Below are 72089 nucleotides of genomic sequence, written 5' to 3'. Positions count from 1 at the left end.
TGTAGCAATGCATGTTTGTTGATACTCAACTCCTTTATCAGCCCGAATTGTTTTGACATGAATATCAAATTGTGTATCTATGAGTTTAAAAATTGATTAAATAAGAGAACAGGTAGTAGATAATTTGTTTTTCATAAGATATACCCAGGTGCAACATGAGTAATCATCCATGATAGAGAGAAAATAATGAAAACCAGTAATGGATTCAGCAAAGAAGGGACCCAAATGTCACAGTGAATCAAATCAAAAATTTGTTAACTAACATTATGACTATTGTTAAATGGCAACCTTTTGTATCTTGCCAATGGACAAACATTACACAAGAACTTAAAAGGAGTAGTAATGTCAGGAATAGACTTTGTAAATTTTGTATTCTACTCGAGGAGGGATGACCTAACCTAAAGTGCCAAAGATCAAATGAAGAGAGATTTATAGTAGTGAAAACACTAGAAGTTGTAGTATGATCTTGGGAAGATATAACCTAGCCACTCCAATTGTCCTCCAAGATTCACTACAACATAAAGTAGCTTTTGCTGCATTTTTTTTTTGCGGCGATAGATATCTGCCAAAAATTTGTGAAGCCCACATTTTAGTTTTTTTATTTGCGTCGAATTCTCTGATTGCCGCACATTACCAATTTTTTACAGCAAATTTTGCTCGCAGCAAAAATAATCGCTGCATGGTCATGCGTATTATACGGCAGTTTATGAAATTACCGTTAATAAATTATTTTGCTGCGAGACAGTCTCGCCATAAATCATCTTCATGTAGCATTGTTAAGTTTGACTGTAATGAAACGGCGGTAAATAAATTTTATTGCGGCGGAATTTTAAAATCAAATAAATTCGCAGTAAATGTTTTTGCTTAAATGCGTTAAAATGGATTTCTGCGAGGCTAGCGTTTATAGCGGCAGCTGTGTGTCGCTGCTATAGGTATTTTGGAAAGAAGTGATTTCTGCTTATTGGTTGAAGCGTCGACTATGACCCGCCGTTACAACTCATCTATAATTATCAAGGGTTTTGACAGACCGTGTGAAATTGGGTGCCCCGATTCTGTCTCTTCTCTAACAAATTGAAGCCGCCGCGACTCACTGTAAGCCTGCTACCGTCCCGTCGCAGTTCGCCGGGAAACTCCTCATCTGTCTCTCAATTTTCGATCGTTGATTTATCTCTCTGTCTCTCTCTAGATCTATCTATAAGTCTTACGAAGGCCCTCTCTCTCCGTCCGTGATTAATTGTTTACTGCTGCCCTCTTTGAACGCCAGCTCCCTCCGTAATCACGGCTGCTCCACCGTGGATGCCGTATCAGACCAGCATTTCAAAGCGCCACGGCCTCCTGCGGTAAGCTCTCTCCTTCAACTACAATACTCTGTGTCGGCATGTATGTAAGCATATATATATATAAGCATTTCCAACGTGTCTGTATAGGTAAACGCCGAATTGTAGAAATCTTAGTTGCTGTCCAATATTTACTACCCATAGTCTAATTTCGTACGTAGAGAATTAAAAAAATTTCACAGCAAACCATTCATGCCTTACGTTAGAAACAAAGGGTTTGAACCAATTTCCCACACTTCAGCCTTAAGCCTCTGTGTCTGAAAGTTATGTTGAAACTTACAAATTAAGTATGATTGGTGCAAAGTACAATTACAATTATCACCACCAAATTTGCAATTGTAGTTAGCTTCATTTATAGAGGAGTATAAGGTAAGAGTGGGGTTGATTGTTGGGACAGTGAGCTTGGCTATGGTGGTTTCGAGGTGGCTGGGGGCTCTGTTAGGTAAGGCCCTTGTGTTTAGGTCTGTTGTGGGGGTTTTGCTTGGAGGTTTGATTACCATGGCTATAACCTTTGGGTTGACCAAGTCGATTGGATCTAATGGGCTGTGATATTAATATACCCCAATCTCCAACTACATAATGTCCTTTGTTTACGTGCCCCTCTCTCTTTCTCCTAGTAATGTAAGCAGTCATGACAGTCTTTTTTTTCCCTCTCTCTCTTGAATCTGTTGCATCTTTCCTTGTATTAGAACTTCAATTACCATTTTCTTCTTGGTTCCTGATCTGATCATTGACTTAAATATGGAAACTTTGAGGTTGTGCAGAATATTGGTCAAAAAGCAACTCCATTTATATATGTGATCATAGTCTTGATCTTCCCTTGACATTCCATCCATCACTAATTAGCTTCCAAGAGATTCTAGCTAGCGTGGTTGCATGCAGCCTCTTAACTACTACTTTTATGTTTTGCATGCTCTATATGTGTAAATCATGCATCATGTTATAAAGCAATGACCCATGCAGTTTCAAATGCATTTAGATCTCCCCCAGCACACAGCTAGCATATTTATATATATGTTAGATAGATAGATATATGGGTCCCTTTAATCCATGGTATGCTGCATGCAGGACCAGCTAGCTAGCTGCAATTTATAACTTGTCTTTTGAATATTGCAGGCCAGCTTGCTTTTTCTTTCATTATAATTAAGTTTTTCCACCTTTATGTTACTGCATATATGTATTTGTCGAGTGAAAGTGCAATGAACTTTTGTAATGAGAACTGATTTCTTTTCACTGTCAAGCATTTTGAGAAAATTTAGATTCTAAGGGGCCTGAGATAAAGATGAAAAGTGAGATGATTCCCTTGGGATTGGTTATAAAGCTTTCTTAGGCTACATAATACAGCTTTGACTATAGATATTTATGCTCTCTTGAGCCTCCAGGTGTTCAATCCCTGTGCCATGCATGAGTTGGAATTAAATTATAATTTGCATGCTATCTGCTCTTTTGTTTTCCAGGAAAAAAATAAATAAATAACGAGTATGGTATTTGCAACTTTTTCCCCCCAAGTAGTAAGGTATAATTTGCATTTCTTTTTTTTTTGAAATAGGTAAAAACAATAATTCAACTAATGTAGTAGGCAAAGCCCATGTACACAGGTCGCCTTCAAAAGAAACACCTAAGAACATTCAACTACTAATACAGCGAAAACAATTTGATTCATCCAGAGTTCATCAAACCAGAACCGAATTCTTGAGCCATCACCTACCCCAAAATAAACTTTTTTCACAAAATCATCCCAACCTTTTCTAATGAATTTTCATAATCTTACCCCATAAGTCCCCCTACCCTCCTTAGTAAACCAACCCCCGCCCAACCCCCCACCCCCCCCCCCCCCCCCCCCCCCCAAGACTCAAAAATTAGACCATAAATTTTAGGTCTCCAATCCACCATCTCAGTTAAGAGGAAACTATAAAACTGTACAGCATGATCATGAATCTTATCTGGAGAAAACAGATTTATAAGATATTTGACCGGAAAAAAAAAAAAAAAAAGAGAGATTTGTAATATATTTGAGACCATATTGATACTAATTTTTTAATTCAGACTTTCAGGCATATAGTAGTTATAAGGTTCTTGACATTAGTTAATTCTAACTAATTTGATGAGAGGATCTAGAGGAATACTCAATTGTGGGAAGCTTGATGATGATTTCATCGAAACACTAAACTAAATTGATTCCATTACCAATTCTCACTTTTAGCCTACTGTAGACTTAACTTTCATAGTTTTGTACCACAAATGACCAATTCTTGCTAACTTTGCCAATCAACCAGAGTATAACCTCCATTGCCCCTTATTTATATTTAGATATTATATGTGCAATATTAGTTATAATATGTTTTCCCCAACCCTCCATTTTTATTCCATTTTATAGGTGGATGTATCGAAAGCTTATTCATAACAAAAAATTACGTTAAAAAATCTGTCAATTTATTAAGGAATGTTGTGAATGGTTTAGCACATAGATCTTAAATGTTATGATTTTACTGCTTTCAAGTATGTGCTGCATGTGTAAAGTTCATAGATATTGGGGAATGTCTTGCCTATCTCAGTGTCCACAAGTAATTGGCAACCAATTTCATGTATATTGCTACATGGGGAGGTGGCACATTCTAAATGTAGAAGGTGGTTTAGAGAATGCAACCCTATAGAATCAGGGTTTATAGGCACCCACAAATGGCACTTTCTTCGACATGAACTTAATAAAACCATCCCTACCCTACATCCATTATGTTGTGCGCCTTTGAACTCCCTTTCAGGCAATACACTAATACCCTTAATTCCTCTAAAAGTTTAAGATATGCCTATTTCTCTAACTAGTTAAACCAATGTTTGTGTCTGATCCTTACTAAGTCAGTCTGTTTATATGTGCCTTTGCCCCTTACTAACTCAGTACTGTTGTGGTAAAAGGCAGATTCATCCTCAATACTTTTGGGGTTTAAATGGACAAGGATTGGATGCGCGTGCCAAATAGGTTTACGTCACGGGAGTATGCTGAAGGGATTAAGCAACTCCTCACAATGGCGAAAGCCCATGCACCTGGAAGCACTACCTTTAGGTGTCCATGTAAAAGATGTTGTAATAACATTTTCTTATCAATAGCTCAAGTCGAAGATCATCTTTTCACGATAGGTATTCTCCCAAGTTATACACATTGGATATTTCATGGGGAGAGTGAAAGTTGGAGTGCTAATTCGTCAGACAGTGATCAGAATACATATAATGACAGTCATAATTATGTTGATGATATGGATGAGATGATAGAGGACATTCGCGCCGGTGCATTCATGGACCATGATTCCATGGAATAGGGTACTACTTCACAACCTACCATGAGTGAGCGGCAATCGAAAAATTTTGAACAATTGTTAGATGATGTCAGATGTCCACTTTATCCTGGTTGCGAAAAATTCTCTAAGCTTTCATTTATAGTTAAGCTACTCCATATCAAAACTATTGGTGGGTGGACTATCAAGTCATTTAACATGGTTTTACAATTGTTAAAATCAGCTTTCCCAGACATTCAGTTGCCAAACTCATACCATGAGGCTCGACGCTTAGAGCATGGGTTGGGTTTTAGTTATGTGAAGATAGACGCTTGCCCAAATGATTGCATGCTATTTTGGAAAGATGATGCTGATAAAGAAAGTTGTTCTAAATGCAACGAGTCAAGGTGGGTGTCCAGTAGAAGAAAAAAGGGGAGGATTCCCCAAAAGGTATTGCGATACTTCCCTCTGAAACCTCGGTTACAAAGACTGTTTATGTCAAAGAATATTGCAAAAGAAATGAGATGGCATAAAGAAGAACGACTTGATGACCACAGTACTTTAAGGCATCCTGCTGATTCTAAGATGTGGAGACAATTTGATAAAGACTACACCTGGTTTGCAGAAGATGCTCGGAATGTGAGATTGGGGCTAGCCAGTGATGGATTCAATCCATTCAACAATATGAGTAAACCTTATAGCATTTGGCCTGTGATACTCGTGCCATACAACTTGCCTCCTTGGTTGTGCATGAAAGATCCGTACTTAATACTCTCCTTACTCATACCTGGGCCCAAAGCATCGGGAAACGACATAGATGTTTATTTGCAACCTTTAGTGAATGACTTAAAAGAATTATGGGAGGACGGCATAGATACCTATGATGCATCAAAGCGTGAAAATTTCCAGTTACATGCTGCACTATTATGGACAATTAATGATTTCCCCGCATATGCCAATCTTTCTGGGTGGAGCACAAAAGGAAAGATGGCTTGCCCATTATGCAGGGAAGACACAGATTCAAAGTGGTTGAAACATGGGAGGAAACATTGTTATATGGGTCATCGTCGCTTCTTGCCATCCACGCATGCTTGGAGAAAGAAAAAGGCTGCATTCAATGGATGTGAGGATCATCGCTTGCCACCTCCAGATCTAGTAGGATATGATGTACTCCATCAACTAGAGCAGATTGGTAACACCGAATTTGGTAAAGGGTCTCGAAAGAGAAAACGCACACCATCTGAATTGAACTGGACAAAACAAAGTATATTCTTCCATTTACCTTATTGGTCCATGTTACCATTAAGACATAATCTCGATGTCATGCACATTGAAAAAAATATTTGCGACAATGTCTTAGGAACAGTGATGGATATTGAAGGAAAAACCAAAGATACAGCTAATGCACGTAGGGATTTGATGGAGCTTGGGTTAAGGAAGGAATTACATTTACAACCTTCGGCGAATGGGTACTCCATGATGCTTGGCTCCTACACATTGGATATCGATCAGAGGAGACGTTTCTGTGAATGGCTTGCATCTGTTAAATTTCCCAATGGTTTTGCCTCGAACATCTCTAGATGTGTTTCAGTTGCTGATGGAAAGATATCAGGAATGAAAAGTCATGACTGTCATGTGTTCATGCAAAGATTACTTCCGGTTGCAATTGGGGGGTTTTTACGATCTGATATTCGTCTTGCATTGACCGAGTTCAGTTCGTTTTTCAAGGCCTTGTGTGCCCGAACGTTAACACTAGACATATTGAAGCGACTACAAAATGACATTGCGATTATCCTCTGCAAGCTTGAGATGATTTTCCCACCTGCTTTCTTCGATATCATGGTACACCTCGCCATTCACTTACCCCGCGAGGCTTACCTTGCAGGGCCTGTTCAATATAGGTGGATGTATCCTTTTGAGAGATATTTGGGAAAATTCAAGCGTTATGTAAGGAATAAGGCTCGCCCAGAAGGTTCAATTGCTCAAGCATATGTCCATGTTGAATGCTTATCCTTTTGCTCCCTGTACATCCATGATGTTGGGACCATACATAATCGGGAGGAAAGAAACAGAGATATAGATAAGGGTATAGAATCTGAACATTTCTCTATTTTCTCACAAAAGATACGTCCTTTGGGCTCACCTACCTCCAATCGATTAGATAAACCACTATTTGCAAAGGCAAGGTGGTACGTGCTTAATAATTGTGCTGAGATTAGTCAATACCTAGAGTAAGTATTTTGGTTATTTCCATTACTTGTACATTGCTTTCTAGTTTGTTCTTTACAAAGACCTGTCTAAGTTTCAATATCTGCATATGTTTCGGCAGTGAACACCTGACGAAGTTGAAAGAAATTTCATCCGAGAATATCGATCGTAGACATCAAGTTGAATTTCCAAGTTGGTTTCGTACACGGGTACGTTATCTCTAAAATGAACTCACATTTAATCTTGTCAATTTATGCAGAATTCTAGAGTATGGCTAATTATCTTGTTTCACATCGCCATGTTTAGATTCAAGAAATACGTTCAACAAGTCCTGATGACGTGGCAGATGACATTTATGCACTCGCTTGTGGACCAGATCCATGGGTCTCTTCATATTCTGCTTGCATAATGAATGGCATCAGATTCCACACAATAAAGCATGGAGAATTTCGTGCAACCCAGAATAGTGGGGTTGTTGTTCAAGGGGAACACCGATCACAGCCTGTTGATTTTTATGGTGTATTGATTGACATATTGCAATTACGTTATATGGGTTGGCGTCATGTATATTTGTTTAGATGTGATTGGTTTGATATCGGTGATAGGAGGAGAGGAATACGTGTTGGGGACCACCTAACTAGTGTTAACACTGCTCGCAAATGGTATAAGGATGAACCATTCGCCCTTGCTTGTCAAGCTTCCCAAGTGTTTTACCTTAAAGACACTAACCTGGGTGGTAATTGGTCCGTCGTGCAAAAGATTACAAGTAGAAACGTGTATGATGTTCCAACTATGCCCGTGGCCAACGATGATGTCGATGATGCCGAAAATCTGAATGTTCCTGCTTTCCAAGAGAATGACCCCTCATATGTAGAAGTTGTACCCGAATGTGATGATGATGATACTGGGCAGGGGTTGCATAGAACTGACGTGGAACCAACCCATATTGCTGAAGAAAGAACATTGCAACATGCAATACCCTCACAAGCTGATGATGAAGAATTCATTGATGATGAAGAGGATGAAAATGATGATAATCATACTCATAGCAGTGAAGACATTCTCTCGGACAGCCAGTCTTCGTCTGACGATGGTATGATTCTATGCTAGGGTGTTACTTATTATTACAAGATTAAATGTGGGTTCATACGTGTATAGTATAACCTGCTCAATATAGTTATTTAAAAATAGGTTTTCATTATTAATGTGCGCCCAAATATGAAATATCTAACTCCAATAAACGACTATGTTTTATGCAGAATTTGATGAATAACTGACAACTTGGTGGGCATTGTTATGATGGCTACCGGGGAGGACTGGTATATCTCATGCAACTTTTGATAATCTCTGATTAATGAGGAGTTGTAATAATTAATTAATATAAGCATCTTACTACTAATTTTGTACACAAAATTTACAACTGATATAGTTTTATGGACTTATTATTCATTTACATTTGCTCAACCCCATGGTTTGCACTTATCAAACGCACAAGTATGTATGAGATAAGTAGAATCTAATTCCGTATCATTAGTGCTACTCATTTACAAGTATTGGTGCTGTGATTATAAATTTCTAACCATTTAATTTTGTTCTATACTTCTTTTAGTGTTTTTCCATGTATTCCAGTATTGATGTTACATATTATTAACAGGTTGTTTCGATCAATGCTTGGCATCATGCATCCCTACTTACATCCAAGAAAACCCCAGCAGCTAACTCAATTGGTAGTGAAGGTGCTGCTTGGTAGGGGTTGGATTTACCGATTGTGAAAGAAGACGACGTGCAAGTACTGCAGAACCTTTCGGTGGTTTTTGGTGTTTGGCTTGCAATTGTTTATTTTTCTTTGTATTTTCGCAAGCATCAATTTTGTGAGCTGCTATTTTGGCCATAGTTGTAATGTTTATGTGAAAATGAATGCGACTTAACTCTATGTTGGATTATTAATGTTGTATTGGACATATATATAGAACAGTTGTAATGATTTGTTGTGAAAGTGAAGATGGCTTACCTCTATGTTGGATGATTAATGTTGTACTACTGGACATATCTCTGAGAATATTTGTAATGATATTTTGTGAAAGTGAATATGGCTTAGCTATAGAATGGATGATTAATGTTATACCGGACATATATATAGAGAAGTTGAGATGATTTTTTGTGTAAGCTTTAGAAACAAGTGATGTTTTTGGTATTGTACAATAGCCATTATTGAAATAGGTTTTGAATGATGAAGGAGAAGATAGTGCCAATTTTATACCACAGATTATTCAACAGGTCAACTCATCAAGCTCATGGTCAATATTCAACTCTGCTCAATTGTGTAGTAGGAAAAGGTCCAAATACAGGGGCATTGTTTATAAAGGTACTTAATTAATGAATATATGAGGGCTTTTTACTTAGTGTGAGAGAATGTTTTTTTTGTGAATGAATTTTTGTAATTTCTTTTTCACTTTATCGAGTGTGCAGGGTGTGTGATTTATGAAGGCTAATATGTAGCATGACGGTATATATAAGATATTCGAACCTTATTAAGTGAGGAATAAATATTCACTCATTTAATTTATTTGAAATGAATAATTGATTTTAGTAGAAATCAAGTAACATTTTTGGATAAAATATATATTATCTTAATATATTATAAATGTTGATCATTATCATCAACCCTCACAAGTTCGAATTTATATAGTCGTAAGTACTTTCTTTACTTCCGTGCACTTTATTACATTACATAGAGAAGTGATTATATTTATACAGCGTACGCTTCCAATAATAAAATTACGACTTTCTTTACAAGTGTACACTTTATTACCTTACATAGAGAAGTGAGTATATTTATACAGCGTACGCTTCCAATAATAAAATTTATATAGTCGTAAGTACCTTATTTACTTCCGTACACTTTATTACCTTACATAGAGAAGTGAGTATATTTATACAGCGTACGCTTCCAATAATAAAATTAATATATAGTCGTAAGTACCTTATTTACTTCCGTACACTTTATTACCTTACATAGAGAAGTGAGTATATTTATACAGCGTACGCTTCAATATTATTGGACAAATATATATAAGGCCCTCATTATCCAACTTTTAATACTTATGTATATAATAACTTCATTAGCATTACGCACTTATCTAATATTATATATATAAATAAATATATTTATATTACTTGAAAAGGAAAGTTGATCACACATATAGACATGTATAATATAATACTTGATCATGGAAGTTCTTGAACACACATACATGATGTAATAGAATATATAATATATATATAGTCCAACCTTGGTACATACTTACCTATATAACACATTAAATAGCATTACTTATATATATATAAATAATATAATATATAATATATTATATATAAGTATTGATCATAGAAGTTGATCACGTACACTTACGTGCAGTATGTATATATAATACATTAAAGTCACGATCTTACATATAAATCTGAAAGTTGTGTTGTATATATATACTATGTTCGCAAATAAAACTGATACATCTTCCAATGATAAATACCCACTGATCTGATTCATGAGAATATATAAAGGTCAGGGTGTACAGTCAAAGCTTATACACAATAGCTGTTATATAAGATATTGTGAAAAAGAAGAACAATGTAAGATATTCGAGGCTAGCTGCTGCTACATAAACAGGTAATCATGATGTTGCTGACGTAAGTACTTGCAGATGGGAATGCAATATCTGTGAATGACAGAACAAATCTCCAAAATCCTACCATCCCTTGCAACTGGCGTAAGTTTTGGGAGACACAAGCTACACTTACGCGGGAGATGAAAATAATATAGCGCCAAACCATCTTTTGGCATTACCAATGCATAAGATTTCAGTCAACTACTCTTGGTGGCTATCTCGAAACACATTGCAAGCTGAAGCACTCGGAACCAATTCAGTCCTGAAGTTAAAAGAATTGGTTGTGCATATTTCTACTTTCCAGTTGAAAGAAACTCTGTGTTGGAGATTGGAAAGCTGTGGTCGAAGTGAAGCTTCCTTCTGCAATAGATAAACAGCATAGTACGCCCATCTTCTTACATAGTACTGCACATTCTGCTCATTAACACTTCAGTAGGCAGTAATGCTAATCTGAATTACTTTAGCTTGCTAAGGAAATGGTTCAATCGAAGAGAGGGAGAGGTGGAGGAAGAGTGGGACCAGGGAAACGAGTGTTGCCTCCCATCGGACAACACCTGCAACCAGTAGCACCGACAAGTTGGAGTCTGAGAGATGAAAGGGAGGTGGAAGCTGATGACTCCACTCAGATTCCAGAGAACTGTAATCCAGCAGGTAAGGTGAATGAAGAATCTGAGGGTAAGTGTTTGTTCCTTATTGCAACTTTAAAGTAATATATATAATAATGTTTTGCATATTAGAAGTCTGAATATTTCTATGGTTGGTATATATATATATAGTACAAAGGAGTAACAACCTTAGTAGGGATCTGAGAGATGAAAGGCAGGTGGAAGCTGATGACTTCACTCAACATCCAGAGAGCTGTAATCCAGCAGGTCAGCTGAATGAAGAATCTGAGGGTAAGAATGACAGTTATTTCAACTTAGCCAGTAATATATATATACAAATCTTATAGCAACTTAAAAGTCTGAACATTTCTATGCATGGGTGGTATATATATATATAGCACCAAGAAGTAACAAACGTGGCAGGGGTGTAGCTAGAGGGACAGAATTTGAGAGTTTGCGAAAGTATGGCAAGATACCATTGGAGATAAAAGATGGTAAGATAGGCCCATCATGCAACAACAGGACAGTCTATACAACGAGAGTGACGTGGATTGTGAAGCACTATGCAGAAATGAGGCATGTAAGTTGGAGTAACGTCGACGTTAAGGAGAAGGATGAACTTATTGATCGAGTTCGAGTAAGGTTTTCTTTGGTTGAATGAATAACTGTAGAAATATTGTGCTTTTTACCTTCAATGTCTAAATGTAGAAGCTGGTTTTTATGGATATTGAATTAATAGAAGATATATAGAAGCTGTTGGTAGACCATGTTAAATTAAATTCAAGCTAGTTTTTATGGATATTGAATGATTAAATGTAGAAGCTGCTAGACTTTGGTTGAATGATTAAATGTAGAAGCTGGTTTTTTTACCCTGAATGTCTAAATGTAGAAGGTGGTTTTATTTTTGTTTTTATCTTGAAGCTGCACATACTATAATTCCATCTAGATGTATTAACACCAATAATATCACCAATCAAATATAATGGTGAAGGACATGGACATGTGTTTTTAACAAAACCAGAGTAAGCATGGTCAGAAATATTGTAACCAGGTTTTTTAACACAATGGCATTTGTAGGCTGATTTTGTGTTGGATTGGACCAAGAAAAATCATCGTCGGACAGTCACAACTCAGTTATCCCGTGCATACAACTCGTTTCATTACATGTTGCATCGGAAATACAAGCAATATGCAACACATGAGGAGGCAGTAGTTAATGGAGGTGAGATGGTAGAGAGGCCAGTTTGGGAGTGGTTATGCAATCGGTGGGCTAGTGATGAATTCAAGGTACGTATGTCTAATATCATATTGAAGGAATGCGATAATGTGCCTCAGCAAAAGCTGTTTACTCTGAAGACTCTCACCAGTTTAGATAAGATGTACAGCTTGTGACTCAATTCAGAACGAATAAAAGACTGGGTTTCTATATAGCTAAAACAAATCAACACTAAGGTCTTTTGGCATTAAAAGCTGGTTTTGATGCCTTTTCAGTTGCTCTCTTGTGTTTTATTGCAGAAAATGTCCACTCAAAACAAAGAGAATAGGGGTAAACAAATGGTCAACCACACAAGTGGAAGGACGTCGTTTGTTGTACTAATGGAAAGAAGGGTATAAGCTTATTTTAACTCCTAATTGTCAATTTGCATTTTATTTGAAATGGGAACTTATATAATTTGATTGGTTTGCCTATCTTCGAATATTTAGAAGGACAAGAATCTAATTGATTTCTACAAGGATGCGCATTGGTCAACTAAAAAGGGCAGATTCGTCACGCCAACCACAGAACAGAATTATGTAAGCACTCACAAACTGTTTTTTCAGTTGCCAAGTGTTGCCAGTAATTTGAAATTATTAATTGTTCAGTCTATGGTATTCAACAATATTGTGTTTGCTACTCTTAAGTATATGTTTTTGATTTTCAGTTTTAAATATTAGTTAAGAAAGCATCAACCTTATATGCCCAACAAATAACAGATTATAGTAAGAAACCTAGCAGCTTTTTATGATCAATTAGTTAGGTGATAAATAGAATATTGAATGGGAGCTTTAAGCTGACTACGCATATAAAACTGATTGATGGTTGGGTTCTGAAAAATGCCACAGAATAATATGGTTGAATTGATGAATGCCAAAGAACCAGAGGATCGCACTGATGAAGCAGCAGCAGCCATTTTTAGGCAGGTTCTGGGACATAGGTCTGGCTATTCTAGAGGGTTGGGCCACTCTGTTATGCCCGAAAGTACAGTGCCTGGAGTGAGCAATGAGGAGTATGAACGCCTTGCTGAGGAAAATCAACAGAATTTGAAAAATGCAGAGTATTACCAAAATCGGATGCTATCAATGGAAGGTGGTTTCGCTGCTATGGAGGACCGTATGCGGGAGTATGAGCAACGTGTCAACAGCAGGATGTCAGAACTACAGACAGAATTAGAGTCTCAGAGAGAGACTCAATCCACAGATCCTTAGCCACCACATATGTCAGCATTACTCATTTTGTATTTTGACCTACACTTTTGCAACACTTTTGATGAAGGTGTCATGGGGAGATCAGTAGAAAAAATACATTTGTTCAGCACAGATAGGGAAATTTCCAAGTTGATGGAGAGGGTAAAGAAAACCTCGAGGTAATTTGCTAATATCTTATTAATGTTATAAGTTCTATATATGATGTCCAGAGAATGACTTGTATTTTCTTTTTCAGAACCAGCTAGTTTATGATCAAAATACAAGTAGAGTGTGGGATTCATTAAAGAATGTGTATAATGCTAGTGTTAATGATATGCTCTGTAAGCTGTGTGAGGGTAGGCATGATCTGGTTGCACCATAAATAATTGACATTGCACATTAACAGTTATAGTTAGACAATTTTTAGCCTCACATTCCTTATGATCTTGGGGAGGTTAAATTTCTGATCATAAATCACATCAAAGTAAGCTTAGTTTGCTAAGAATAAAACTGAGAATCCTGCTCATGTTAATGATGTTCAAATTGTTTGATTAATAGGAGATGTTTTTAATTATTGAGGCATGTTAATAGCAACATTAGTGGGATTTTCAGATGAGGCATGTTAACAGCAACATTAAATGACTTATATCAGTAATCTCAATGTTGGATGATAGGGACAACTTGTTAATGGACAAGAAGAAGTATGATTGCTTGAATATAAAGAGCACTACATCATTAAAAGAGTTTATGGTTATACATGAAAAACCATGCTAGGCGAGACTGAAAGAAGAAGGCTATTGCAAGTTATAGAATCTGACACTAGAATGGAATCTGTGAATCTAATATGCAGAAATATACACGCATGGAATCTGTGAACTTAATCTAAATATATATAGTGAAGACAGAATGATTATACATATATTCAGTAGATAATCTACACTGATTGATTGACTTAATATATATATTTTGGGAATACATTGTTATATTTTTTGCATGCTATTCAATTTCATGTGTGGTGGGTAAAATGGCCAAAGCTTGCTACTTACAAGTTTTTGAACTCACAAGTTTTTCCTCATCTAAACTGACAATTCTATTGGGCGCTATTCGTGAGTGTTTCTTTAGATGGTTTCTTCGAAGTAGCAAGCTTTTTTCTCATCAGCTTCAATGTTCCAGTTAGTAAATATATCATATAATATAACATTTTGGCTCATCTATGTTATACTATTATGGACAAATAATTGTTGCATGTCATATATACACATACAGGTTTGTTCATGGACCTTATATATACATACAGTACAGCACAAAGAGCATCTTACCTTGTGTGGAATTTCAGAAATAATATGGATATAGAAAACAGAAAAACTTACTGCTGATGTTGTTTATTGCTACAGGTCAAATCACCTGTAGTGCTGATTTTGTTGTGCTGTAGCCAAGACCCCAACAACTACCGGAACCAAAGGATTCCTCTCATGTACGTGGAGTATCATGTACATGCATGTAGAAATTTTGACATATATATGAGTAATGCTGGCATGTATGGATAGCAATACTAGGCATAGGACTAGTGGGAGTGCTAAATTAGCAAGTAATTGATGTGTTGAACTCATGAGTTCAACATATCAATTACTATATATATATATAGTAGAAGCTGCTGACTTTATATATATGTAGTACTAGTGCTAGCTCATGTGTCAAATCTTCATGATGATCAATGCAATCAGGTTATTTTGTATCATTGGCAGAATTGTGATATATATATATATATATATATTTGCAAAATTCTGTAGATATAATAGGGATTAATGATGACATATCTTTATATGCATATGCAGAAAACATTAATTACATATATAGACCAAATTCAAAATGCAAGGCCGGATTATGTGAAAACCCTTTATATATATATATATATATATCATGCATGTATGTATAAACCCAATGCAAATCTAGAAGTGGCAGATTAATTTCTACCAGTTAGGCAAGGGATATTAATTAACTTCACAAACAACATGTTTTAATTTTATGGTGGCCTGCAAATTGCAATGTAATGAGTCAAATATTAGGCCTCTGCTACTAAAAAATCAATTGGGGAACTAAATGGATCAATTCTGCGTGCAGTACTACGTACGTACCCCCACCCACTCCCCCCCCCCCCCCCCCCCTCCCTGTAATCCTGATATGGGCGTGTATGGTATGGCATTAATTATGGCCGAACCCCACTGTAAATGATATGGAATTAACAAATTATGCGCCTATTACATTCGATGGAATACCCTACCACTTATGTACTGTGATAATCACCGTCACAACCCAATTAATTAACGCAACCCCTACGGCGCTGCAAAACCCAACAATTCTGAAGAAAGGGTAATTATGTTCGGCGATGATAATCACCATAAATACCTGATATTGTGGTGCCCTGCAAGGTCATCGGCGATTGGATGCTCGCCGTAAATAACCCACCCCCCCCGGCGCAATTCTCTGGGCGTGTATGGAATCGCAGCTACGTTTCCCGGCATCTCTCCGCTCCCCGTTAAAACCATCTTCTGCGACGAACCAAATCCCGCTGGAACACCACGGATCTTGCTGCGAGAAAAGTCGATTGGGAGCATCAATTTTCGCGGCAGCATGTGCATTGCTGTCTCGGGCGTCAAAATCGCCGAGAACAGCACCTCTCTTTTCGGCGGTGATTTGCTGCGAAAATTTTCCCTATATGTCAGCGTCAAATAGCGGCAGTTCATCTGCGCTCAACAAAACGCAGCGTTTGAGATGTTGCGACGAGTTAGACACCTATAACGGGGACTTCTGACCGCCGCAAAAAGGTTATATTCTTGTAGTGATTGGAGGTCCTTTATGAAGTGAAACTGAGCAAGAAACACCAAACAACGTGAAGAGTTTTCAGTAAGTCTTATGACTGAAATGCGATTAAATGAGAAATATGAGACATACATGACATTGTTTAGAGCTAGAGAATCTGATAGTTTTACAGTACCAACATGTGTAACAGGAACACATATAATTTGGTAGCTTTATTGATGTATTAACAAGAGAGATAATTGAAGTTAGGTGTGAAAGAGAATGGATCATGTGGTCATCAATTATCCAGGAAGTATTCTTATTGGGAACATGATTAGAATAAAAAAATAGATGGAACTGCCATACCCGACAAGCTAAAACAAGATGAATTGAAGGGACCCATAATTGCTGTGGGTTAGGATGATTGGAATGGTATCTAAAGTTGTGGTTACTTCATCAAGGCTAGTAGAAGATAAAGAAACTTGATTTATAGATGATGTCTTGATTATTGGATTTTGCTGAAATCCAAGTGGGTAACCATATAACTTGTAGCACCTTTCAACGATATGTCCAATGAGACTCAGTGAGACCATAGCGAGTACAAATAGGTTTAGAACATTGCTTAGGATGATTCTCATGGTTTGATAAAGAAGAAATTACATTTATAATGAGCAAAGCAGTAGTTCAATCTCGCTAAAACATCTACGACCTTTTGATGCTTTGCTTCTTGCAAGACCAAAGAAAGCACTTTGCCAATGGATGGCATTGGATCCATCGGTAATATCTACCCTCAAATATGGGTAAAATAATTGTTTAACCTGATTAGAAATTGAACAACATACTCCTTTTTATGCTGATCAATCAAAGTCTTTAAACCCCCACAAGAGCATCTTGGATTGCTAGAACAGTTAGGAATCGATTTCACATTAGAAAATTTGTCCCCTACAACCTTTAATTTAGTGTAAAAGGAACTTACATAGAACTGGTCTTGAGTTGGAAAAGGCTAGGACCATTGCCTTGCATGAATTGAGTATTCGAATTTCTCCAAACCTCTTCATCAATTGGAGTACTGGTCACACTAGCATCAATCTCTTTCATAAGAGAATTAAGAATCTATGAAAGAACCATATTATTACATCAAAATTAGAGAATGTACAAAGGATCAAATTGTCTCGAAGGTCAAATAAACATTCCATGAACAAAACCTATCTTATTCTTAGCATTAAGGGTTGCCAACATTAACGTGCTCTATGTGTAATAATTCTTACCATTTAATGGCTAAGAAACTAGAATGGATCTAGGACTTTCTCCATGAAGAAGAAGATTGAACAATTTTTTTTTTTTTTAAATAATAATTAGACGTGGAAGCTATGCAATAGTTTATTGCTCTAATTCCATATCAAAGATTAAGCTGAAAATAGAGGACTGATGATCTTTATGCAGATTTTTGTGTATCAAGGTCAAGAGTACCAAGAATAGTAGAAAGTATCAAAGAACTTGAATAAAGGAAAAGAAAACTTAATTGTGATCTCATTAAGTTAAATTGGAAAAGTACAGAACAATGCATTCGGGTCTTTCTTATATCACAGATCAATACAAGAAGTATATAACTAAATATAACACATGGTGAACTCCATTTACATAACTATGCCAGCTAGGATAATACATCAAGCACCCCAAGTCACACTTTGAAGCTCTCTCTATCTCTCGAAACCACATCAAACACACCCTGAACGTAGACACCACACCGAATGCAAACCACCTTGTACAGTCATTAAGGAAGCCCAAAAACCGTTGCTAACCTTTTCCACCACTCTCACACCACTATGGTAGCAAGGTGTACCAAGTTATGATATGATGAAAGTGAGTTAATTTTCAATGTCATGTTAAAATATGTTTTACATTCATCATGATATGTTTTCATTTATAATTACAATAAACTATGTCATTATATGTTCTACATGCATCATGGTAAAAAACATAAAAGACAAGTTATAAAAGAAGCTATAATAATTATGACCATAAAAGATGCATGATACCAATATAGTTTTTGGTGGATGTGCAAGTCACGAACTTAAGCGTAGTCTAATATAATATGTTAGGATAAGTTAAGCGGTTCCCCTTGTGGCCACATGCAGGGATTGGTGCACAACCCTGCACGTAGAGATTAAGGTGTGCTAGCCATTGAAGAATGAGAGAGATGAGTTTAATGAATTGTGCATAATACATGCTACATGTTTATGTTAGTTAAGTATTAAGTACACACGCCTTTCAAGAAAACTCTGTTTATTATATTTAGTGTATGATATATTACTTAATGAGTATTTGACTCCTTTTTTTTCTATGTTTATATTTTTGAATCACCTCGGGTGAAGATCTTTATGAAGATAGAGCTGTAGGATAGAACTTGGTCCAAAGAGGCGAGGCAAAAGCCTAAATCATGAGGATTTGATTGTTATAAAGATAATATGGCCGACAAATTCAGTTCAACATCTACAAATTTTAAGGAATTGATTGTTAAGATCAAGGACAAAGCAGAAATTGTGTATTATATATTATTACTTCTTTAATTTTTGTTGGCAAAATTTGCTTTCATAAATGAAAATTGGGAGGCCAGCCGAGACTGATTGATCGGCGGGATCGACCGACCGCCATCTATCACGACCGGTCTGGAACAATTATTAAAAACTTGTCGGTTTCGAGGACTGGCTGAGGCGAAAATGAACAAATATGCCTACTTTAGAGTATTGGTATTGGCTTCATCAAAGCCATCTTCAAATTTTGATGAAAAGTACAAGTTTTTCATAATTCTAAAATCTTCCTATCCATAATTTCACATTAGATTAGCCATTAGATTCATCAAAATAATAATATAATATTATATTTTTAATAATAATTTTTTTTTCATATTTTTTAATTAAACCTACTATATGTACATTAATAATTTAATTTGAAAATATCGAAACGGCATCGTTGCAAGTTTGAAAATATCGTCCACTTTTTGCCTTGAGCTTTTTTGTTTTGTTTCATCTCCTCCACACAGCTTTCAGCCTTTCAACGGCCAAGTCGCTTGCCTTCGGCCTTGGATTTGGCTCCATCCACTCTCCTCTGGCCTTCCCCTCCAATACATCGTCTACGATGCTACTGTCTGCAACTACTCCTCGACCACCTCTCTCCAACTCCAACTCTTCCCCTTCCAATCATAGAAGACTCCTCCCCTTCTTCCTCTTCACCCAAGCTTCTTCTTCCCTCACTAATCCTAACCCCCACACGCTCCGCCACGTCTCTAACCACGATGAACCCGAGGGACCCATGGTCTCCTCCTCCGCCGCTTTCGCCTCCACCATTCGTAGAGCTTCCACCTCCCCCGTTGAGTTCTTGCAGAGGACTGAAAAGGACCACAAGAGTCGCCTGGTTCTCCCGATCCCTGATTTTCAGTGACTCTGTATCGAACAGTTAGACCTCTTTCGTCGAATTCTTGATCCCGACGCTCAGCTCTCGGTCTGTCTGTCCGTGCTTTCATTTTCCTTAACCCTCCTGTTTGGCTGCCTGGAAAGTTTGAAGTTTTGCTAAAATGTGGTGGGGTTCTTGGTTGCCGAGCTTCCGATGTTGGAGCCAGGAGCGTGTGAGGATGGGTTGAGTGATGCGTATGATTTGATTCACTACTTCCCTTCTCCGGAGGAAGCATATTCTTTGCCTCCAGGGTCGGGTATCAAATCCTTGGAAATTAAAAGTGTCAAGGATGAGCTAATGAGAATGTACAGGTTTAGTGCCGAGCAGAGAGCAAATGCTATCAACATCGGGGAGGAAATGGGGAGAGAAAACGCGGGGAGGAAATGGGGAGAGAGGGAAAAGAAAATTGACCGGTAGATAAAATAAATAGAATAAAATAATATGAAGATAAGTGCACAGTAACACTTCAAATATGAAAGACCGGGTACATTTACTGTAGGTCAAAGTTACCCATTTCTGGGTTTGACTAATCCAATGTAGCCCTTTTTTCACATATTTATCTATTTTTACATTTGGCTTGACTTTTGATAAAGCCAATGCTAATGCTCTTAAGGGACAAAAGAAGCAGCACCTTGTGTGGACTTCCAGAAAAGTGAATTTACGGCCAGTGGCTGAAGGTGCGTGCTTAACCTTTTGTTGGTGCTTAATTTGGTGGGTGCATTGTTTGGTTGGCCGTATTCCGTATCACTCCTTTTTGCAGTACTACTTCCCAATGGTCAAATCTGTTTTTTTAGCTTTTAGCTTCGTGTGGTCTTCCTTCTTCACCCACCATGCACCGACAGCAACACAATCATCACGTAGTACTTACTACGTACGCACATTATTATTGATCTTTTCTCTCAAACTCTTCCACCCCTTCAATAACTTTCATCTTTTTCAATTACGCATGCATATGGTTTAGAACATGTGATGCATGCATGCTTGCATATTCTTAATTAATTACTGTTTTAATCCAAATAAGGCTTATCAAATTAATTGGGTTAAGTAGTTTGTTTGGGTATGATCCATCGATGATCTGTACTCATCTTTGAAAATTATTACTGAAGAACAAAGAAAAAAGAAGACTGACAGACAAGCTAGCCGACCATCCAGTCAGGACTCTGTATTACATGTGAAAACCGTTCTCGATCAGGCCAATCATGCATCTATATATCTCTCAGGGTTATAAAATAAATAAAACATTCACTCGATCTACTGTTTATGAGCAAAATAAACAGAATAATTCTTCAGCAGTAGTAGTGGCCAATTAATGATCAGGGCTTGGCATGTGGGGATGGAATAAACAAATTATTACGTTACCCAAGCTCGAAACAAAGGGGGGATGCACTGTCAATTAAAGGTGACATTTTCTGTAGAAATGTTTTCACGTCATCCGACGACGTGCATGCTAGCTCTCCCACACATGCATTGTTAAAATATGCATATAAATTAATTATTGCGTTTAGGAGTGCAATGAAAGGTAAGCCCTAGACTTCTGATGACCAATATTATTGTGGAAGGCCATGCATTAGGAATTAAGAAGATAATGTGCAAATTAAGAAAACCAGCTGATGAATCTGCTGCATTAATCGAGACGATATATGACAGTACTACTAGATAATATAGTAATTAGACCAAAAACAAACATATTTTATAGTCATTACATATATATATATTTATATATGTTCCTTCGATGTAACTGAATGTCATGGTCAACTCATGATTATATTCAATGCAACCCATCATAGTTTATTTATGGAACTAATCGGGGTTGATGCCGGAGATTAAATCTATTGCATGGACTACTGCATTATATTATATATTATAACTTCAATCATGAAACCCAATACAGGAAAAGAGGTAAAGAACAATGTGAAAGCAAAGGAAAGTCTGAAATTTTATATATTTATATGGATGTTTTGGGGGGTGAAACTGTGGAAGTAGAACATGTAGACCCCACATAGAGATATGAATGTCTTGGTCAGTCTTTCATGTTCCCACTACAACATGTGGGCGTCACATGCCCAGGGCAAATAAAATCAAACCCTTCTATGCTTAATTTCGTTGCAAAAAGGCCCAAGAAAGTAATGCAGGTCCACAGAAATTGGTCCTTTATGCAGTCAAACTCAGACGTACAAGAATTTAATTAGCAGAATGTTAATTAGAAACCAAACACTTACTTTTTAGTTGAGGTAAATATCTTAACCAAACACCTGTTTTAGTTAATGAAAATAGATCGTGTATAGATAGGGAGGAGAGGGCAATAAAAGAAAGAAATAAGAGAAGAAATAATTAAGAGCAGAAGTTTTTCTCCAAAAAAAAAAAAAAAAAAAAACGAGCAGGGTTAAAGGGCTTCACGTGTAAGGAGTAAGGAGGTCTGTTTGGGAGCGTGCGCCATGTGCTTGAGTACAGTCGGCAACCTTTTTCCATGATGAGATAAGAAATTAAAAAGTAGTGATTTTCCTCTCATCCAAAAGCTCATCTCACGGATCTTGCCTCTCTCTCTCTCTCTCTCTCCTGCCTATCCCATCCTTTCTCTATATATAAATCACCCTTAGCTGTTGCAGGGCCTAGACAATTCAGCCGTCGAGATTTTCTAGGCTTGCAAGATACAAGCCTCTCTTCCTTCCCAGAAACACGGTACACCCAATACAATGGCTTCTTGGAAAAAAACCATCACAACCCCATTCAAAAAAGCCTGCACTTTCTTCAACCAGCAGCCGAGGGATCAAAAGAAGCCACAACCAGGTACATAAATATGTATATATTATATGTAAATATCATCAACATCTTTCTCTAAAGCAATATTTGCATATGCAGCAGATCAGTAATAATCATCTTATATATATATATATATATATATATATATATATATATATATATATGTTTATTGAATTGTTTGATGATGGCAGAGAATGAGAATCGTGCGTCGGATTTGCATGGTGAAGTGATGGCATGCGCTTATGAAGATGTTCAAGTGATGTGGTCAATTCTGGACAAGTCCAAGTCCACACCCTGCAACATTACTTCTTGATATATTAACCCAAAGCCTCCACCCCCAAGGAAATTTAAAACCAGAAATACAAAAGCAAAAAAGTTTGCCCGCCTCAGCTGTCAGCAACTAGTTATGATATGGAATTTTAAGAATCATGGTTTCATCATTCTGGCTCTATTCATCCGGATCTGGTATGCATGTGACACTTTTGTGTATATATATGTCAGTTGGGCTGACAAACTTGTTGAAATAGTAGCAGGACGAAGGAAACCCAAGAAGAAAATGGGGTCACAGAAAGAAAGAAAGAAAATATTAGAGGGGGTGGAGGGGAAGGGTGTTCTGGCAAAATTAATGCAATGCCTTATGCCCCTATACATTTGATGCTGGTGGCAGTTTGAGACTTCCTTTTTTAGTCTTTTTTTTTTCTCAGCATGTATTTTCTTTTTATAGGGAATCCCCGTGATGCATGATTAATATCATGGTGAGATTTTTAGTAGACATTCAGATTTGCCAAGGAAAAAAGAAAAGAAATTCAAATTTTTCCTTATGACCTGCCTTCATTTAGTTATTTATTGCGTGCTGCCGCTTATTGTGGTTGCTGTCACCAAGTTGATATCATGATAGCTTTTGTATATTTCACACCTCATCTCTTATCCACGGCCTTACAAGTGGAAGACTAGAATATTCAATATTGCATCTCTGGTAATATGCTGACAGAACATGAGAAATGTTCATCTTAAATTTTGTCATTATCAATCACATAAACTAGTTTGTCAAATGTGACTTTTCATTCAAGTACATTTGATCTAAATGAGTCATATCTATTGATGTAAGGATAACAAAATCAAAGATGAAAAATAGCATTATTTCTAGAACACATACCGAGCACAGTGCATGAGCTTATGACGGACGAGTGATTGTATGTCAATGGTAGGCTTGGGCCAGCTGACTTAAGACCTTGCTAGATCTGTCCAAGCTTTAAAAGGGAGCCCCACCAAAAGGCAGTCCCGCTGATCTTTATCTGGGAACGAATGGAAAGGACTCCCCAGTACCGATACCCTTTTAAGAGATGAGTCCCATTTCCATCTCGTCTCACTTGCATAATAATATCATTCTTGCACTTATGGTGCAATATCAGAAAATAATAAGCCTCCATATAATAATATCGGAAAATAATTATACCATAAGACTTCTTACAGTGCAATATCAAAATATGCAATATGAAAGGGAGCCTTCCCTCATAGGTCTGTAAACTACGTGGATCATATTTGAGACGGTGTCTACAAAAATGTCTCACAAGGGTGAGTGTTGTCCTATACCATTAGCACAGTTTCACACCCTAAATTGCTAGGTGAGCTTAAAATGGCTTGGCACAATTTAATATTAGCAGGGAGGGTTTTGGTGTGATCTTTATTTGCAAATTATGAAGAATAATGACAATCAAACAAACAATGTATAAAAAACGGAAATAACTTGGCAACTCTACTGGAAACTTATCACTGCTTCAAAAGTTAAAATCCATGAGTTACCAGATGCAACTTACAAAAAAATTAGAAATCACGTGTCTACAGAAAGTTGAGGGAGAAACTAAACTCCAAGTGATACAACATTCAATGTGCAATCCCATGACTTACAACTTCCTAGAACTTGCAAGTCTGTAAGCAATGCAAAAGGGTTTTCATGATATTGACAAATCTTAGTCAACTCGAAGGAGCTTAAAATCTACATCTATTCCTACCATCAGGGTTGATTTACCGAAAATTCCTCTCTTCTCTAGCTTCAAGGGCATCCACCTCCTCATTAGATAGATGATCAACAATGGGTTCGTATACTTCCCACTCCTTTCTTTTCCTGATGCATTATGAAGCAATGTGTCAAACAACTATTACGTAAGTTAAGATAAAAGAATTTGATTACTGAGTCAAATCATCATATGAAGGTGGGTCCGATAGATGTAGTTGGATGACTCCAAAAATTAAACATTCACAAGTTACAAAATAAAAATATTATGAAAAGTATAATTCTTCCAAAAAATTGTGTTAGAGAGAGAGAGAGAGAGATAAGAAATTTTGTGAAAATCCAAAAACATTCACAAGTTGGATGATATGATTCTTGATGAGAGAATCGCTACTGGATAATTTACAAGAGGTGAAGGTTTCAGCTCTCGAACTCTAACACCATTCGATAGAAAGACTGCCGTTTGGAAAAGCTTTAGTCTATAAGAAGCTTAGTTGCCCCACTGGAAAGTGGTTTTATAGTTCAGAAAAAGAATGGGGAAAATGTGGTTGATAAAAAAAGTTCTAGCAGTCAATTAAATTGCAGGGAGGAGAGCCAATTCTCTCTTTTATAAGTTAGCTTCTAAACTCAGAGGGACGGTGCTAGAAAGCATGGAGAAGCAGCTGGAAAAGAGTGTATCCTTCCAATGTTATAATGAGAATTGACAACTTCAATATGAGTTCAATATCTTTGCATCGCTCTCCGTTTTCTGAAAAGAAATGAAAATACTGGGCTTTCAGTGCTGGGTGAAAGGGTAGGAAACATATGATCTTTGTATTCACATGGCCTGGAGTTCAGCTTCCAGGTTGAATCCTAGAAAAACTAGAAGACTTGATCCTACAAGCTTCCAGAATGAAAAGCTGATACCTTATGGCCATGATATGTAAATGCTGAACATATTGTAACATTCAAAGTCCAGCATAATACTAGATGGAGTATAATTTTGAAGTTTTAACAGACAAGAAATCTTTCAAACTAATAAGAAAGTGAACAGACATACCGAACAACACTAGATTTATGACCAAAAAGCTTCACCAGGTCCAGTACAGCACCACCTGCTTTACTGAAGGAGGACCAATAATATTTATATTATTTCTCAAGCAAATTCATAAGATCACAATACTCATGCTCCAGCGTCTTATTCTAAGAGAGGAAATGAGCAAATCCCAGAAACAAGAACATTATACACAAACCTGGCTGGAACATATTCAAACCCCCGTCGACCCTTCTTGCTTAGTCTGCTTTCTCTTGCTGAAGCTACGCTTTGAGTTGCAACCTACAACAGAAATAGATACGAAAAATTGAACAAAGATACCAAATTAATGGCATGTCCACCTACTGCATGAGGTGCAAATGGAGCCCAAGTGTGTGTGTGTGTGTGTGTGTGTGTGTGTGAGAGAGAGAGAGAGAGAGAGAGAGAGAGAGAGAGAGAGCTCAAACAAGCAATAGAATCTTAACCTCAAAAAGCTGCTCTCTAATAGCAAAGGCAACTGCCGGCTACAACAACAAACTTTATGTATTAAAATGTTATCAAGAGCTTGAAAAGACAGGAAAAAAATGATGTCCACAAGCCTAATATCACATGCAACTAAGTCCTGACTTCCTTCTATGTTCTTTTAGCAATATAAAACAAGGAGAGACAAAGTCTTTCCATACCACCTAGAAATTATATTCAAAGTGACGGTTAATAAACAAAGAACAGATACTTGCACGTAATGCATCATTATAATTTGGGTCTTTTTTTTAGGGAAGGGGGGAAGAATAATTTCCAGACCATGAAATTATTGAAGTAACCTTTATTTTTTTCTGAGTAAAAAGGGTAGAAGGAGGCAACCGGAGGTGGATTCCCTGGGCATGACCATAGTAGCAACCTACCAATTGGGAACCAGACAAGAGGTGCCTAGACTGCAAGAAGCCGCAGGCGATCCCTTAAGTCGGGTTCAACCCATAGCCTAGACCCCAGGCCTACTAGGGAATTCAATAGGTCCTTATGTGACTAATACCAACAGTCAAAGGTCAATCCATATTCGGGTTCAAACCCAAGACCTAGTGCATACCAAACCACTTGGGAATAATCCATAGAACATTAAGCCACCGCCCTTGGCAACCTCTACTTAGCCATACATAAAGGCGACAAATTGATTTATATAGACATGCTATAGCTGTTAAATTGACTTACTCCAACTTCAGGGTCTTCAATGCCCAGATCTCTGCAGAAGGTTCTAGCAAACTCTTCCGGATCACTCTCAAAGTTGTTCAAATCCTGAAATCCAAATATTTGAAAAGCACTAAAGCCTCAAGCCCTTAAGTGCAGACAAGTCCATAAAAGATAAAAGCAAGGAAATAAACTATCACTAGACATTGTATCATATGAAAAAACAACAAGTCTTCAACCTTACCCACAAAAATTGGTCCTTTATAAGTGTATGATTAACTCGAAGATCAAGCTGGGAACAAAGCACCGTGAATTTTATGTCAACAACCAAGTGATCGAAATGGGAAAAATAAATTAGACGACAAGTCTTTGCTAAGATAAACCTTAATAGGAACAATCTTCTCGCCAGTGTACATATCTTGTCCTTCAAATGATCGAAATTCTGCAAGCTGCGACTGATAAGCAAAGACCAACATATAATATGCATTAATGGATTGGGAAATGGATAAGCAAAAAAATATGGATAGAGAAATGTAAGTAATTATCAGAGTCTAGCATAAAAACTGAAGGGGAGTAAAGGCAGGTAAGTGATTTCATGTACTTGAATGGATGAAGCAATCTGTGTTATGAATGCTGGAGGCAGCTTCAAATCTTTCACTGTCCTTTTTGCAAATACAGCGACTTCCGAATCCGGATCTATATATAGCATTTGAAACAAATGCAAACATTTTTTATAAGTAAACAAATGCAAACATAAAACAGAATACAACGTATATGCGGGGGATATAAAATATACAAGAGTGAAGTATGGGTGAAATTGATATATTTTATTGATTGAACGTCATAAAAGAGATTTCTTTTTGTGTTGGATTTAATTCAGAGATATAGAAGCCGAAGCCGAAGGACTGAGAGTTACAATTGACAACGAAAGAGAAAAGGAATGGAGAGAGAGATAGAGACAACGAATCACCAGAAGGGTTCCAAGTAAAAGCATCTTTGAATCTCTGCCCGTCAATTTCGATGTCCAAACGAATTGGTACCAAGTTGTCCGCAGTCGGCCTGTTTCAATGATCACCATCATTCTCCCGACCTTCAAATTTCCCATATATGTAAACAAAACGAGGAGGAGGGGGGAGGAGCAAGAGAACTTACATCCTGAACTTGACGGGGGCTTTAGAGAAAGTTGACGCCGGTGGTTTCATTGTGCTCCAAAAGCTCAAAGAGAATGGAGTTGAACACCAGGGAAGTTTGCGAGTAAAATCTGCCTGTTTGTTAATCGAATTCTAATTCCCCAGATAGATGGGTTGATATGTGATGCTCGAACTGTCTGCGCTTTGCTCCACGTCTCGGCTCTGGTCTCCTCGCCTTTGTTTCGTCTTAAAGCCCAGCCTATCCGTCAATGGCATACTCCAACAAATAACAAATAAATTGAAAGCCCAAATCCTATGTTCCAATTAGGCTTATAAATTTCTCACTTTTTATGCTAATTCCACCTCAGGGATACAGCCCATTAGTTATCAGTCAGTCTTTTTCCTTTTTGTATTTTTTGACATGCAAGAATTTTGTTTTTTGTTGCTACTAAATTTGTGGTATCAATTTAAAACATCAATGATATCATAAACAATTTTATTTACCATATTAATTTTTATTATCTTCTAATCATTTTATGACATGACATTAAATGATTAGTGACACGTTAAGAGAGTAAAATGAGTGGTATAAATTAAAGTGCATAATAACATTACTCTTTCTCTATATCGAAATTACGGTAATTTACTTTCACAATATTTATATTTAAGAATAAAAAATTTTACAATTAGATACTTTCATCAATTTCTCCGAAAAAATTATCAAGTGAATATTAATTTCATATCAATAATTCAACTAAGAATCTTAAAAATAAAATATTAATGCCATGTCAACATTAGTATGGCATGTGGTACCATTCCCCCATTATACTTTTAATAGAAAAATAATCGATTCAACTGATAGAACTCCTTTTAATAAAGAGATTGATAAAAGTATTTATTTGTGAATTTTTTTTATTTTTATATATGAATATTTTGAAATTAAAAATTATAACTTCAGTTTATAGTAAAAAAAAACTTTATATTTAACTAAAAAAGATAATACTCATGTTCATATGCATAGGTTGTGAGAGTTATATAAAAATTTGTATGTCTAGTTATTTTTATTTATATATTTTATTGATATGATTACTTATATATTAAAAAAATTAATGCGACTAATCATAATAATAAAATATATATAAAAGGGGAAGAGGGAAGTCTTCTTATTTTTATTACTATGGCTTGGGGAGTATGGTATAGAAGAAACCATTTTGTTTATGAAAATTCTGCACTTAGTGTTAGTCATGTGATTGATAGAGCTTTGTCTATGATTTCTGATTTTAGATAAGTGTAAATTTTTGAGGGCCCTAGATAGGTAATGCATAAGGTCTTAAGTTGGTCCTCTCCACCCCCAGGTTATATTAAGATGAATGTGGATGGCACTAACTTTTTTAATCTTCAGAAAGCTGGTGTTGGCATTGTGGTGAGGGACAGTCAAGGGGATGTGCTTGCTGCTTGTAATAAATTTGAAAATGAGGCCTCATCTCCAGAATTTAATGAAGCCATTGCGGTATTAAGGGGTCTATACTCTATTCTCATTGGGGTATTCAAAAACTGATAGTGGAAACGGATTGCCTCTTTCTTGTAAACATATTGAATTCAGATGAGGTTATTTTAACAGACTTTGCTTTTATCATTGAGGATATTAAAAGATTAATACAGGGCTTTCAAGAGGTGAAATTTCTGCATGTTAGTAGGCAAGGAAATTCTGCGACTTGTAATTTTTCAGATTTGGTTTCATGGGCTGATTGTCCTTCTTTTACTTCTCAAGTTGTTTAGCTTGGTAAACAATCTATTGTATGGACTTGATTTTAATGAAATGTGATTTTGTTTATAAAAAAAGAAAAAACTGTACTTAAATATTGCTAGGAATTATATAAATAAATAAATATATATATGTGTGTGTGTGTGTGTGGGGTAGAGGCACCCACGTACACCGGTTTGGTCTGTGATACGCAAAGCCGGTAAAGGACCTCCACCGTGCCTTGTCAACGCATCCTCACATAAATTTTGGAGCAATGCTATACGATCTTTCAATCTTTATATATTATTTTTTTAATTTTTTAATATATTTTAAAAAAAAAATTTGAGTTTATTCTTTTTAAATTAATTTAATTTTTTATTTTTTATTTATATATTAAATACTTGATAAAAGAAAAAAATAATAAAAATTAAAAAATAATGATACGTAAATGTTGTATGAATAGTAAGAGGTTAAGTAAATTTTTTTTGTAAATTTTGTACCTTACGCAACTTTTTAATAGAATAAAAAATGGTTTGATATCCCCTCACGGTCCTGATGCAGCACATGCTCGTGCATAGGGGTGAAAACGGTCCGGTCCGGTCAGGTTCGGTCCAGTTCGATTCGGTCCATCATTTTTTCGATCTATCATTTTTCTCGGACCGGACTGGACCAAACATCTAGTTCGTCCATTCGGTCCGGTCCCATTCGGTCGGTCCATTCAGTCTGATCCAATTATTCTTTCTTTTAAATAAATCAATTAAATATTTTATTTAAATTACTAAATTAAAATTAAATAAATTATTAATGTAGATTATGTAATTAACTCATTAAAAAGAAATTTTATATGGTCAATGATACATATGATAAATTATATATACATACATAATACATATTCTAAATTATAAATTATATTTATATATAAATTATAATATATATACTATATACATATATACATAATGGGGAATTCGTATTAGGTTAGTTAATTTATAATTTACCAATTGTTTTATATTTACTTACAATTTAGGTATTTTACAAAACATTTATCTAATAATTTTAATTAGATATAAATGTAGATGTTAGTAATTAGGTAATTGTGAATTGGTTATAATTAATTGATAATATACACTACTTAATTAATAGAATATTATTTTGTAATGACATATTTAAAATTTTATATTATAAATAGGAATAGGTTAGATGAAAATTACATAATTAATTATATAAAATAATATATATATAAAATAAAAATATATATTTTTAATTTGGTCGGTCCGTGGAATCATGGACCGTGGACCGGACTGAACTAGTTCGGTCCAAGGAATCATGGACTGAACCCTAACCCTATATTTTTCGGTCCCAATCGGTCCGGTTGGTTTTTCCGGTCCTACTCGTGCGAGATCTCCTGGACCCAAAAAGTCGCAGCAAACCAACGATCATGGATCGTAAACTTAGGTATTGTTTGGCCACATGAAATTTTCATCTCAAATATAAAATTTTCATCTTATTATTATAACTTTCTCAAATCTACATATAAAATATAATAAACAATTCAATTTTTTTAAATTTTAATATAATAATAATATTAAAATATAATATTTTAATATTTAATTTTAAAATTCAAAATTCTTATCTAAAAAATGTCGGCGAGCAATCACAACCGAAGAGATTGAAGGGCGTCGTATCGATTTTCACTTGTTTTTTATTTCTTCTTTCGTCTATTAATGAGAAAGTGAAAGAAATAGTGTCACAATCAGCATGAATGATAGCAGTTAATCCACTTTTATCCATGGAGGATGGGAAAGTGGCGGCTTTTACGTCAACGTGTTCGTTTTTTAACCAAACTTTGCTTCTCCAAGGACCACAAAAATCCGAGCAAGAAAGTGGGTTCCGGACAGAATACTGCAGTATTGTCGACCGCTGCATTTCCGGTTCATATTCTCCTCTTGTTGGAGACACGGAAGCAAGCACTAAGATCACTCCAAATTAAGGAGCCGCAGATGTCTCTTCCGAGAGCCGGAGATGGAACAGGGGCCAACACTCCCCCGCTGGAATCCTCTAGTGAGCAGAAGCAGGAACAGCAGCAGGTTCAGACGGCCGAGGAAGATGCAGTTGGCTCCTCTACGTGGAGGAGGCTCAGTGAAAACAATAGCCCTGTATCCCATTCCTTCCTTCCACAAAAGAAGAGCAAAGTAGGTTGGTGCAAGCACAAAATTCAAAAATATATGATGAATCTTTATTCTCTTTATATATATATACATATATATATATATATATATTTATATATTTCCCCTTGTTATCAGTAGTCAATTATTACTCTATGTTATTGGGTTTTGGTTGACGTTGTTGTGTTGAATCCAGAAGAGAGCGATGACGATTTGTTCACGGTTCCAGACGTGGAAGCTCCACCACCAACCAACACTGCCATCATATCCAATGTCTTTGGTAATGGTAACCGGGAAAATAATGCAGAGATTCAGCACCAGACTGGGTTGTCCATGAAACGCCGCAGGGGACGAAACCCTGTTGATAAAGAGTACAGACGCCTCAAGAGGTATCTTGACCCTTTTTTTCCTTGTTCTTGGACGAATTCTATGAGAAATTTCTTTATTTCTTGTTCTATTTTATTATTTGTGAGGTGTAATTACTTCTATGATATCTCCTTCTGTCTGTGAAATTCTGATGCAATGATTCGAAGCATGTGTGGTGAATGATTTCAAAGCATATTTTCCTTTTTAATAGGTTGCTGAGGAACAGGGTGTCTGCACAACAGGCCCGAGAAAGGAAGAAGGTATATGTCAATGATCTTGAATCAAGAGCCCAGGAATTGCTGGACAAGAACTCCAAGTTAGAAGAGAAGATCTCAACTTTGATCAATGAGAATACCATGCTTAGGAAGGTGAAGTTTTTGTCAATTGTCTAAGTGCTTTATCACCCACACAACCACAAGCATGTTACATTATATACATAATACATGCATAATTAAAACATCTGTTCCTCATCATGTCAGGTTCTTATCAACACGAGGCCTAAGAATGATGAAAGTATTGATCCGAAGCAGGATCATTTTAGCAAGAGCTGATAAGCATAAGGTGTCTCTTTAATTTTTCAAGTTAATTACTTTGTATCTAGGATTATCGCAGACTCTTTTTAGGCAAATGTAGATCTCAGATTCTCAGCTTTCCCAAACTATGCATGTACTACCACTTATTTAAGTCCAGTACTTGAGATGTAACTTTAAAAGTAGGAAACAAAATCGCCATAATTTGAAAACAAAAACATCCTATCTAAAAGGAAAATAACAAGCGAACCAATACATTTTATTTCACTTTGCAACTGGGGATGATTAAGTTGGTCTGGCGAAGGTTCCTTCTGTTCTTGTTCTTGATTCATGCCACCAGGTTGGCTTACTTTTAATGGAGTTTCTTCATCATCTGGAACGTCCTCTTTATATTTGTAACATTTAGCCCAAAAGAAATAGCTGGCAAAATTGAGAAGGCTGAGAATTGCCAAGAACCAGTAGAAAAGGTCAACATGGTTCTTATTCATGTCAAGCCCTTCCAACCACTCCATCTTGTTCTTGGTTAACTTTCCAGTGACCGAATTGATGATGTCAACAAATACTGCGCTCAAGTAGTAGCCGATGGACAAAGAGAGCCACGAGAAGGAAGTGGAAAGGGATCTCATGCCAGCAGGAGCCTCTTTATAGAAAAATTCCATCAACCCCACAAGTGTAAACAAATCAGCAATTCCAAAGATGGAATAATGGAAAGATAGCCAAAAGAGGCTAATGCGATGATTGTGGTGGTTGAATTCGTGCTTTCTCCTCACTTCTATTATACCTGCTATACCCATTGAGATTGCAGAGAGGAAAAGTCCAACTCCCACTCTCTGCAGGTGGGTGATGCCGTTTGGGTGGCCGGTGATTCTACGTAGGATCGGCACAAAGGTAAATTCATAGACAGGTATGAGAACGGACATGAACACTAGAGGAATCACGGGAATGGAGGCCGGCGGGATGTCAAAACCGTTAATGCGTGTATTCATGATCTTTGCTTGCTGGACGGAAAAGGTCTGCAACTGGGCTAAACATGTGTTCATGAGGATGGTGCTTAAGAGGATGGGCATCATCCTTGTCAGAATCTTCACTTCTTCTACTTGTGTTACTGAGCAGACTCTCCATTTTCCTGCCTCCTTGCCTTTTGGGATTATAGCGGCCTTGTCTAGAAATCTAGTCAAGCATATAGATATAAGTCGGATCAAATATATATTCGTTGTTCTGAGAAAATAGAATCAGATGATAAAAATGGCTAAGAAATCATCATGCCTGAACCGGTTGGTGGGGGGGATGAGCTCTCCATTCGAAAAGGACTTACGATCGAGTGGGTCATATAATTCATCAGAATTAGTTACTTCTATCCTCCGGTTCTTCACTGCTACCACCAAAACCTGCAAGGCTATTCTCAAATGAGTTCTGCAAGGACTCGGAAGTCTTGAATATCCCATGAGAGAGAGAGAGAGAGAGAGAGAGAGAGAGAGAGAGAGACCTCTAAGACTCTCAACAACTGACTTTCTCCTGGCACCCGAGCACGGTAATATGGCTTGCCCAAAGCAACAAAAACAAGACCAGCAAATGCGCACGACATGGAGATGATAAAGCCTTTATACCATCCAAAATTTGAGCCGACATACACTACAAATGTTACCCCATTGGAAGCCCCTATGGTAATGCTAAGCAAAAACCAATTGAAGAAGGAAGCTATGTGCTTTCTTTCTTCAGGATCATTTGAGTCAAATTGATCAGCACCTAGCTAAAGCAGGAACAGAGCCTCTGATTCCACCGCCTCCAAGTGCCAACAAACCTATTGAAGCATAAAACAGCAAAGCTTTTGTACTATGCACACAGTTTGACTTCCCACAAGCTTCGAGTTGCAGTTTAGGATAGTAGGATTGAATTATGAGCAAAATATATCCCTGAAAGTAGAACACCCAAAACGTAAGGCATTGATTTATATAACAAATTACTTCGTTGATAAAAGTTTCTCTGGTTCATTCAAACAAAAAGAACTCAAAAATTGCTGCTATCTTTTGGATTTCACGATCTATTAGAGTTGACCAAGACATCGATTTGAGTTTTGTATTCTTTTTACTTGCCAGCTTATGTGTGCATTTGGGTTGAAGATACATGCAGTAGGCAACAGTTTTAACAGACTTGATACGGTGCGTTTGAATGGAGCGAAACGATGTGCAGCAAAGGATGGGAATTAATGAAACGGTGCGCAGTAAGGAAAAGTGTTGCTGTGTGAATAAATTGGTTGAGTTTAATAAAACGATTCGTTTTGTGTTGTTTTGTGAAATAAGCCAATACGGCATCGTTTGAATTTGACCTTTTTGAGATGCTTTGTAAGTCTGTTAGTTCTATTATTTTTTCTATAAATAGAGTCAGTGAGGGTTGCAGAAGGTATCGATCATTTCACTTGAGGTTTGATTTGTAAGGAGGTTGGAGATTGCTCGAAAATCTCTTCCGAATACTAGAGAAGCTTGTGATTCTATTCTGTGTTCTTCTTTTGTGATTAGTTGTTCATGATTGTGTGAACTGTCATATGAATTCGAAGAGACTAGCATTCTATTCGTAGTAGCAGTTGAGGATCAAGGAGGTACGTGACAATTGGTATCAGAAGTAGGCGATCATTACCACAGAAGGTGTGATGGCAAAAGGTACGCGTGGAGCACTTAAAGGCCAGCAAGATGCATCTTAAAAAACAAGATATGGTGCAGAAACAGCTAGAACATCATTAGCACACTATTATGGGAATAACAGAAAGGTTAGATCAATTTTCTGATATGTTGAGATCTGTTGTTGAGACTGTGAATGCTTTGTCTAGACATGATAGGGAGGTATCTAGAGAAAGAGATCATGTGCCTAGAAACCATGAGGATAGAGGTGGTTTTCAGAAGGGTTTTAGGTTGGAATTCCCTCATTTCAATAGTACTGATCCAGCGGAATGGATCTTTAAGGCCAATCAATATTTTGATTGCTTTCAAGTACCATTTCATTAAAAATTAATAGTGGCATCACACCATATGGATGGTGAGGCATTGGTTTGGTACCAACATGCTTTGGATTATGGCCAATTTAATTCATGGGAGACGTTAGTGGTGGCAATGCAAAATAAATTTGGACCATCTGGATTTGATGATCCAATGGAGGCTTTGACAATATTGAACATAATACTTCTATTGGTTTATATACCACAAGTTTGAAGCATTGTCTAATAGGTTGAGAGGCTTGTCCGAAAGGCATAAAATGAGCTGTTTTATCAGTGGGTTGAAAGATGACATAAGAATCCTATGAAAATGTTTAATCCTTTAAACTTAGGGGCTGCCTTTGGCTTAGCCAAGTTACAAGAAGAGTATGTTTTATCTTCAAGGAAGTCTTGGAGGACAATTGGTCATTATGCTGATAAGTGGCCAATCAATCAAGTGGGACTTAAAGATTTTACTGAGGAAGGCAATAAGAATTTTTCTCCCTTAAGGAGGGTGAATTCTTCTCAGATTGATGAGAAGATGAGGAAGGGGTTGTGTTTTCATTGTGAGGAAAAAGGAATCCAAATCACACTTGTAAGAAAACCAAAGTGTATTTCATTCAAGCTGATTCTGAGGAGTTGGACAAATCTAATAATGAAGAACCTGTGTGTATTGAGGATAGTCAATCTGTTCCTACAGAGGTTGATAATTTGGAAGTGTCTGTCAATGCTATTTCTAGATCTATCAGTGCAAATGCTATGAGGTTGCATGGCTGTGTAGGCTCTTGTGCTGTTAAAATCCTAGTAGATTCTGGGAGCACACATAATTTTATGGATCCTTTAGTGGTCCAGGATGCTAAATTGGTTGTGCATAAGGAGTCTAGTTTGCAAGTGAGAGTGGCCAATGGTGAAAAGCTTCTGAGTCAAGGCAGTGGGGTGGAGGTTTTTAAGATTCAAGGCTCTAGATTTTCTGTCCCTTTCCATGTGTTAGCATTGGGAGGATGTGATGTAGTCCTCGGGGTGCAATGGTTAAGAACTTTGGGCTCTATCACTTAGAACTTTGTAGATATGTCTATGCAGTTTGAGTAGGGGGCTCAGATGGTGGGCTTGCAAGACTTATCTTTTGCAAGTATACATATGATGTCTGGTATTAAAGGCTTTAAGTCACAATTTGTGACTAAACAAGGCTAGTTTTTACAGATGATGCCTGTTGAACAGCAACATGTTGAAGTTGTTGTGGAAGGTCCTATGGCTGACTTACTTAAGCAGTTTAGTGATGTATTTTCTAAACCTGTTGGCTTGCCCCCTAAAAGAACTTTTGATCACCCAATTAATCTCATAGAAGGGGCTTCTCCTATTTCAGTAAGGCCATATAGGTACCCTCATTACCAAAAACTTGAAATTGAGAAGATTGTCCATGAATTGTTGCTTTCTAGTGTAATCAAACCTAGTCAAAGTCTATTTTCCTCACCTGTGTTGCTGGTTAAGAAGGCTGATGGCACTTGGTGTATGTGCATTGATTATAGAGCCCTAAACCATAAAACCATAAAAGATAAATTTCCAATTCCTGTGATAGATGAATTACTTGACGAATTGTTTGGGGCTAGAATCTTCTCAAAGCTGGATTTAAGAGCTGGTTATCACCAGATTCATGTGAAGAATGAGGATATTCCAAAGATAGCTTTTCGAACTCATTAGGGCCATTATGAATTTCTAGTGATGCCATTTGGGCTCACTAATGCCCTTGCTACTTTTCAAGGCTTGATGAACCACATTTTTAAACCTTTTTTGAGAATGTTTGTTCTAGTTTTTTTTTTTTTTTTTTTTTTCTTTAATGACATTCTGGTTTATAGTAGAAATGTTGAGGAGCATCTGCAGCATGTGAAAACTGTTTTGGGAATCTTAAGCCAACATACTCTCTATGCAAAAATGTCAAAATGTCAGTTTGGGGGTGCATGAGATTGAATACTTGGACCACATTATTTCTGGAAAAGGGGTACAAACAGATCCCTCCAAAATAGCAGCTATGGTTCAATGGCCTATTCCTAAAACCTTGGAGTCCTTGATAGCGTTTTTAGGATTAACAGGCTATTATCGAAAGTTTATTAGAGGGTATGGTTCTATAGCAACATCTAACAGAATTATTGAAAAAGAATTCATTTTGTTGGAATGAAAAGGCTGCTGCTGCATTTGAAGTGTTGAAGGCAGCTGTTACTAATCCTCCTGTGTTGAGATTGCCAGATTTTAATAAAGCATTCACCATTGAGTGTGATGCTTCTGGTATAGATCTTGGGGTAGTTTTGATGCAAGATTCTCAACCATAGCTTTTTATAGTAAAGCTTTGAAGGGTAAGGCTTTGTTATTGTTGACTTATGAAAAAGAACTCCTAGCCTTAGTATCTGCTGTCCAGAGGTGGAGATCTTATCTTTTAGACAATGCCTTTAAGATTAAGACTGACCAACAAGCTGTCAAATTTTTGGTGGAACAGAAAATTGGAACCGAGGCACAGCATAAGTAGGTTTCAAAACTCATTGGCTATGATTTTTCTGTAGAATATAAAATGGGAAAAGAAAACTTGGTTGCTGATGCTCTTTCAAGGAAAGATGAAGAATATCAAGCTCTCATTGCTATGATTTCTTTTCCTACTCCCTTGTGGATTGAAGAACTTAAGAATAGTTACTCCTTGTGTCCAGAATATGTGGATTTGGTTCCCAAATTGTAGCAAGGTCAGCAGGATCCAAAACATTTTTCTACTCAACAAGGATTGTTACTCAGAAAGGGCAGGTTGGTGATAGTTCCTTCTTCATCCATTTTATCCAAAATTCTGCAATATATCCATGACAATCCACAAGCTGGTCATGTGGGTTATCATAAAACACTGCAACGGGCTCGAAGAGATTTTTGGTGGTCTGGTATGAGCAAAGATGTCAGGAGATTGGTTAAGGAATGTGAAACCTGTCAGGTTAGTAAAAGTGAAAATGTGAAGTACCCTGGTCTCTTACAACCCTTGCCAGTTCCTGATTCCCCTTGGTTGGATATATCCATGGATTTCATTGAAAGGTTACCCCTTTCTAATGGGTTTTCTGTTGTGCTGTTTGTGGTGGATATATTGACTAAATTTGCTCATTTCTTTGCACTTTCACATCCATACACAGCTGTTAAGGTGGCTCAAGTCTTTCTTAATGGGGTCTTCAAATTACATGGTTTTCCTCGATCAATAGTTTCAGACAGAGATGCAGTTTTCACTAGCTCTTTCTAGAAACAGTTGTTTCATTTGCAAGGTGTTTCCTTAGACTTTACCTCTTCATATCATCCTCAATCTGATGGTCAAACAAAAGCATTAAATAAATGCTTGGAATGATACTTGAGATGTTATTGTAGTCAACAACCAAAACAGTGGACTTCATGGTTGGCTATGGCTGAGTGGTGTTACAACACTACTCCACATTCTTCCATCAACATGACTCCATTTGAAGGCCTTTATGGTTATGGTCCCCCTAAACTTCTTTCTTATGTACCTGGCATTTCCTCAAATGCTGCTATTGATCAACAATTAAAAATAAGAGATGAATTGCTGAAGTTGTTGAGGGATAACATAGCACAGGATGAAATTTTTTTCTGATAAGGGTAGAATAGATAGATCTTTTCAGGTGGGTGACTGGGTCTTCTTAAGATTACAGCCTTATAGGCAGAAAATAGTGGCTATGCGCCATAACATGAAATTAGCTCCAAAGTTTTATGGCTCATTTTTAGTACTGCAGAAAGTTGGGTTAGTGGCTTATAAACTTGATTTGCCTTCATCTTCCAAGATCCATCCTGTGCTCCATGTCTCTTATTTGAAGAAGAAGTTGGGGCAGCATGTCATTCCTTTGCCCATCTTACCTCTAATTGATTCTAATGGCCAATTGCAACCTAAGTCACGAGCGATCCTTGATAGGAGGATGCAAAGGAGGGGTAACCAGGCTGTAACTGAGGTCTTAGTGAGTTGGGTGGGGGCTGCTCCTAAAGATGTCTCTTGGGAGTGTTTGTGGAAATTGAGGCAGTTATATCCTCACTTGGTTGGCACTATTTTGTAGGTGTATGCATCTGGGTTAAAGGCCTTGTGGGCAAGTCCTTTAAGAGGGGGAGATTGTTATGTGTGCATCTAGGTTGAAGATACATGCAGTAGGAAACGGTTTTAACAGACTTGATACGGTGCGTTTGAATGGAGTGAAATGATGTGCAACAAAGGATGGGAATTAATGAAACGGTGCACAGTAAGGAAAAGTGTTGCTGTGTGAATAAATTGGTTGAGTTTAATAAAACGATTCGTATTGTGTTGTTTTGTGAAATAAGCCAATACGACATCGTTTGAATTTTACGTTTTTGAGATGCTTTGTAAGTCTGTTAGTTCTGTTATTTTTTCTATAAATAGAGTCAGTGAGGGTTGCAGAAGATATCGATCATTTCACTTGAGGTTTGATTTGTAAGGAGATTGGAGATTGCTCGAAAATCTCTTCCGAATGCTAGAGAAGCTTGTGATTCTATTCTATGTTCTTCTTCTGTGATTAGTTGTTCATGATTGTGTGAACTGTCATCTGAATTCGAAGAGACTAGCATTCTGTTCATAATAGTAGTTGAGGATCAAGGAGGTACGTGACACAGCTCCTGCTATAAAATGATCACTAGCTAAATTATGAAAGCTTGATTCTACTTGAGAAAGAAATTTTACTAGTAATTGAATCGCATTAAAGAGTATACAAGTGTTGAGACGAGTCATATAGGTATCAGATATGAACCCTCCAACGAGCGTGAGCAAGAATGCGATACCCAAGTAGTTTGTGGTGGTGTTTGCAGAGCCAGAGAGGTCAAAGTGCATGACATTCGAGAAATATAAAACCATGCTTATCAGAGTTTCATATTTGCTAAATTTTCACACTGCTTTTCTATTGCATTTCACGTGTTTATATACACAGTCTTATAAGAGAATATGGAATCAAAAAGGAATAAAAGACAATTATAAGAATTGGAGAGAATAACATAAATGCTTTTCTACGGTTCTTCTAGAACATGCTTAGTGCTATCATCTATGCTAATACGTCCCCTCGAGTCCAAGGGAGTATCAACGACATTGAGACTCGTTCAAAATTGAACAAATTTATCAGCAACTATTGGTTTTGTAAGAGCATCTGCAAGCTGGTCTTTGGAGCTTATGAAGGAAACAACAAGTGTTTTGGCTGCAACACGATCCCTTACAAAGTGAATGTCAAGATCCAAGTGTTTGGTTCAGGAGTGGTAGACGGGATTGGCACCCAAGTAAGTGGCTCCAATATTTTCACACCATAAAATTGGAGCTTGAGAAAGTGGAAGGTCTAGCTCACAAATCACATTTTGGAGCCAAATAAGCTCAGCTGCAGAGGTGGCAACCGACTTGTATTCTACCTCTGTGCTTGATCTGGTGGTTGTTTTTGTTTCTTAGAGCTCCATGAAATCAAGTGAGTGCCAAGGAAAGTGCAGAAACCGCCAGTTGAACGACGATCATCGGGGCATCCCACCCAATCGGCATCAGAGTATGCTTGTAAAATAAAGGGAGACTGAGATGAAAATTAAAGGCCATAGTTGATTGTGCCTTTAAGATATCGTAAAATTCTTTTCACAGCACTCCAATGTGGGAGCTTGGAAGAGTGCATAAATTGGCACACTTTGTTTATAGAGAATGATATATCGGGCCTTGTGAGGGAAAGGTACTGGAGTGCACCTACAATGCTTTTGAAAAGTGTTACATCCTCAAAATTAGGTGAGTCAAACTTAGAGAGTTTGAGGGAGGCTGCCATGGGCGAGGGCATCGGTTTCGCATGCAACATGTTGCTGCGAGTGAGGAGGTCTTTGATGTACTTTCTCTGTGAGAGCAAAAGACCATCCCGTGTATAGTTTATTTCCAAACCAAGAAAATAAGACAAGGGTCCTAAGTCTTTGACTGGAAAAGCTTTACTCAAATCACTAATGAGTGTGTCAATGACAGAGGTAAGGTAGGATGTTATGACAATGTCATCAACGTAAACAAGTAGATAGATTTGTATAACACCATTGGACAAAATAAACAGAGATGAATTAGCTTTGGAGGCTACGAAACCATACCCTAGAAGCCACGAGCTAAGTTGGGCAAACCACTCCCGTGATGCCTGTTTGAGGCCATAGATGGCTTTCTGTAGTTTGCACACATAGTTGGGATGGACCGGATCAATGAAGCCTTGTGGTTGCTGCATGAACACTGCGTTAGAGAGAGAGTCGTGAAGGAAGGCATTTTGAATGTCGATTTGTCGCAAGGGCCACCCACGAGACACTGTTATGGAGATGATCAACCGAATGGTGGGTACTTTTACGACTGGACTAAAGGTGTCGTTGTAGTCGATTCCAGCCTGTTGATGGTAGCCCTTGGCTACCAGTCGTGCTTTCCGGCGGTCAATGGTGCCATTTGCAAGAAATTTGGTTCAATAGATCCACCTGCAACCCAGAATGTTAGAAGCACCATCAGGTGGAACTAAAGTCCATGTGTGGGTCTGTATGAGGGCTTTATACTCTTCATTCATGGCATTACACCATTCGGGTATTTTGGAGGCAACAGAAAAGCTAGAAGGGGTTTCGGGGATGGTGGTTGTGACCGTGAGACACTGCCAAGTGGGGTAGGGACCGTGCCATCGGTACGAACAAAGGGATGCGAGGAGTTGGTTTGAGCTCTATTTATGATAGGAGATCTGGGTGGAACGAGAATAGGGGGAGAAGAGGAATTGTTTGAAGAGGATGAATTAGAAGGAGAAGATATAGGGTATCGGGAGGAGGAAGACAACTTAGGTGGAGAAGGGAAAGGAGTCGAATGTGGGCCTGGGCCAATAATGGATAAAGGGAGGATGGGTAAGTAGGCCTCAGAGTTGGGTTGGGTGAGAAGGGAGGAGGTCACGGGTTTGGGCTGCGATTTGGATAGAGGAAAAGATTTTTCATTAAATAGCACATCTCTAGACACATAAAGTCTGTTTGTAGTTAGATCTAAGCATTTGTAACCTTTATGAGAAGAGCTATAACCGAGAAAAAGACAAGAGGTGGATCGAAATTGGAGTTTATAATTGTTGTATGGGCATAAATTTGGCCAACACTCACAGCCAAAAACTTTGAAAAAATGATAGTCTGGAGGTTTGTGAAAGACAAGTTCGTGAGGTGATTTATTTTTCAATGTTGGAGATGGAAGAAGATTAATTAAATATACTAATGTCTCGAATGCTTCAGGCCAAAAGGAAAAAGGGAGCGAAGCATGGGCAAGAAGTGCAAGCCCATTCTCAACGATATGTCGATACTTTCGTTCAATAAGCCCATTTTGTTGATGGGTGTGTGGACACGAGAAGCGGTGAGTGATACCCAATTTTTGACAAAAGGGGGTGAGTGAATTAAATTCACCACCACCATTAGTTTGTAAGACAATTAATTTTTTATTGAATAAACGCTCAAGATAAGGCAAAAATTTAAGAAAAATGTTGTAGACATCGGACTTTAATTTGAGAGGGAAAAACCAAGTGTATATGGTGAATTGATCAACAAAAGACAAATAGTATTTAAAACCATGAGAAGAATCATAAGGGGCTGGGCCCCATAGATCTGCACACAGTAACTCTAAGGGCTAAGTAGCTTGGGCCCGATTATTATGAAAGGGCAACTGATGACTTTTGGCCAGGGGACAAGCAGAGCACTGGAAGTTGTTGTCGATGGGGAGAACTGGCAGATGGTTGTTGTGCAGAACACGAGTCACTACGGTGAGGGAAGGATGGCCCAAACGATGGTGCCACTGAGCCATGGAGGTTCTTTCGCCGACATGAGTGGAAGGAGATGAAGGTGATGCCGACGTAGATGGAAACTGATAAAGACCATTACGGGTAGGACCTCTGAGAAGTTCCAGTCCCATCAACGTGTCCTTCACAACGAAATAGGATGCATGAAATTCAAAATAGCAACCATTGTCAATACATAATTTACAAACAGAAATGAGATTCTTGGTGATTGAAGGTACATGGAGTAAATTACGAAGAGTAAAAGAGGAAGAAGAAGAAGTGGAAGAAAGAGAAGAGTCACCAATGTTCTAGATAGGTAGAGCCGAACCATCACCCACTTGGATTTGATCACTACCATGGTAGGGTTCTGAGGAAAGGTTGAGATTATTTAGGTCATTTGTGATGTGATGAGTTCCCTCTAAATCTGGATACCAGTTGGCGTCGGTATATGGGTTTGAGGTTGTGAGATTTGCAGAAAGGGAAGGTGGGACTTCATACTGGTAAGAGTGGTCAAAACGGTGATAACATTGCAAAGCAACATGTCCAAATTTTTGGCAGACTTGACAGTGAGGCCTGGAGGGCGAGTTTGGTGACTGGGTTTGGGGTGCCGATAGAAAATGAGAGTTGCGACCTCCACGTGAGAAATGGTTTGAGCGACCTCTGACACTGCAGCCATGCCGTCCTCCTCGTGTGAAGCTTCTGCCCCGTTGGTCACGACTTCCAGAGGTAGTGAAGTGAACTGAAGGCTCAACATGATTGAAAAGACTTCGTGAAGTATGAGCAATATGATTTTCATGTACAAGCAGCAGTTGATATAGTTCATGTGAAGAGATGGGCTCAGCTCATGTGGTAATAGAAGTGACAAAGGATTCATAAGCTGAGCCGAGGCCAGTAAGCAAATATGTAACAAAATCTTGATCGGGTAAAGGATTACCAGATGCTGCTAGAATGTCAGCTAGAGCACGAACCTTGCCAAAGTATTCTATAATCATTTGTCTCCACGAGATAAATTGGCAAGCTGAAATTTCACCTGAAACTGTTTTGCATGTGAGTGGGACACAAACATGGAGGCTAAAGAAAGCCATAGGTCACGAGCCGTGAGAGCCAAGAGGACATGGCCTACAACAGATTTAGAAAGGGAAGAAAATAAAATGCTGAGAACTAGCTGATCAGTTCTTTTCCAGAAGGAGAAACTGGGATTAAGGGCAGGGTCAGTGGTTTCAGTGGACAAGAACTGAGGTGGGCAAGAAAGGGAACCATCGACATACTTGTAGAGGTCTTGACCTCTCAAGTAGGCAGTGATTTGTACCTTCCATGGAAGGTAATTTTCTGTGGTTAGTTTTGTGGAAACAATAATGGAAAAGGACAAAGCAATGGAAGTGGTGGAAGGGGGAATCGGAATAAGGGCCATGAAGACAGAGTGACTAGTGGTCGAAAGGCTCTTGATACCATATCAGAGTTCCATATTTGCTAAATTTTCACACTGCTTTTCTATTGCACTTCACGTGTTTATATACACAGTCTTACAAGAGAATATGGAATCAAAAAGGAATAAAAGACAGTTACAAGAATTAGAGAGAATAACATAAATGCTTTTCTACGGTTCTTCTAGAACATGCTTAGTGCTATCATCTATGCTAATAATACTTACCATGTTAGCCATAAAGCCTATGTTATCCAGCCCCATCATCATTGCAATATACACATCAGTTATGCTTTTGTCCAACATGCTATGATCTTTTCAGGATCGAACATATATGCGATGCATTGATTACTTACCAAAGATGAAATAGGTGGCTTTAAACCCTCCTTGTCTTGGATTCTTCTTGTTCTCGGATTGGTATGCTAAATCATTGACACCATTATTATCGTTCAACCCCTACGTACATATTTCAATGACGACCGATTTGAGATAATGAAATGGCAATAGATAGAGAAGGAGATAAAGTCAAAGTCTCTCTAAAACAATGTAAGAAAGAAACTAGGAAAACAAAAGCTCATCCAAGCTTTCGAAACAATGTAAGAGTGCATGCAATTACCATGGTTGGGAGGTCGGTAGTGAAAGTTCCAGAGAAGGGAGAGGAGATCATGCTCAGCTGTGTAAATAACGAAGATGGTGTATGCTTATATAACTATAACACTGCCCTTCGAACTTCCCGAAGTGACTCTGCCCTGAGCAAGATAAAAGTTGAAAATTTTGGTTGTAAGCCATTCTACGCACCCATCCAACATTATTAGTCAGAAAGTCATATTTTAATAAAAAATAATGTCAATTTAAATTTTTAATATGAAGGCAACATCATTAGTACGCAGATCGGTATGCAAATTCGCTTATACATAGCAAAACTCGTTCAATTGTACTAAAAGTTTGGACAATAGATCCTTCACTTTGCCCTGATTAATCCTCCATTGTGTTACAATAAATTTTAAATTATATCATTTTATTATAAATTCCATCAACCCAAGTTAATAGAAAACAAGGGGCAATTTGGAACACTGCCACATGAAAAAGAAACTCTTTATTTTAAAGATTAAATTAATATCATCGAAGGTAATGAAAGTGAAATGTGGTTAGCATTTCTTCAAGTGTAAAGATTCCGGGCGTTCACGAAAATGGCTTGGGGCTAGAGATGCCGCCAAAGCCTTCCAAAAGTTTACAGCCAACAATGATGTTTGCTTGCACCCACAAACATCTTCAATATCAACCCCTTCCTCCTAGGGCCGGCTGATTCACAAGGCGACTTAGGCAGTTGCCTAAGGCCCCACAGTTAAAAAGGCCCACAAAATATTAAAAAGTTAATTATTAAAAAATATTTAAAAAAAATTATCTAAACTAAACAAAATGAAAAAAAAAAAAATCCAACTCTATTGTTTAAAAAAAGAAAAGAAAAGAAAAGAAACAAACAGAAACTCTGTAAATTCACATGGGAAAGTCAAAAGTCACAATAAATTAAGAAAAATATGTTACAATCTCTGTCAAAAAAAATTGGAGCATATAAAAAATCACTTTCATATCTCAAATGGCTGAAAGTTATACATTTTACTTCATCTCTCTTGTGCTCTGGCCTCCATGATCTAATCTCAAACTCTCTTATTACTTGTATTTGGCACTGGCCGGTCTCCGATTGCTACATCGCACTTGCAAGATGTTAAACTGTTGTCTCTACTCTACTATGGACTTGTGTATTAATCTGATTTCTAAAAAATTTGCTTTAGACTGTTAGACAAGTACTATACAAGAAAGTTTTATGGTTATAAAGGAAGACACGTTTGTGTCACTGTGTGAAGCAGCCTATCTTGAAGACTTCAAGTCTCATCACTCATGAGTCATGATATATTATTTGCGGTCAATACTGTAAGTAAAAGTATGCAATCAAAAGATATGCATATTGATGTTGCCATTGATCAGTTGAAAGATCTTATTTCTTATTTTCAAGATTATAGAAAAAATGGATTTAAATCCGCTATGATTTCACCGAAAGAGATTGCAATTAGTATAGAAATAGAACTTGTATTTAGAGAAAAGTGAATAATTTATAGAAAAAAATAGTTTGATGAAAATGTCAATAAAGAAACAACACAATCTGCTGAAAAATCTTTTAGAATTAATTATTTCTTATTTATAGTAGATCAAGCAATTTCTTCAATTCAAAATAGGTTTGAACAATTTCAAATATATGAAAATATTTTTAGCTTTTTATTTAATTTCAAAAAAATGAAATCACTTGACAATGGTAGTTTGCAAAAAAAATGTGTTAGTCTTGAAAGCTTTTTGAAATATGATATTAATGGTTTAGTTTTATTTTATGAACTAAAAGTTTTAAAAGAAATTTTACCAATAGAAGAAAACACTCCGATTGATATATTAAATTATATAAAAAGACTTGATTCTTTTCTAAATGCATGTATCGCTTATAGAATCTTATTGACAGTACCTATAATTGTTGCTTCTGCATAAACAAGTTTTTCAAAATTAAAATTGATAAAATCTTATCTAAGATCTACAATATCTCAGAAAAGATTAAATGAACTAGCCATATTATCAAATAAGAAAGAGATATTAGAAGAACTTGAATATAAAAATTTAATTAGCAATTTCTTATCTCAAAAAGTAAGAAGAATAATTTTTAAATAAAAATATAATTAAATATAACCTAATTTAATTTGATACAAGAAAAAGGCCCTATTTTATCTTCTCACCTTAAGCCTCAAAATTTATTGAGCCGGCCTTGCTTCCTCCCCTTGTAAATTGCGTTAGCTAGCATCAACATCACCAAAATTAATGGATTAAATGTTATTTTTAACCCAATCCACATCCCACTGTTACAACTCAAAATCTTGCGCTAAAAACACATATATTGTATGAGTGATACTAGCCTACCGCTCAGCTATTACCGCTGGGCGTGACCACTAGTAAAAATTTGTTCTTTTTATTTTTTTTTCATTTTCTTTTCATTTTTTAACATATTTAAATATTTTTAAAAAATAAAAAAAATACATCAATACATTAAAAATTACTTTTTTTAATCATTAAGTAAAAATAAAAATAAAAAATTAAATTAAATACATGGCCAGAATACCTCATTCGAAGTTCCTTTCTCTTCCTTAAATTGGCCGCATCTAGATTTGTGTGCTTCAGTCAACCATGGTGCTTCAGGGAGTAAAGCATTTTTGTTTATGATTACATTCAATAAAAAACTATAACAAGAACAATATTTCATGGTTGCAACGAAAAAATGACCAGAAACTCTGGCCAGGATCGGCAGGAACCTTCAGAAAGACGATTTCAGCAGTCATACCAACCAAAACGAAAGAGAGAATTACATATCACGTGGAAGTGAATCAAGTGATGAACAAATCCAAAATTCTTTTGTTTACAGGTCAAAAAATGCATGGGTTAATTTCTCTGTAGCATCTCACATTTGCAATTCCCCAAAATTTGTGCCCACAAAATTCATCTATGTTGAATATCTAATTATGGCCTTAGTTCTGTACAATGAATAAAAGCACCAAGAATGTGCAAGTCCATCAGACAGCCAGGATTCAATTAATTAGGCTGCAGCAAGGGAAATACTCCACAGTCCACATATCAAACTCAGTGAACCATGGCGAGAACACGAGGCAACAGGATGAGGCAGAGGGCGTAACGAAGAGTACAATCTTATTTGAAGAGTTATTTCCTTTTCTTCTTACCTAAGACACACCCCAAAAAAAAAAAAAAAAAAAAAAAAAAAGGAGTCCAAGTACATAGAATGTATTCAAGAGAAATGCATAAAGGAGCACCAAACTACATCCTTGAATTACATAAATCAATAATCCCTTGCTACATTATAAGAACAATCGAGTAAAAGGCAGCAAATCCTAAAAACTGCACAACCCATGTGATATAACCAAGTGAAAAGGATAGTAATACGAGAAGATGGAGCACTATCACTATGCTCCAATGCCCTGCCTGATAACAGTCACTATTCTGGATAGATGCACTCCAAAAGATACACCAATCTCGCTAAATCTTTCAACCACCTCAGTACCAATCCATTGCCCCTGTTTCTTGCACTCGTCGTTCAGTGTCTTGAGAAGCAACCCGTACTGCTAACTATGCTTAAGTATTGGACTCAATAAATGGTTAGAAACCCCAGATTTTTCTTTCGCCATAGTGAAAATGAGTCTTTATTTGCCTTCTCTAACAATACATACCCTGAAAAATGAGACAATTTATCAGCGGATACTTTGTGTTCTTTACTAAAAACTGAGAATGGTTAGAATACGAAGTTTACCAGTATCATAAAGTATATAAAAAAAAGGGGGAAAGTACCAGAAGAAAAGAAAAACTTTCTTCTTAGAAAGACAATATCAATAACCAAATCCATGTTGCTTTATTTAAAAAAAAAAAAAAAATCTCTATGTTATAAAAGAAACCTGGGAAACTCAAGATGAAAATAGAAAAAGAAAAAGTATACTGATAGCAAACAACATAGGGAGAAAAATAGACATAAATGTCAGCAGTATTGTAAATCTAACATCATCAAATACTTATTGCTCTTCGAGAAATAGAATGAGTTCCTTGCGATTCATGATCATGCAATAAGAGGAAAAAACAACCCACATTTCTAAAAGAAAAGACACTCTTATTGACTTAAAAAAACAGGATATATGCCACACAAGAGAGTTTCTAGGTAGTTATACATCTTTGAAGCAAAAACATACTGTAATGCCTAATATACCCCCCCAAAAAAGGTTTAAACATAAAGTAGCTCAATTCACAAAAGGCAAAACCAATGAATTGGGTGGATTACTCTCAAAGGCTCTCGCCTGAAGTTTATGCCAGGGTTTTGCACAATAATCAACAAAACCATAGCTAAGGCTTATAACTAAAGTTAGTTCAACATCAAAATTTACATTACCTTTGAGGGAAATGAAGAATTTTCTTCCAAGGATGCACATCCAACAATAGATCCACGTGCTGATCCACACATGGGTCTAGTTTCCCTCCATCCTAATGGTGTGACAGAAGGATTACAAACCCTTACCAAACCCAACTTTACAATGTCAAACCTCCCACCTCCTGATTCTTCCCACTTGAGAACCTTCCCTCCTAAAATATATAATTCATCCCTTAATGCAGCAAACCCGTAACCAAAGGCCTCCATTGGGCGGGAGTGGTCAGAAAGAACAACAGGAGGAACTGAGCCGACATCATACCACTCTCCTTGTTCAGTATCCCTTGTTCTAATGAAGCTATCGCCCCAATCGACTACAGTATATACACGATCATCCCCTATTACCTGAACCGCAAATTGCATTGCCCTCGAGAAAGGCCATATATCGTCCACTATGCACCATGTTCTATTCGATGGACTAAAAACCTCGAAAGTTCTTTGGTCAGTCAGGCCCACCTGGTCACTCAGAATATAGAATTTTCCTTTATATGATAAACCTAAGCAGTCCATCTGTGGATTGGACAGTGGCGGCAGTTCCTCCCATCTGCAACTTATGATTGGTTATGGCTAATATAGGGCATTAACATAATAAAAAGCAGGAACAAATTTAAATCACATATTAACTTATTTGCTTTTGCCAATCAAATGAACTTATTATGAACTAAAAAATGTTTTAAGAAAATAAATGAGAACTGAATTTCTATCAAACCAGCAAAAACAAAGTAAGGAGTTGAACAGTTGGAAAAAGTTCATGCTAGATTGAATACCCACCAAATATAACCTGTGCAAGAAAAATACCTCAATACATACAAAAAATAGCATGTAACAATAAACTTTTGTGAAATCTAGATGAAAATTTATATATGAACATACTTGTCTGTCATAGGATCATAAACCTCGGCAAGAGCAAGCCCTCGGGTGCAAGATAAGTTGTGTCCGCCAGCTACATAAACCTTACCAGAAACAACACTGCACGCAAAATTAGATCGTGGTGTTCGCATACTTGCCATGCGAGTCCATTGTTTCTTGTACGGATCAAAATGCACAACGTCATTTGTTATGAAAGGCCTTTGATGGGGAAATGCAGGATTATGTGGCAGATAAGACCCACCAATCACAAAAAACATATTGTAGACACTAACACAAGAAAATCCAACATGTTGGCAGTCAACATGACCAATTGGGATCTTGGGTATAGGATGCCATCTATCAGCCTCAGGATCATAGGCAACCCACTCATTGCTCGACCCTTCAGTAAGAACAAATAGCCAATCCCCACAACGTCCTTGTCTAGCTTTAAAGTTGGCATATTCGGGGCTGCGGATTAAATCTCTCCAGCTTCTTGAGACGGTTTCAAGCATTCCATGGTATCCATGGGACATCTTTGCCAAACATCTCAAAGCCAGGTCATCCGGCAATCCGGGAATAATAGATTGACCCACATGTTCCCTAAATTGCAGGGATTAACAAGCTGAACAGCATATTTGGAAGAAAGAAAACAAAAGGGGAAAGTGATAAAAGGATAAAAAGTTCGCAAACAAAAAATAACACTAAGAAATAAATCTAAAAGAAAGCCCATTAAGCTGATGAAAAGAGGGATGGTGTTGTTGGCAAATGGTTGACCATATGACATATTTTCCGATATAAGGCACTGACATCAAATCACTATTTCTAAGAAGGTTCACAAGTCAAATGGTCAGAATCCGTGAAGGCGTCAAGCAAAGGTACAGTTTCAAGACAGTGAGAAGCACGCATCCGAAATTTCACCTCAGTCGAGCATAGTAGAAATTATACTTCTTCTAAAACGTACTTTTATATGTTTATTAGGTCGATTTAGCACAGAAAATGAACAATGACAGAAACGAATGGGAAACAAGATACGGCAAAGACGATTATCTTACATGAGTTATGTCAACGGAATCTCATTGAACTTTCGCCTCCTTGAAATCAAAGTGTATGGCTTTCATATGCGATTGAGGAGCTGAAACAAAACGCCGCGAACAAGATTTCTGTTAGGGATCTCTTAGGCTTCAGGCAAGTTTCACGGCAGCAAAGGGAGGTAGTCGACAGCAGCGAGTTAGTCGTGTCTGACTTTATGTTGTGGGCCCTGTGGGCGTTTAGGAGTTTATATGGGTTTTATTTTAAGAACATGTAGGGCTTTATTTGTAGTTGTAACAAGCTTATTTCAGGTTTGACCCATTCTTGTTATTCAATGGCTTAATTGTAAGAATACACAGATTGCCACGAGAGACAGAATAATCAGAAATGCAGGCATCAGAGTCACGACCGTATATGAAAAGTACCTCGGACTTCTTCTTTAATAGGTCGATCAAGAACCAAAGAATTCAAAGGAATCTTGTCAAGTAGCAAGATGAACAATCGGAAGGTAAACTTTACGTCCGAGGTTGGAAGAGAAGTATTACTAAAATCGGTTATTCAGGCCATCCCCACCTATTCGATGGGTGTTTTTAAAATGCCAAAAAATTGTTGATGCAATTAAACAAAATGATGAGAAGATATTGGTGGGGGCAAGCAAATCAAGAAAGAAATATTAATTGGTTGAATTGGTCTCAAATGGGGCAGTCCAATAGCAAAGGAGGGCTAGGATTTAGAGAATTTGATGATGGAGGTTAGTAACCAATCCTAACTCTCTAGCAGCTACAGTTTTGAAGCTAAAGTACTTTCCAAAATCAGAATTCTTAAGTGCTGAGTTGGGTCGAAGCAGCCTCTCATATATCTGGAGAAGCATTTTATCAGCTAGACCACTTCGCAAAGAAGGACTTATTTGACATATAAGCAATGGAAAAACAGTGAAAATATGGTTAGATCCATGGCTACCTCAACCTGTGCTATACAAACGTCAAAGTGGAGACAGATTATTGGGAAATGATGCTCAAGTAGAAAGACTTTTAATAGCTGACAAAGAGGTGGAATTTTCCTTTAATTCAAACTATATTCATTAAAAAGGAAGCTGATCTCATTGCTCAATTGCCAATCAGTCAGTGCAACTAGTTTAGCGCCCTTGACTTTCATATGTGAAAAGGTGGGAATCGTAACACCGGGATGATGACAGCATGTGTCACACACTCCAAACACCAAATGCTTGATGTGAACATGCAAAAGTGTATAGTAATAATCGCAACAGATAAATAAAAATATTTAACTAAATACCAGAATTTTTATATACAAAAACACTAAAATAAAAACCATTCAAAGAGGTGATACAGATATCCATCATAATAAAATAAAAAGTCAAAATACATAGCCAAAAATGAGAAATAAATTCCATGATCAAAAGGCGACTACAAGTCACTCATCCTGCGGAACCAATTCCTCAGACTCAACATCATCCTCTACATTAAAATTTATGATTCCATAAAATGGAACTGTAGGGTAGGAATACCATAGTAAGATTATGAATCTTAGTATGTAATCAACCAAACAATCTAAGAGATAAAAATATATAAATACAACCAACGTGTATACATGCAATGATAAAACATGCATAAGACCAAAACCATCATTTTGGACCAAAACATCATTTTTCTTGAAAATAACATGTTTTTCCAACACACACCAAAAATCCATTTTGGCCCAAATCACGTCTATTAAATACCATCTTTCATTTTTAGAAAATAGCTCAAATATAAATCCACAATTTTTCCAGAAAATGAGTCACATATCCATTTATCAAAATCTGTCATTTTCCTAGAAATGACTCAATATATTCATTTTTCCTGTATACACCATGATCTCTCCTAAAGACCATTCGCATACCCTGACTCCTTTCGTCACACCACGGATAACGACTGTGCATGTGACTTCGTAACGAGTAATGCCTAGCTCTACATCCAGCGTATTCGTAACCAAGCATCCTCTAATCCTCGCTAGCAGAGGGACCACGAAGTAGGCATGAAAGTGTTAACATTTCGTCTAATCTTGTTGTTCCCCAATAATAACCCAAGGGACGTCACTAAGTTTATTATGCTCCCGAGTGACCAAAAGAACTCTACCGAGATAATGCCCCATCCCGACTTTGGGTCGTGATACGCTTGCACTCAAAAATATTTTCTTAACAATAAAATCCAGTTTTCAATTAAAAAACATGAAAATGCATGTAACAGTATAATAGATGTCATGACACATCACTTATAAGATAAAATACAACTATCACAGTCCAACTCCACAAAGAAACCCATCTTTCAATCCGGCCCAAGGCCCACATCCGACAATAACCAAAATCCATAAAACCAACACTTCACAGACCCAAGACCCATCATAACCAATCATACTATAGAAAACAAGTTGAGGCAGTGTTGGGGTTGAGTTCGGTGCAGTGATGGTGGCCGGCATAAGGCGGTGGTGGTGACGAGGTGGGTGGCGCATGGTGATTGGGTTGGAGGAGAAGAGGCTCAATTAGGGAAAGGGGTTTTCGCACTGGCTTGGGAAGGGAGGAGAGAGAGAGGGAAAAAAGGAAAGAAATGAAGAAAAAGATAAGAGAAAAAATATATATGTTTAATTTCTCACCGTTGGATCAATAGACCCCAAGATGAAGGGTCTAGGGTCTTAAAACAAGTAAAAAGGCTAATAAAACACAACAATTTAGAACACTCTCACCGAATTATCTAAATTCCAAAATATTGTACCTTTTAGCTATTATGACATCAAAATTATCCACATTGGATAGGGAAACAATCACTATAGTAGCTTTTAGCTACAATAAATCCAAAACTAAATTCAAATTTGATAGTTACTGTACATGTATTAAATACTTTTTTTTTTATATAACACTCTCTCTCTTCTGTCCATTTACATCCACAAACTTTCATCAGTTTTTTTAAATTAAATAGTAAAATATGATAATATAAAATCAAATAATAATTAATAATTAAAATATGATAAAATAAAATCAATTAAGAATTAAAAATTAAATATTTTTTTAAATTATTAATTACTCATTACTATATAATAAATAAATGGGTAATCTAATATGAAGACTTGATGTGAATAGCCAAAGTTAAATTCATCTTATATTATTTTATTATTATATAATAAAAAAATAGCTATTCCAATGTGGAGACTTATGTAAATGGAATAGCCAAAATTCAAATTCATCTTACATTCATCAAAATTAAACTTTACATATGCATAATCCATTAACAATTCTCTTAGTAATAATAAAATAAAATAGTAAAAATCAACAATAAAAAAATAATTTAAAATAAAGAGCCAATAAATAATAGACAATAATTAATAATAAGAAAAGCACATTAAAATAAATTACACAACTTAGGCAGTAATAATAATAAAATAATATAACCAAAATAATAATAACTAATTTAAAATAAAAGAACCAATAAGAATGATTAATAAAATAAATATTTAAAAACACAAAGAAAATGAGAGATATCACAGCCAGCCAGACAAGATAATTTGGAAAGGCAATACAGATGGTAACTTTATAGTTAGAAGTGCCTACCATTTTTACAAGGGAAGTGGATGGAGAGAATAAGGGGCCAACGATCTCACAATCCTAATCTTAGAGAAGAATGGACCAGAATTTGGAAGATCATCATACCTCTTGCGGCAAAAAAACTTTTTGTGAAGAGCTTGTAAGAACATGCTACCCACCAAGCTTAATCTATGCAAAAGGAAAGTACTGGATGATCCTACTTGCCCTATGTGTTTAATGGAACCAGAAAGCATAGAACATATACTGTTGGAATTTGTCTTAACAAATGATGTTCTCAGTTTATGTCACAGGAAAATACAGAAAAGTCAGAGCTCAGCCAAGAGTCTCAAAGAATTGATGCCGCAAATGTTCAAGAAATTGAATAAGGATAAAATGCAGGAGCTAGCTCTAATATTTTCGACCTTATGGTGGAGAAGAAATCAACTAGTGTTCAAGAATATTTACATTAACACAAACTCTGTAATCAAAAGAGTTAGACACTTGCAAGATGAGATCTCATCAGTAGAGACAAGACAAGCTACTCAAACTTCATCTATTAACTCAAGAAGAAGAATGTGGGAATGTCCACCTCAAGGCTTTTGCAAAATCAACCGGGATGTGGCAGTCGATAAGAATGTTTGTAAAATAGGAATTGGTGCTGCTGTCAAAGATGAAGATGGCAGTTTTTTAGCTACCTTGAGAGAGAAACAAGACTCAAATCCAGAACCTTTGTTAGTAGAGACCATAGCTGCACGTAGAACAGCCAAATTTAAATTGGAGCTGGGTATGTACAGAGTAATTTTGGACGAAGATTCCTAAATAGTTGTTAAAGAAGTCCAGCAGATGAAACAACAAGAGAGCTATTTTGGAATGATAATTTCAGATCTGAAAGAAACACAGGCTAAATATGACGAATGGTGAATTTGTCACATAAATCGTGAGGGTAATTCAGTTGCTCATGAGCTAGGAAAGGCTGCATTATATGTAACTAATTACATAGTTAACATGGAGGAAACTCCTAACTGTCTTCAATAATTGTAATTGATCATGTTATCAATGAATGAGGTTATTTAAAATAAAAAACTTAGTTGTAATTAGCTTTATTTTCTGTAACCTGTTACCGAGATTCCAGCGAGTGGTTAGCTGGTAAGGAGGATACAAATTAAGGCTAGTTTGAATACTAGGGTATTCTGAGAATACTTCACTACTATTTATTATTTTTTACCTATTTTTCATTACTTTCTACTCCTATATATTACTATTTAATATTTTATCATTACATTTTCATTACTTTTTCATTACTATTTACTGAATATCTGATATCATCTCACTACTGAAACGTAACCTAAACAAATGGAAAATAGAATAATAGAAGACTTAATGCCACTTTTGGAGTTGCTGATTTTCTCAAAAAATCAAGGTTCTAGCCTTTTCATCTTTGCACGTCTTTTTTTGCATTTGTTCTCATTTAGACTGTTATCAGTTGACATCAAAGGAGTTGATCTTGGTAGCTGAAATAGTAAACAATGGCAAAGGGTACCATACCAAGTATAAGGAACTTGAGAAGTTAATGCTAGGGATGAAGAACATCAAGATTAGAAGGGTGGGAAACCATCCGATGTTCTTGGATGATTTATTGAAGAAGATGGACCTGATATTGGAAACATTGAATGAGGGACACCCACCTCCACTTGAGAATGAAATAAATGCAAAGAGTGCTAGAGCTTTAGGGGGAATGCAATTTCACTACATTAAGCTGGAGTTTCTGATGTTTGAATAGGAAAACACGACAGGGTGGATCTATAAGGTGAACCACTATTCTGCATTACACCCTATGCCGGACCATCAAAGATTTTGATGTCTTCTTTCTATATGGAGGTTGATGTGCTAGTTTGGTTTGAGGATGGAGAGGAAACTAGCGGTTTCCACGCCTAGGATTCTTTTATCCAAGCCTTGTAGGTCAGGTTTGGGAGTTCATCCTACGATGACACCATGAAGGCTATTACAAGGCTGAGGTAGACTTCTAGTGTGGCAGATTACAAAACTTAATTTGAGGTACTTTCTAATTGCCTAAGAAGAGTCTTGAAGAGTTACAAACTTAGTTATTTTCTTAGTGCACTTAAAGATGAAATTAGGCTCTCTTCAAAAGACTCTAATCACATAATTTCACTCTGTTTTTGGGTCAGCTAAAATCCAGGAGAAATATATTAATAGCCCAAGGAGGGGAAATAAACCTATGAGTTATTACATTTCACCTTCACCAAGATCCTTGAGTGGTGTGGAAAGCTCAGCATTGCCACCTTCTTAGTGGCGGACCCACGTTGAGCCCCCCAAATTTGTTTGAAAATTCAAAATACCCTTAGATCTTATTCATAATTTTATAAATATAGAAAATGATCTCTAAACAATTTATAATTCCCATATGCTCTCTAAAAAATTTATAAATATAGGTCTTCTTCATAATTTTATAAATATACCTAGAAATGTCTCTCTCCCCCTCTCTCTCTTTCCGGTGTTTTTCCTATAATCCTAGAATTTTGTATAATTTGTATACATTATCCATTTTCAAGGATGTGCCTTACCAAAATTAAATTAAAATTAAGTTTAGGAAAATTGATAAACTTATTAATATGGATCCCAAAGTTTTTGTTATACAAAATTAGATTTCTTAATATGGAATTCAAAGTGAAAATATAAGAAAAATCATTTGAAATTGATTATTTATATGATAAATAAGTGAGGTTTTATCCTATAGCATTCATTGAGGAAGAAATTTTTTTTTAAGGTCTCAATTATAGTATCATATGTTTAATATGATACGAAAATATTTAGATTTTATATGAAACTTGATAAATTAGCTTACATATTAGAATAAATATAATTGTCTAAAAGATCACTTGATAGTTTTTATGAAATAAATAAATTCTAAACATTTCATTACAAAAATAATAATAGATAAATTTTATTCCATAAAACTTTATAGTCAAAATTTGAAAAATATATTAATTTTTATTTTTAGAATTTTATTTCTATATGTATGTAACAAATTATCAAGATCTAATCTTATATACGTGTCACACATTAGAATGTGAGACTTTTCCTTACATTTATAAAGTGAAAATTAGTTCTTTCTACAACCAATGTGAGATAATCCCAATAATCTTCCCTCACACATTGGGCCTTGATTTGGAGTAGTGACAACTCATTTCTCTCATTGACTGTTGGGTATGAGATTTTTGGTAAATTTAGACTCTGATACCAATGTAGGGTAGTCTTGGACCTCTCTCAACTCTAAAAACTAGCTCAAAAGATGAGGTTTTTCCATATACTTATAAAGTGACCACTAATCTCTTCCACAACAGATGTACGACAACCCCAATAACATAGCACCCAACTTTTTTATAGCTCATCTTACCACCAGTAGTATGATGGTCAAACAGAGATGGTGAACCAGTACTGTGTCTAGTAATATCTAAGATGCTTTGTTCATACTTACCCTAAGAGTGTCTAACTTGGTTATCGGGGGGGGCTTATCACCTAACTTGCTCTCTTTGAGGCCTTGTACGGGCTTCCTTCACCTACCCTTCTACAATACGTCTCAGGCACTACACATAATGAAGCAGTGGATTGCCACTTTAGATCACGAGATGAGATCTTAGCTCTACTAAAGAAGAACCTGTTAGCGGTACAGGCTTCTATGAAACGACAATATGACAACCATCACACCAAGCGTGAATTTGAGGTGGGAGATCGGGTATACCTCAAGCTATAGAAATACAAGCAGCAAAGTGTCGTTCAACGCCCAAGTTCTAAATTTTCTCCTCACTACTTCGAACCCTTCATGGTTTTACAACGAATTAGGGAGGAAGCTTATAAATTAGAGCTGTCGTCGGGTCCTCAAGTCATCCAGTGTTCCATGTGTCTTGCCTTAATAAACACTTGGGCCCTTTAGTTGTTCCTTCCTCGGGCTTGAAAGTGTCTTGCAACAACAGATGACCCAGTTCGATAACCAACCTTTGATTGAGCTGTCCTGATTGGTTATATAAAATTCATCTCATTTCATCTAAACTTATCATTATAATTCTTTTTAAATTCTCATACAAAATATAATAAATAATTTTATTTTTTTAAATTTTATATATAAAATTAATATTAAAAAATTATATTATAAAAATATTTTATTTATTACTATTTAAAACATCTCATCTCATCTCATCTCATCTCATATGTATAATCAAATGGGACCTAATAAAAATGAGTGCCACATACCTGAAGAGGAATCCACTTGAGTTTTTCGATTGAATAGCTCCGCCGACAATACTTCAACCTTGTGGACAATGCCTTTTTAAGGGGCCGGGAGCAGATGTTAGGGATCCCTTAGGCTTTAGGCAAGTTCCATGGCAGCAAATGGATGTAGTCGACTGTAGCTGGAGTTAATCGTGTCTGGTTTTATTTTGTGGGGCCTGAGGGCGTTAAGACTCTTTTGGGTCTTTATGTTAAGAACATGTACGCTTTTCTTTGTAGTTGTATCGGGCTTGTTTCAGGTTGGGTCCATTCTTGTTATTCAAGGGCTCAATTATAATAGGAAGTGAGGGCCACGAAGAAGGACTAACAGAAGTGATAGTTAAAGAGGCTGAAATGCTAGTTCTGGCAGAACATAGAATAGAGGAGGAGGTTCTTAAGGCTAATTCTGTTGAGGCAGATGAAGAAGGAAGTGGAAGGTGGAGAAGGAAAGTAAGGGGGAAGGTAACAGAAAATGATGTCAGTAATACAGATAGTATACATGAGAGAAAAAGGAAATGTAAATATGAGAAGGGGAATAATAGGAAAAAACAGAGAAAAAATGAGACAAGGGCAGAAGGGGAGGAGATGGAAGAAACAAGAAAAGAAGAGGTGGAGGCTGTTAAGCAGCCCCACCTATCCCAATGAAAACACTAAGTTGGAACTGCCAAGGGCTTGGGAACCCTTGGACAGTTCAAGACCTCTACCAGATGGTGGAGGAGAAGAGACCCAATGTAGTTTTCTTAATGGAAACTAAGATGATTAGTAGAAAGGCTGAAGTAATAAAAAGAAGGCTGAGATGTGATGGGTTTATGGTAGTGGAACCTGTGGGAAGGAAGGGGGGTCTGATCATGCTATGGGACCATACTATTACTGCTGAGGTGGCCAACTACTCACAAAGACATATTAGTCTTTGGATTAAGAATGGAAACAGACATGAAAAGTGGTTACTCACAGGGTATTATGGAGAACCTGAGGTTAGCAAAAGAGGGGCCTCTTGGAGGTTCTTTTCATCACTCAAACTAGACATGAACACAGGTTGGGGAGTTATTGGTGATTTTAATGAAATAGTTGCACACGATGAGAAAATGGGTGGTAGGCCAAGGAAGGAGAGTCAAATGGCAATGTTCAGAAATGTGCTAGGAGACTGTGGATTGTTTGACTTGGGTTGGAGAGGAGATAAGTTTACCTGGAGCAATAAACATGAGGATGATACTTTTACCAAAGAAAGATTAGATAGAACTTTGGTTAATGCAAAATGGAAAAACTGGTTTAAGGAGAGCTGGACAGAGGTGATGGTGGGCAGATGTTCAGATCACAGGCCATTACTATGGATTATAAATCAAGAAAGAAGAGAGGGGGAGTGGAAGAGAAGGGTGTTTCGATATGAAGCCAGCTGGGCTATGGAGGAAGAATGCTCTGAGGTACTAAAGCAAGTGTGGAAAAAAGAAGGCACTCACAATCTGCACTCATATCTGGAAAGGAGCAAGTCTGCTTTATTAAGGTGGAGCAGACATAAAGGGGTTAACTCCGAGAAGGAAATAAGAGAGAAAACATCAGAGTTGAAAAGGTTGCAAGGAGATGAGTGTGAAGAGAGCCAGCAAGCAATCAAGACACTGCAAAGGGAATTAGAAAAAATGCTAGAACAAAAGGATTTGAAGTGGAGACAGCGAGCCAAGCAAAACTGGTACCAGCTAGGGGATAAAAACACTAAGTTCTTTCATAGTTGTGCTACTCAAAGAAGAAGTAAGAACAAAATTTTAGAAGTGAGAGATGAAGATGGAAGATGTTGGTCCAGACAAGAAGAAATTGAGATGGCATTCAATGACTATTTTGGGAAGCTATTCACCACCTCAAACCCGAGTTCAGAAGACTTTGAGAATTGTATTGCTCAGATGGAACCTAAAGTCACCAACCACATGAATGAGGGACTGTCAAAGGTCTTTACAAGAGTGGAGATTGAGGAGGCTCTTCATCAGATGGCACCTTTAAAGTCCCCGGGACCAGATGGCTTTGGAGCTTGCTTCTATCAAGAGCATTGGTCTATCATTGGAGATGAGGTCAGCAGAATCATCCTTTCCTGGCTGAATGGTAATTCTCTTGCCCCTTCTATTAATCATACTTTTATAGCACTCATTCCTAAGGTTAAGTGTCCTGTAAAAGTTAGTGATTATAGGCCAATCAGCCTCTGTAATGTGGTTTATAAGATCATGTCTAAAGTCTTAGCCAATAGGATGAAAAAGTTTCTGAATGTAATAATCTCTCAAAATCAAAGTGCTTTTATACCAGGGAGATTGATAACTGACAATGTAATGATAGCATATGAGCTTTTGCATTCTATGAAAGCTAGAAAGAAGGGAAGAATGGGAGCTATGGCCATCAAGCTAGATATGTCAAAAGCTTACGATCGAGTGGAGTGGGGTTTCCTGGAAGCAGTCATGAAAAAACTGGGTTTTGGTGCTAATTGGATCCAGCTTATCATGGGCTGTGTGAAATCAGTGTCCTACTCAGTATTAGTTAATGGACAACCAGGACCTGTCTTTTATCCTTCCAGAGGATTGAGACAAGGAGACCCTTTATCTCCTTATCTCTTCTTGCTGTGTGCTGAAGGACTCTCAACTCTTTTGAATTATTCAGATTTGAAAGGGGTAACAAGGGGGGTGAATGTGGTAAGGGGAGGAGTTAGAATCAATCATCTTTTGTTTGCAGATGATTGTGTTCTATTTGGAAGGGCAACAGTGGAGGAGTGGCACAAGATTCAAGATCTTCTCCAGGTATATGAAAGGGGCTCAGGTCAGGTTCTTAATAAAGAAAAATCTGCCATCTTTTTCAGCTCAAACACACAGTTAATTGAGCAATCCCGCATACAAACTGCTGGGGGATCAATTATGGTAGGGTCTTATGAAAAATATTTGGGGCTACCTTCAGTAGTTGGAAGATCCAAGTACCTTACTTTCAGGGGCATCAAGGAAAGAGTGTGGAAAAAAGTAACCAATTGGAAAAACTCTTTCCTTTCAGCAGCAGGAAAGGAAGTTCTCATTAAAGCAGTTCTTCAAGCAGTTCCCACATACACCATGAGTGTATTCTTGTTCCCAAAAAAGCTATGTCATGAACTTAATGGTTTGATGGCTAAATTCTGGTGGGGCAATCAGAAAACTAATAAAGGTTTGCATTGGGGTAGCTGGGACAGATTGGGACAGCAAAAAGGAAAAGGGGGTCTTGGATTCAGAAATGTGGAGTTTTTCAATTTGGCCTTACTTGCTAAACAAGGATGGAGAATTCTTTCAAATTCCACAAGTCTGGTGGCCCAGATTTTTAAGGAAAAGTATTTCAGAAAGTCATCTTTTTTGGAAGCAAAATTGGGAAAAAGACCCTCTCATATCTGGAAAAGTATAAAGCAGGCTTCTGAGTTAATCAAGGAAGGGATGAGATGGAGAGTTGGGAATGGGAAAAACATAAAGATATGGAAGGATAAATGGCTATCTGTCCCTTCTAGTTTCAGTGTCCAGTCTCTAGTCTCGAGGCTACACAGAGAGGCATTGGTGAAAGAACTGATTATAGAAGAGGAGAGGAACTGGAATGAGGCTCTAATCCGTGAGATTTTTGTGGAAGCTGAAGTGGAGCAGATTCTCAGTCTTCCAGTGAGCAAGACAGGTGGTGATGATAAAATGGTATGGGGTCCTTCACGAAAAGGGCTCTTCTCGGTGAGAAGTGCTTATTATTTAGAGATGGAAAGAAGGAGGAGGAATAAAGGGGAGTCTTCAACAGAACTTAACAGAGATGCGAGATGGGATAACATTTGGAAGCTGAATGTTCCAGAAAAAGTAAAACTCTTTCTATGGAAAGCTGGAAATAATTACATAGCTACTAAGAGCAATTTGATGGCAAAAAAAGTAACGGGTAATGATCTATGCCCAATTTGCAAATTACACAAGGAGTCAGTTATGCATGTCCTATGGCAGTGTGTGGCATCATCTGATGTTTGGATTGAATCCAGTGTTAGAATTCAGAAGTGGAGGATATCTGAAGATAACTTTCTGGAATTGATAGAGAAGATGGATCAGATTCTGTCCAAAGAAGAAATGGAAGAAGTAGCTATGGTTATGAGAAGCATTTGGCTAAGGAGGAATCAACTGGTGTTTGACAACAAATTTATTCCACCTAGGCAACTTATCAACTCAGCGAGGGAGCAGCTCAGAGAATTCCAGAGGGCCAAATTAACAACAGTACATACAAATTCCAACAGAAGGCTCATAACACTAGAAGGATGGAAGAAGCCCACAGCAGGGAGTGTGAAAGTCAATTGGGATGCAGCCCTTGATCAAAAAAGAGGGATAGCTGGTCTAGGGATAGTAATAAGGGATGAAATGGGAGAGGTTCTCACTGCCTGTTGTGATCAGAGACTACATGTTCAACTTCCAGCCATGGCCGAATGTTTAGCACTCTGGAAAGCTTTGGAATTATGCAGAGATCTTGGCTTCTGCCGAGTCTTATTTGAGGGTGATGCTCAGGTAATAATCAAAGCTGTTAATGGGGAAAACTCAGACTATCCTTTATATGGCAGCATTGTGATGGATGTGAAGGAAACGCTTAAGTATCAGAAGGGATGGAAGATTCAGTATGCACAAAGAAGCTCAAATGGTGTGGCACACAGGTTAGCTAAGGAAGCCTTACACATAGATACAGAGATTATATGGATGGAAGAGTCACCATCATGTATAGCTGAGAGCATAGAGAGGGATAAAAGATGTAATTCTGATAACGTTCATTGATGAATACATATTTGTTTACTTCTAAAAAAAAAAAAAAGGGCTCAATTATGATTAGCCTTCTTTTCTATTACTTGTTACTGAGAGTCTAGCGAGTAGTTACCTGGTGAGGAGGATACAAAAATGAAGAAATGTTTTGGTCACATTACATGAAAAATAGAAGGCTTAACACCACGCTTGGAGGTGCTGATTCCTTCAAAAAAATCAAGGTTCTAGCCTTTTCATCTTTGCACTTCTTTTTTCGCATATGTTCTCATTTAGACTGTTACGAATTTCAGAGGAAACCTACTTCGTGAAATGTACTAGAGATGAAGTAAATCACATTTGGAACGGAATAACCTAATGCTGACCCTCAAAGCCATTACAATAGTCAACTTACAGGGTGAGGTTTAATGGGATAAATATATAATCTTTGTGGTGTTGGGATTGCCATCGTCGTAACGAAAATTAAAAGAAAATTGTCTGTTTGCGTCTGCCTCTCTTCTAATTGTGCTACCATAAAAGGAGCAACCCGACCAGTTTCCAACTAAGGAAAAGGTAAATTCATCCCGGCTCATGGGTCAAAATGACCTTGTTGTCAAATCTTTTTAAGTATTTGGGATCAGGATGATCACATGATTTATCTTTATTTTCTATTTTATTATTTTTAATCGTACTCCAATCATTTAAATAAAAAAATACTTAATAAATATGGCTAGAATAACTAAATTTCAAATTCTCTAAAGAAAATATTGAAGTATCGTTCATCTGTGTCACAATAATACTCATCCATGACATATGTAAGATTAAATAGATATATATATATATATATATAAAGAAAAAAAAACTGAAAGGTCAAAAACTCTAAAAATAGGAAATATTAAACCTTAGAATAAAACTAGCTTGCTTACTTAAGTGTACTGCTCAGAAAAAAAAAAATTTAATGATTAAGGAAGTAATTTTTAATATATTAATGTATTTTTTATTATTTTAAAAATATTGAAATATATTTAAAAAATATAAAAAGAAAAAGGAGGTAAAATAAAAATAATAATTTTGACTTGTACGGTGGCTATAGCAGCACGGCTCTAAACCTTAATATATCTCTCTACCTCTTTGAGGGGTGGTCATGACCATCACCCTCCTTCTTTTTTTTTTTTTTTTTTTTTTTTTTGAGAAATAGACTTTATTCATTCATAAAAATGAAATTACATTTGTAACCTAATACAATTACAAGCTAACTATTCACAATTGAGGCTTCCTCAATACACAAATTCCTTTGTGACTGGTATAGTCTTAACTTCTATAACTCTAAATAGACAACCGTATCAGAGACAATACTCTGCCTAAATCAAAGATTTCATCCCCTACCCTTCTGAGGGGAAGAGGGCTTCCAAACATCACCCTCCAAATGAGAAAATGACTTTCACTCTATAGACAAAATGTCCAAGAGACTATTTCTTTTTTTATTTTTACCTAAACAAAAGCAAATAACAAAAATAAAAAGATAGATGTGAAAATAAAAAATTATAGTTTGAAAAACTGTAGATCCATATTTTCAACCTTGTAGAAAAAAATACAAAAACAAATAGATTGTGGTGGCACGTGAGGGACACGCGATATCCTAGAAGTGTAGTTGTTAGTTGAGTTTGAAGAAACCAAGGGCTCTTGTCCCTACCGTGTGTGGTGACAGTAGGAGCTTCCCTATACGATGGCATGTGGAACTCAAGTGCACTTTGACCCGCGAGTGTGACTTACACACCGCACTGTTTGACGAAATTCTTTACCCGTTTGAACCATCGGCAGGTTGGAAATTCTATGGTGGGACAAATGGTGGTCATTGGCCTTTGGAGAACAGAAAATTAGCATTTCACAACACTTTGGACTTAAAACACAACGAAAAAAAGAAAAAAAGATCACTACACACTGTCTAGTCTAAACAAATGGAAGGAGGGAGGGAGGAGCTCCTCTGGCTTGGGTTTTGCTAGAGGCGAAACTCGTGACCATCACTTGATCTCCCTAAGAATAGCACCTAGTTTAGATGAAGTCTGTAACAGCCCGCTAGAAATTTAATTGTGAAATTTCTATTAGTTTTAAGAACCTCGTGAAGACCCCATAAGTTTTCACGAATCCATTAATCGTATAGGTTTTAGTTTAACTACATAGTTAGTGTTATTATTTACTATGGTATCTGAAGTGTGTTTTTGATTATTGGAGATAGTTAGAAGTGTCAAAATGTATTATGGTTTGTGCCATTAGACTCGGAGGGTTATTTAAGGTCTTATGGCACAATAACACTTTTTCATATTTGCGGACGAAACGTCTGATCAAAACTGTAGATATTATTGGATAAAAATATCTTGAGCTAATTTTTGTAGATATTATTGGATAAAAATATTTTAAACTAATTTTGTGGATATTATTAGATAAAAATATTTTAAACTAATTTCGTGGATATTATTGGATAAGAGAGTCCTACACTTAACTCTCACTTCGGGTAAGAGAGTCCCACACTTAACTCTCACTTCGGGTAAGAGAGTCCCACACTTAACTCTCACTCCAACCTCATCTCTTCCATATCTCATCCATAAGTATCTCCAGCCACCCCTCCGCACGAAATTATCTTCATTTACACTTTCCATTAAAAGAATATCAAACACTCTCTCTTGGATAGTTTTTATGAGTTCTTTTGCACGCCCATTTCGAAACTTTTGTAAATGTTTTATCATAAAGTATCCTTCATATAAGTTGTTCCTTTTTTAGTCTAGTTTACATAGATATCTTATTTTTCCTATTTGAAGATCATTTGGTTAGTAAAATATTATGTAAACTATAGAAAGGTCATTCTGAGAGATAAACTGGAGAATATGTTATAGTTTGGAGTTTTTGACCAAGCTAATGGATAAATATTGGTCCAAAATTTTTATGGAGTATTGTTAACATGTATATATGACTATTGGTTGAGGATTTTTGCATGATTAAAGGTTTTGATGAAAGATTTTCTTAGATTTAGAAACTTAGAAACTGGAAGAGGAAAAACAGTTTCTGTTTTGAGAAAGTTTAACTCTTTGGTGGTCTAAACCTATTCCAATGACTTTGATAATTTTATTGGAGGATCCTAAGCATCTTATATACATGTTATATTATTATTTTGAAGATATTTGATGTTAGTTTCAAAGATATGAAATTTTATGCAAAGAGATATTCAGATAAGCCAAAGTGTAAATATTCTTGGCTAAATTTATATTTTGGTTAATTTTTAACCATGTGATCTTGAATTAGAAGCTTATATATGTTTTAGGATATCTTTTTAAACCATGTGATGGTTTGGTTTGAAGATCACATATTTATAAGTCATAGATCAAAAGGTTGATCAAAACAAGTTGGAAACAAAAATCAATAGAAATAGCATATGGGAATTTCGGCCCTATGGAGTTTTAATAGTTGTGATTGGTTTTAAATTTTTCTAAATTGATATTTGAATTGAGGATAAAATTTACATGATGCATGTAAATTTTGGTGACTTTTGGAGTTAGTATGCAAAATCCTTAAGTTATGGGTAAAACGGTCATTTTCTTACATGCAGAGAGTAAAATGGAAATTTTACTCTTTAAGTTAGTATTTTCCATATTTCAATTTATTAGTGATTTAGTGCTAACTTTTAGAATCACTAATTACAGTTCCTCATGATCGCGCTTAAAGTTTTATAAGAAACGCGGAGATCGAGGTAAGTTAGCTTTTAACTTACTAACAGTCTACTGTGTATGTGTGCTAAGTAAAGGAACTACAGTGTATGTATGTATGTTATCATATATGTCATGCCATGCCAAGTTATCACGTAATTGTGTATTATACAGAATATATTCTGTCATCAATTTTTATCTGTTACATAATGTATTCTGTCATGTATTACTGTACATTACAAGTATGTCATGTTAAATATATTGTCTATTATATGTTATGCCATGTTACGAAATGTTTCTATCTCAAGTTGGTCATGTATTTCAAGTTATGTTCAAATCACGTTATGTTACGTCAGGGTTTCAGTCCTTTCGTATTCCAGTCACGTTTCATCTTGAGTACATTCAGTTTGTGTAGAATACGTGGGGCCACAACAACTGTGGAGTATGTATTTAATTGCATTGTGATGTGTAGAATATATGAGGTCACAACAACTGTGGAGTATGTATTTACACGTAGAATACATGGGGCCACAACAGCTGTGGAGTATGTATTTTTCATGTTAAGTCAAGTTTGCGTAGAATACATGGGACCACAACAACTGTGGAGTATGTATTTACACGTAGAATACATGGGGCCACAACAACTATGGAGTATATATTTTTCATGTTAATTCAAGTTTCAGAGCAAGTTCATGCTAAGTCAAGTTTCAAATCAAGTTCATGTCAAGTCAAGTTCAGTTCATGTTTCAATTTCAGTTATGTCAATTATGCTATATTGTATGCTAAGTTATGTTTTAATTACTTATGAATTTGATTATGCATTTATGCTTTTATTGTCATCCATGCATCATTAGCCTGTGTGGAAGTTTTTTTTTTTTTTTGTTAACTTGCTGAGATTTGTAATCAAATCTCACTATGGTAGTCTTAACTACTATTCCCCCGAATGGTAGATCTTGTTACAGGACCTGAAGGAGGATCAGGAGCTGACCAACTAGACACAGTCGACTGAACGACGGTGCGTTGTTAATGTTAATATAGTAGTTAAATTACTACTTGAACGATGAAGTTGCATCTCCAATACTTTTAGATCATAACTATTTTGGACTAGTGTTGTGATCTTAGTTATTCAATGGATCTTTATATATGAAGTATGTTTTAAGTATTGGGAATATTTTCAGTTTGGTGCATAGTATTGCTAAAAAAAAATTATCCGCTGCGAATATTGCATAATGTTATATGCATGTTAGGAATATTGCATCTTATATGTCATGAACGGGGGCAGGTAACCTTGTGTTGCATGTCTCGACGCTTCAAATATCCGTCCGATCCCAAACGGAATTTGGGGGCGTCACAAAGTCACTACTAGTGAGAAGCAAGGAGGCCACTCAGCCATCCCAGATCTCTAGTGGTCAAGGCCACCCTCTATTCTTTGGGAGTAGGGCGACCCCTTTTATTGAAAAGAAGAGGTCAATTTACATTTTCATTAATCTAGTCTCTTTTTTAATTTTAAATATTGATTATTGATTATTATTATCATGACACATAGATTGTATACATTTCTAAAATGAATCATAATGCATATTTATTACAAGCCACATGACGGGCTTTATTAAGAATTTTGGCAAATCTGTAAAAATCAATTGAGGACTGAACTTGATAGTAGATGAATGGAAATTCCAAACTAAAAATTAGGGATTAGTATTTAGAAAAAGATATTCATCGATGGTAGGGGCGGGAGGAAGGGAAACCAAATTAATAAGGTGAAACGTAGGAGTAAGGGTGAAAAAAAACCAGTGAACTGGTATAACAGACCAAATTGGTGGGTCAGTCTGGTTTTAAATTGGTTCAATCTGGTACCAGTTTCCCTTTTTCAAACACTGGGCCAAATTGGATCAGACCGTTTCATATATATATATATATATATATATATATTAATTTTTTATATTATATAAAGTATTTTATATGACTTATTATATTATATATAATTTATATATAATATATAATTATATATAAAATAATTTTGTATTATATTCTAAATTACTAATTAATATAACATTAAATTTTAAAATCTTATATAGATAACTATATATTATAACTATATCGTTATACATTATAATATACTATATTATATAATATAGTATGTTGAGGGAAAAATGAGTGTATTGGCATATTCTTATAAAAACCTGTGTAAAATAGTATTGTAACAAGTGTTGTTGTAGAAAGGCTTGAAGTGTGCTTGAAGTGTGCTGATTATTGGTCAAAACAGATGTCTTCACTTGACCCTCGCTCAACAGGGCACTCGAGCGAACTCAGGCAAATTGTTCCGCTCGACACTGAATTCGAGCGAACTCAGGCAAATTGTTCCGCTCGACACTGAATTCGAGCGAACTCAGGTAGAGTGTGCCGCTCGACGCTCGCTCGACACTAAGCTCGAGCAAACTCAGGTAGAGTGTGTCGCTCGACCCTCACTCAATACTTCGCTCCAGCCAATGTTCCAGATCGCTTACAATTTAGGACTTTCAAGTGCCTCCTTTGATTGGAACTATAAATAGAACAGCTTAACTTCTGTTCTAAGTGTGGAGAATCAGAGCAAAAACCCTAAGGGTCTCCAAGAACTTTTTAGAGCAACCTCTCCCCCACTTGGTTGATTCTCTCTTGGATAAACACTTCTTCATCACACCATACTCAAAATCAACTCTTACATGAGTGCATTGAAGTGGACATATTTGTTGGTCGGAAGAGTCTGGAGCTGCTCTTGATGCAGAGATTGAGAGGTTCTCGTGGGAAGCTATAGAAAGGTTGGAGTTTCGACACTATATGCATTTAGAGATCGAGTGGGTCACTTGTGGTGTTGCAAGCCAAGTTTAGCTACTATGAATGTTTTGTGAGTGTTTCTAAATTGGTTGTAACAAACTAAAATTTCTATAGTGGATTTGAGGTGGTGTCTTACACTCGGATTGGTTTTAGATTTTGAAGATATTCTTCAAATGAGTTTACACTCTGTGATCAAAATTATGTGTTAATTATTTGTATTATTTGATTAATTTACTAACTGCTTGGTTGACCAATTTTTAAAAGGCCATAAAAATTGGATTACATTTATTCACCCCTCTCTAGGTATAGTGTTGTGTAGAACCACTGCTTTTTCAATTGGTATCAGAGCGGGTTCACTCCGCTAGGATTTAGTTCCTGAGTGTGATTTTGTTATAGTGGTCTAAATGGATAGGTCTCAATCACTCACATCTCTACCATTTTTTTATGGAAACAACTATGCGTATTGGAAAGTTCGAATGAGAGCTTTCCTTAAGTCTGTGGATGAACGAGTGTGGACTTCTGTAACAAAGGGATGGAAACAACCGGTTGCAGTCATTGAGGGAGTCCAAACCCCCAAGCATGTAAAAAATTACTCTAGGGATGAAGTCAACGAGTGTAGTTGGAATAGCAAAGGCCTGAATGCGATGTTCATGGCTGTGTCCCAGGAGGAGTTCAAGAGAATCTCCATGTGTGAAAATTGCAAAGAGGTATGGGACATTCTTGAGGTTACCCATGAAGGTACCAAGACTGTAAAGAATTCTAAACTTCAAATGCTGACCACCAACTTTGAAGAACTTAGGATGAAGGATGATGAAACTTTTGATGGCTTCTATGGCAAACTTAATGATATTGTCAATTCTCATTTTAATTTAGGGAATAAAATACCTGGGAACAGAATTGTGAGAAAATTCCTTAGATCTCTTCCTAAGAGGTTTCGTCCCAAAGTCACTGCGATAGAAGAAAGCAAAGACTTGGACAACATGAGGATTGAAGAGTTGGTGGGTTCCTTACAAACCTATGAACATACTCTTCCTATGGATAAGAGAAACAAGTCCATAGCCCTCAATGCTATTAGAGAGGAGTCTGGTGAATCTTCTGATAAACTTGCCATGAGTGACAAGGAGATAGCTTTTTATGCTAAAAAATTAAGGAAGATGTTTGCCCAGAAAAACCCAGGACAGGAGAAGAGAAGGTTCAAAGGTTTTAATGGGGTTCAAGTTCAGAAAACTGAG

The 72089-nt window shown here is 36.7% G+C and overlaps 6 protein-coding genes across 9 annotated transcripts; 3 read left to right on the top strand and 3 right to left on the bottom strand.

The window, feature by feature from the left end:
* Positions 1 to 4672: 4672 nt before the first annotated feature.
* On the top strand, positions 4673 to 7924 carry LOC122294953. Its single transcript, XM_043103975.1, has 3 exons — positions 4673 to 6837; positions 6936 to 7023; positions 7121 to 7924. The coding sequence occupies exons 1-3, from the start codon at positions 4673 to 4675 to the stop codon at positions 7922 to 7924; spliced, it is 3057 nt and encodes a 1018-aa protein (XP_042959909.1).
* Positions 7925 to 22272: 14348 nt separating this feature from the next.
* LOC122294863 lies at positions 22273 to 23362 on the top strand. The gene is made up of 2 exons (XM_043103879.1): positions 22273 to 22568; positions 22733 to 23362. Exons 1-2 carry the CDS (start codon positions 22475 to 22477, stop codon positions 22852 to 22854), a joined length of 216 nt encoding a protein of 71 aa, XP_042959813.1. The 5' UTR covers positions 22273 to 22474; the 3' UTR covers positions 22855 to 23362.
* Positions 23363 to 24284: 922 nt separating this feature from the next.
* On the bottom strand, positions 24285 to 28129 carry LOC122316613 (chromatin structure-remodeling complex protein BSH). Its single transcript, XM_043133288.1, has 10 exons — positions 27899 to 28129; positions 27717 to 27805; positions 27348 to 27442; positions 27130 to 27201; positions 26991 to 27038; positions 26771 to 26854; positions 26050 to 26088; positions 25785 to 25867; positions 25592 to 25654; positions 24285 to 24666 (listed from the first exon to the last, which is right to left on the bottom strand). Exons 1-10 carry the CDS (start codon positions 27946 to 27948, stop codon positions 24567 to 24569), a joined length of 723 nt encoding a protein of 240 aa, XP_042989222.1. The 5' UTR covers positions 27949 to 28129; the 3' UTR covers positions 24285 to 24566.
* A 3269-nt stretch (positions 28130 to 31398) lies between these two features.
* Positions 31399 to 35169, top strand: LOC122316597 (transcription factor HY5-like). 3 transcript variants are annotated; one of them, XM_043133269.1, is made up of 5 exons: positions 31399 to 31813; positions 31979 to 32171; positions 32360 to 32516; positions 32628 to 32709; positions 34775 to 35169. In XM_043133269.1, the coding sequence occupies exons 1-4, from the start codon at positions 31414 to 31416 to the stop codon at positions 32697 to 32699; spliced, it is 822 nt and encodes a 273-aa protein (XP_042989203.1). In that variant the 5' UTR covers positions 31399 to 31413; the 3' UTR covers positions 32700 to 32709; positions 34775 to 35169. The 3 variants fall into 3 exon arrangements, with proteins under 3 accessions (XP_042989203.1, XP_042989210.1, XP_042989194.1); XM_043133276.1 differs by lacking the exon at positions 34775 to 35169 and having other exon boundaries at positions 31982 to 32171; positions 32628 to 32945; XM_043133260.1 differs by lacking the exon at positions 34775 to 35169 and having other exon boundaries at positions 32628 to 32945.
* On the bottom strand, positions 32855 to 45529 carry LOC122294791 (protein NRT1/ PTR FAMILY 4.5-like). Its single transcript, XM_043103793.1, is given in 9 exon segments — positions 32855 to 33848; positions 33945 to 34066; positions 34165 to 34431; positions 34433 to 34591; positions 40355 to 40526; positions 41073 to 41077; positions 45091 to 45154; positions 45215 to 45318; positions 45479 to 45529. Coding segments are annotated over 9 exon segments (1938 nt in total).
* Positions 45530 to 48716: 3187 nt separating this feature from the next.
* On the bottom strand, positions 48717 to 52030 carry LOC122316589 (F-box/kelch-repeat protein At1g16250). Of its 2 annotated transcripts, none has more exons than XM_043133246.1 (4): positions 51781 to 52030; positions 50753 to 51350; positions 49844 to 50423; positions 48717 to 49137 (listed from the first exon to the last, which is right to left on the bottom strand). In XM_043133246.1, the coding sequence occupies exons 2-4, from the start codon at positions 51259 to 51261 to the stop codon at positions 49123 to 49125; spliced, it is 1104 nt and encodes a 367-aa protein (XP_042989180.1). In that variant the 5' UTR covers positions 51262 to 51350; positions 51781 to 52030; the 3' UTR covers positions 48717 to 49122. The 2 variants fall into 2 exon arrangements, with proteins under 2 accessions (XP_042989180.1, XP_042989171.1); XM_043133237.1 differs by having other exon boundaries at positions 50753 to 51328.
* Between the last annotated feature and the right edge of the window lie 20059 nt (positions 52031 to 72089).

Source organism: Carya illinoinensis, chromosome 1 (assembly GCF_018687715.1).
Source record: "Carya illinoinensis cultivar Pawnee chromosome 1, C.illinoinensisPawnee_v1, whole genome shotgun sequence".
NCBI lineage: Eukaryota > Viridiplantae > Streptophyta > Magnoliopsida > Fagales > Juglandaceae > Carya > Carya illinoinensis.
This window is presented reverse-complemented; position numbering and strand designations above follow the sequence as displayed.

Coding starts and splice junctions, on each gene's coding strand:
- LOC122294863 (XM_043103879.1), top strand. CDS start 22,475: ATGGCTTCTTGGAAAAAAACCATCACAACCCCATTCAAAAAAGCCTGC. Junction 22,569..22,732: donor TCAAAAGAAGCCACAACCAG/GTACATAAATAT, acceptor TGATGATGGCAG/AGAATGAGAATCGTGCGTCG.
- LOC122316597 (XM_043133269.1), top strand. CDS start 31,414: ATGGGAAAGTGGCGGCTTTTACGTCAACGTGTTCGTTTTTTAACCAAA. Junction 31,814..31,978: donor ACAAAAGAAGAGCAAAGTAG/GTTGGTGCAAGC, acceptor TGTTGAATCCAG/AAGAGAGCGATGACGATTTG. Junction 32,172..32,359: donor GAGTACAGACGCCTCAAGAG/GTATCTTGACCC, acceptor CCTTTTTAATAG/GTTGCTGAGGAACAGGGTGT.
- LOC122294953 (XM_043103975.1), top strand. CDS start 4,673: ATGAGTGAGCGGCAATCGAAAAATTTTGAACAATTGTTAGATGATGTC. Junction 6,838..6,935: donor GAGATTAGTCAATACCTAGA/GTAAGTATTTTG, acceptor ATGTTTCGGCAG/TGAACACCTGACGAAGTTGA. Junction 7,024..7,120: donor CAAGTTGGTTTCGTACACGG/GTACGTTATCTC, acceptor CGCCATGTTTAG/ATTCAAGAAATACGTTCAAC.
- LOC122316589 (XM_043133237.1), bottom strand. Junction 50,424..50,752: donor TATGATCCTATGACAGACAA/GTATGTTCATAT, acceptor CATAAGTTGCAG/ATGGGAGGAACTGCCGCCAC.
- LOC122316613 (XM_043133288.1), bottom strand. CDS start 27,948: ATGAAACCACCGGCGTCAACTTTCTCTAAAGCCCCCGTCAAGTTCAGG. Junction 26,855..26,990: donor TAAAGGACCAATTTTTGTGG/GTAAGGTTGAAG, acceptor TTTGGATTTCAG/GATTTGAACAACTTTGAGAG. Junction 24,667..25,591: donor CATAAATCTAGTGTTGTTCG/GTATGTCTGTTC, acceptor ATAATGCATCAG/GAAAAGAAAGGAGTGGGAAG.